The sequence below is a fragment of the Silene latifolia genome, chromosome 6 (assembly GCF_048544455.1).
Source record: "Silene latifolia isolate original U9 population chromosome 6, ASM4854445v1, whole genome shotgun sequence".
Classification (NCBI taxonomy): Eukaryota; Viridiplantae; Streptophyta; class Magnoliopsida; order Caryophyllales; family Caryophyllaceae; genus Silene; species Silene latifolia.
Window position 1 is genome coordinate 57,995,522 of NC_133531.1, and position 72,089 is coordinate 58,067,610.

A 72,089-nucleotide genomic window follows, 5' to 3' on the forward strand; every position below is an offset into this window, starting at 1 on the left:
ATTGTTTTTACGTTTTCATTCTTATTGCTTTTCATTCACATGCTAGTTAATGCATCATTTTCCGCCTAAAACCAAACCACCTACTATAAAAATGCATGAAAATTGACTCATATAGATTGTATGTTAGTTTTCATGGACATACAGATGTCAATTTTTAAGCCATCACCTTAGTTTATTCATTCTCGCATGCTAGATATTAGTTCACTTAAAATGAATTAAAATAAAGTTGATGGGATCTTCCTCTAAAACGGAAATTGAGATTAGTCTTTATAAGGGCAAACAACTATGAATCTCTTCTTCGTCGGTAGGCATAATATGACCCCTTCTACGTTGGGTAAGTAGTTGTGTTGACTTAGTTTACCTCAACATCATAGTCCGAAGAGTTTCTCGTGATTATGATGGACTAAAGATAGAATTTACAGAAATTTATCGACCAAGAATTCTAACGGTAGAATTAGCTAAAAGGTTAGCTTATCAATTTACAGAGAATTGAGTCTTGGGATCATTTATATAATTCTTGAGGGAGGTCAATTGTATAAATGTTTTGAGTCTTCGCGTTATGACAGTAGTTCATTAGACTTAAAAATATAAACGATGCACATGCTTATTATTTCATTCTTCTTCTCGCAGTGTAGAACACGTATATTTTGATAATACTGTTACAACTAAATGGCTGGAAATAACGCAATCCCAATGCCAAGTGCCACACTTGATCGCGCGTCCTGGCTGAAAATTTTTATGGACAACATGAATCAGTTCACACGTCTGAAAAATGACGAGTCCAACTTTGCGGACTGGGAGGCAGCACTACGGAATGCTGCCATTGTTGACGGTAAGCTCAAGTACTTAATTGAGCCAATACCGGTCAACCCAGGCCCCAATGCAAGAGTCAACGAGTCAGTCGCTTATAATGACTTTGTTATGGAAGCGGGTGCGATAAAGAACGTACTCATCTTTGCAATGGAAACCAATTTGCAGAGACGCTTCATTGCCCAAGGTGCAAACAAGATTTTCACCACGCTCACTAACGAGTTCTCAAAAGCACCGAGAATCGTTACATATGAGCATACCTGTCGCTTCTTTGATGCGAAACTCCAGAAGGGCCAACCGGTTAGCCCACACATTCTTCACATGATTGAGAATGTCGAGAAGCTGGAGGCTCTTAATTGTAAAATCAGTGAGAGCATTGTCATTGACCGAATGCTTCATTCTCTTCATGATGGTTTTGCCCTTTTCAGGGCGAACTACTACATGAATGACTTGAAAAAGAGTACTCATGAGCTACACTCCCTTCTCGTACAGACCGAGAAGGATATGAAATTGAGTGGGAGCATGAAGTAGGATGTTCTCATGATTTCAAACAAGGGTAAAGGTAAGGGCAAGGCTCATGGCGACCTAGCTGTAGGTAAGCCAAAGTTTAAAAAGCCAGGAAACGGTAAGAGTGCGCCTGGTGAGACTAGTGGCTCACAGGGCAAGACAAAGAGCAAGGGCGGTGACATTGAGTGCCACCATTGTCACAAGACTGGACATTGGAGGAGGAATTGTCCCGTGTACCGTGAGGACATCAAAGCAGGCCGCGTCGTTCCTGTTGGTATGTCATCTTATATTCATATGATTGAGATTAACCGTGCAAGTTTCGGAACTTGGGTACTAGATACTGGTTGTGGTTCTCATCTGTGTAATAATTTGCAGGACCTAAAGAACATCATACCTCTCGAAAAGGGTGATGTGGACCTGCGAGTCGGGAATGGAGCACGAGTTGCTGCAGTCTCGAAGGGAACATATGTAATCCAACTCCCTAGTGGTTTTGAGTTATTTTATATAACTGTTAATATGTACCCAGTTTGTCTAAGAACATTATTTCAGTTTCCGTACTTGCTAAAGACGGTTTTGCATTTTCAATAAAGGATAATAGCTGTATTTTCTCTTTCAATGAAATGATTTATGGCAAAGCAGTTTCCATGAATGGAATTTACATCTTAGATCAAACCACGGAAGTATTACACGTGAATAATAAGAAATTAAAGGTTGGTGACAAAGATCAAACCTATATATGGCATTGTCGAATGGGACACATAAATGAGAAACGCGTGAAGAAACTTGTCGATAATGGGACTATTCCCGCATTCGATTTTTCTACATATGGCACGTGTGAATCATGTCTCATTGGCAAAATGACTCGAATTTCCTTCAAAGGTGTTGGAATGCGCGCTAGTGACCTATTAGGATTCATACATACTGATGTTTGTGGACCTATGTCAATTACCGCTAGAGATGGCTATAGATATTTTATCACTTTCACGGACGATTTGAGTAGATATGGATATGTCTACTTAATGAAGCATAAAAGTGAGTCCTTTGAGAAATTCAAGGAATACCAGAACAGGGTACAGAACCAACTGGGTAGAAAGGTTAAAGCACTCCGTTCAGATCGGGGTGGCGAATATCTTTCAAATGAGTTTGATCAACACCTGAAAGACTCACTACTACAGATACAGGCTATAACAACGGTCAAAAAACGTTGTTATATAAAAAAGCGGACGTTGTTAAAGCGTCCGTTGTAGAAGGTTTTAACAACGGTTAGTTTTCTTAAGGAAACCGTTGTTAAAACTATTAACAACGGTTTTATGTATAAAAACCCGTTGTGGAAAGTGTGACTCAATTTTGGGGGGAAAGTTATAGCAACGGGTTTTAATATACAAAACCGTTGTTATAACTAAAGACAACGGGTTGTTTTAAAATAACCGTTGTTGTTTGTTCTTAAAAAATAAAAAAAAATTAAATTAAGTATTACTAGATGCATGCATAATTACGGCCTGTTAGAATTCCGATGCATGCATTATTACTGACATCACTGTACATATGAACGGATAATATGGAATGAGAAGGGTTAGTAATAAGATTTGAAGCAGCATTATTGAGAGATATGATGATGATTATGGCACAACTTCCTAACATATATATTAATTAAAAAGCAACTCAACCCACACATTGCTTAGTATAAATACATTGCATATCTCAACTAACATTTCCATTATCTCAATATATTCATCTCCAAACCCTAACTGCTAAAACAAACTCTACTTAATCTTTCAAAATAAACTCAAAAAACTCCAACAAAATGAATGATTTCATCCTTAAGACTCTTACCATGACCGAGAACAACAACAACTTCATCCGCCGGTTCCTCCATATTGAGGAAAGTTTCAGGAGCTACCTTGCGGATGCTCGATCCCATCGAAGCACGCCAAAGAAGATGGCTTGACGGAGAGCGCGAGCGATTGCGGCTATATGACGATATAGCAAGCTGGCGAACGGAACCTCCAAATAGCCAAGGAGGAGAGGACGGATACGATAGAGCAGAATAAGATCCTCTATGAAAATATAAGAATTGCATTTTTACATATGTAATTTTTTTTTTAATTTATGTATTTATAAATATATATATATATATATATATATATTAATTATGTTTATCTTACTTCTTCATCTTGCTTCTTCATTGTTTTACTAACTAATTATGCGAACAATACTTAAACAAATAACATAATGGTCGATACAAACACATACATGCAAAAGAAATAAATAGAAAAAGAAAATAATGACGATAAAACTAACAGTGACGGCGAGATTTACCTGATAAATACATAACGTAATAGACGATGAAATCACAGTGACGGCGAGAAGATAAAGCGACGATGAGAAAGAGAGAAAGAGAGAAAGAGAGTGTGTATGTGTTTTGTGTTTGTTTGTCTGCTGTGTTTGTGTTTGTGTATTAATAAGGGTTGTGTTTTGTGGCTGCAGCAGACTTCTGTTTGTGTGGTTTATAGTATGGAAGGTATTGACAACGGTTATTAAACAACAACCGTTGTGAAATATGTTTTAACAACGGTTGTAAAAAACACCCGTTGTGATTACTTTTCACTAACTTTGCGCCAATTTTGCGCCAAATTATTAACAACGGTTGTGCATGTGTGACCCGTTGTTAAAACTAATAACAACGGTTTTTATAACCATACCCGTTGTAATTGATTTTAGTAAAATTCGCGCCATACATTCTACAACGTCTATTGTGATTTTCGTGAATAATCGTTGTTAAAGGGGCGTTGTAGTTGCCTAGATTTGTAGTAGTGACTGTGGAATCGTTTTGCAGTTAACTCCACCTGGAACACCTCAATTATATGGTGTGTCCGAACGGAGAAATCGAACCTTACTTGATATGGTTCGATCCATGATGAGTCACACGGTAGTGCCTGATTCATTATGGGGTTATGCTCTTTTGTCAGCTGCTCTTATACTTAACCGAAAACCGTCTAAAGCTGTCGATAAGACTCCATATGAAATGTGGAAGGGAACGGTCCCCAACTTGTCCTTTATTCGGGTTTGGGGCTGCGAGGCTTATGTCAAGTGGAGACACGAGGATAAGCTCGGCCCGCGATCGGTCAAGACATACTTTATAGGTTATCCAAAAGGAACATTTGGTCATTACTTCTATTCGCCTACCGAACATCGAGTTTTTGTTGCGGCTAGTGCGACGTTTTTAGAGAAAGAATTTCTCGAGAACAAGACGAGTAATAGAACCTTCGAGCTGTCGGAGATTCCTGAACCAACTACCGAGGAACGGATGGAGGAAGTTGTTCCTCCAACTGATGATACGGTTAATATTCCTGAGGAACCTAGGAGGTCGGGTAGAGTCTCTCATCCTCCGGACAGATACATTGGTATGGTCGAGGAGAATGACGTTTTACTCCTAGAGAGTAATGAACCCGCTACCTATAAAGGTGCTATGACCTGTTCCGACTCAAAGCTATGGCTCGAAGCCATGCAATCCGAGATGGACTCCATGTATGAGAATGGCGTATGGGATCTAGTTGATTTACCTAATAAGGTAAAACCTCTACAGTGCAAATGGCATTACAAGATAAAGCGTTCTGTAGACGCGCAACCAGATACCTATAAGGCACGACTTGTGGCAAAAGGTTTCACTCAAGTGCACGGATTGCATTATGATGAGATTTTTGCACCTGTAGTCATGCTACGTTCCATTCGGATAATCTTAGCGATTGCCGCATTTCATGATTATGAAATTTGGCAAATGGATGTGAAAACCGCCTTCTTAAACGGTTATTTGGAGGAAGAGTTGTACATGGTGCAACCCGAAGGTTTCATAGATCCTGAACATCCTAAGAAAGTATGCAAGCTTAAGCGTTCCATTTATGGACTTAAGCAAGCTTCTCGGAGTTGGAATCATCGTTTCGACCAGGTGATAAAAGAGTATGGTTTTACTCGATCGGTCGAGGAACCATGCTTATATATCAAGTCGAGTGGGAGCAAGATTGTATTCTTGATATTGTATGTCGATGACATACTCTTGATTGGGAATGACATTCCTCTCCTATCTTCGGTTAAAGGATGGTTGAAGAACCATTTCCAGATGAAAGATCTGGGTGAGGCACAGCGCATTTTGGGAATCCGTATCTACCGAGATAGATCACGACGGACGTTATCACTTAGTCAAGAGTCTTATTTGGATACGATTCTTGAGAAGTTCAGCATGACCAACTCCAAGAAGGGGAACCTTCCAATGACGACTGGGATGCAGTTGAGCAAGTCTCAGTCACCCACGACGCCTGAAGGGGTTGAACGCATGAATCGTGATCCTTATGCATCAGCTATAGGATCAATCATGTATGCCATGATATGCACACGTCCAGACGTGGCACATGCATTGAGTATGACGAGTCGGTACCAAAAGAATCCAGGTACCTATGGAGGACTAAGGATTGGGTATTGACTTATGGAGGAGATACTAAGCTATGCGCAACCGGTTACGCATATGCTAGCTTCCAAACGGATCTCAGTCCGGTTCGTCTTCACTCTTAATGTGTTGTAGCAGATTCTACTACTGAATCGTTGAATTATGATAAGCATGTAGAGCACGTCATTTCCATGGGAATTAAACGTGTTCCTGAGTTGTAGTACTTGATTATGGATTTTATACATTATCTTTTTCATATACTATTTATAACTTCATCGTTTTATTATAATATTTTGTTTTTCATGTGGATTGTACTGACAACATTGAACGCCACAAAGTGAACTGAATTACATTATATTTGTTTTGGTCCGTAATCGCCAATGTGAGCTGATAACTCCGGCTATTATATTGTGCAGTCGATTGATGGTGGGTTCAACGAGCCATAAGTCAAACGGTTGACTGATCGATCACAGATGCGAGATTATAACGATACCTTGTAGGACAACTTTTTGTGACAACGTAATGGAGTCCTAAATGTTTGAAACATTCGGTGCCAGGTCGTGGATAGGACATCCATTGTGTTCCTAGAGTCGATTCTTTTGACTATCGACTGTCTCTTGAGATTAAGGCAGTTTTTGGGTGACTTTGGTTTCTTTCTCACGATCTGCCGTGAATCTGGAAGCTAAGTAGATTTTTCTGGGTCATTTCATCGTGCTTACATCTAGGATTCGAGTTGAGGAAAATATCCAACCCTTATCGGTATAGTTATTTCTCGGGGCTACTCGAGGAGTTAGAATCGAAATGCATGGCCATGCTCGAATGTTGATTCGTTTATCGGTTAAGTTACTCTCTAGTCGGGGAAACCACTCTTGATAATGATCGCTTGTAAAATACGACCTTTGTGAATACGGATTTGCAAATTGTTTTACATTGAGTGGGAGAAATTTTAGGATATGAGAATCGGTTATCGCACATACACTTGTGAGGACAAGTGGGAGTTTGTTGGAGTTTGTGTCCTCCACAAATTAGTGTGATAACATTTGTAAATCTCTTACAGGTTCACAAGGGTATACTTCGTATATTTAATCAGTTGATTAACATTTACCTAATAACAGTTGGCTTGCTAGAAAGTTTGACGTTATTATCATACGGATAAGCGGTGATCAATTTGGTTCCTAAAGGTCACACCTATAGGATGTGTTTGAGAGATGTGGTTATAAAAATATGATCACATTGATGCCTAATATGACTAAACGGTTAGTCAATGTGTTGATGAGACAATTATTTAATGAAGATTAAATAATATTAGTTGAGACGCAATTAAGTGAATTCGTAAATTAAATATAATAAGTTATATTTAATTAAATGTATGTAATGTTAGCTTGGACGAATTAATCTGTTAATTCGTAATTAAATGTAATCGGTTATATTTAATATCAACAAGTTGAATGTGTCATAGTGGTAATAGTGAGGGTACACAAACCAAGAGGTCATGGGTTCGATCCTCACTAGATGTGTTAACCGAAAATAAGAGAAATTATCTCTTTATTTTCGGTAAATGGGCCGAATTAGAGGAAAAGAAAGAAAAAATATCTTCCTAAACATACTCCTCCATTCGGTTATATGAGGGAGTAAGGAGTTTATTTTTTCTATTTCTCTTTTAACCTAATTCTAACCTAGCCTTCTCTCATCAGAAAAACACAAAAACAACCTAAATTTTTACAGAAAATTTAGATCGATTTCTAGCATAATCAAAGGGCATATCTCATATCATCTTGGGTGCAACTGATAGGAGAATATCTATTTTGATATTGTTCTTAGGCCGTATTTGCTAGGACCGAAGGTTATTTCTAATTCCTATATACTTTTATTTATGTATTTTAATTTATGACTAGTTATTGTCATCATTAAATTCGTTATAATCCTTAATAATAAGGGAAGCATACAGATTATTTCCCACGCATCCATACTAATACACAAAAGAAATAACTTATCTTTCAACTGGAGTGCATCCCTGGCTATAAGACAATTAATGAATGTATGCTTTGGGACTGACCAATTGTTCCAGATTTGTTTGTGCCAACTAGCAAGAGGATAATAATGTGCTCTAATCCAGTCGTAACCACTAACCACTAGCCATAGGGTTAACAGTCCAAGAACCTGCATTATACGCCGGATTGAATTTCTCTATACGCCGGATTGAATTTCTCCTTCACCTTGCATATTGCCTTCCAACTCTAACTGGAGTCAACTTTTGGATGTTAATTGACCTAGGATTCACCTTTTAAGTAGATAGCAGCAACCCATCTTACCTAAAGGCTATCTAGTTTACAATAAACCCACCATACAAGTTTGTAATAATTGCTATATTCCATGCATCACTATTCCTCATTCCTATCCTAGACGTCCTTCAGCCTTTAGTGTACATGTTTTACCACAGCTGACTGAAGGTGCCTTAACAAATTTAGAATTACCTTCCCAAATGTAGTTTCTACATATTGAATCAATTCTCCTCAAAACTCCGATCCTTTAGGGAGCAAGAAAATGGTGATCCAGTAAGTATAAAGGGTTGTCAGAACTGAATTAACAAGAGTCAGTCTTCCAGTATAAGACGGTTTCCTTGCACCAAACCCTCTTATTCTTTCCAAGACCTTATCAATTAAAACTTCACACAAAGATTTCCATCTTATCCTTTTCCGTATCTCTTTCTTCTTCATCTCCATCAACCTCACCAAATATTTCTCCTAATAAATGTAATTGTACATCTAATCTAATTAAAGATTACCGTAAGTTACAAAATTTTAGGATGTTTAATATGAGTCTTCATTTTCATAAAATGATTATCTATTTAGCTTGAAGGCATAATTAGTGTATGGTATTTAACTTAATTATATATGCATGATATGTAACTAATTAATTTAACAATAAAAATCGTGAGACGGTATTATGTAAAAGGCAACTCATATATTAGCCTTAAATGAGTAATTTATTTTATATATAAATGTGGATCGTCCCACAGTGTAAGAATGTCTTCTTTTATAAATTAAGTTAATTTTAATTAATTAGTTGTTAACGAGTCTAGCATAAATGATTTAATACTCCGTATAATTTAATTTAAAGTCTCTGAACTGAATTTACAGGATCTGAACTGAACTTTTGCATAATTTTTCTGAACTGAAGTTAAAGGAGGTGACTTTAAGTCCAAAGAACAATGCCTTAATTTTAGAAAAGTTGAATTTCAGTAAATTTAGTTGAGATCCTATGATTGATTGGAAAAATTGATTCTATAAGTTCAATTCGGAAAAATTTAGATCTTAAAGTTTAGTTCAGTTCAATTCAATTCAGATCTTATAAGTTCATAAAAGCTCAAATTCTATAAATACAATTCAAAAAAGTTTAAATCCTATAAATTCAGTTAAAAACAAATTAACAAAATTAAGCCAAAATAACATGACGTAATTCTAACAATAGAACAATTTATGATAAAATTTGTCCCCGACCCTAAACAGCACTTAATCCTCGTAGTTTCCTACCAGAAATCTAACGGACTTGGATTTTCCCTCCACTTTCTTCCTGCTTCACAAAAAAAGTACTCCTAATAAAAAATCTCTTCTAAAAAACTAGTGTTTTGTCTTTAAGCATTTACATTCCACAAAGATACAATACCCACAATTGTATTGAACGAAAAATGGCATTTTGTGCTACATTGCGATGTTCTTCCCCAATTTACAATTTACCCGTAAAAAGTTCATCGATTTCATTGCCCTTTAATTGCAAACCCTTTTCTATTTCGTTTAACTCCAATTATAATCGCTTCAATCGTCTCTCTATTCGATCATCAGCTTCTCCTTCTGGTACTTTTTCTACGCCTCTTTTTTGCTATACTCAATTTCAATTTCGATTGTTTGACTTTCTATTTATTTGATTGTTCTTAGTTCTTACTGGGTTTGTCTTTGAAATTCGGGGTGTTCTGGAGATGGGGTTTTGGTTAATTGGGTTTTTCAGCTTAGTTGTATGATTAAGCCCGAGATTGTATTCAAGTTCTTAAATTTTAGGGTTTTGGAAAAAAAAAAAAAAAAAAAAAATTACCCTAGTAGCTCGGAGGTTTCCTTTGCCCCACAATGAGCAGGGTTTGGCCATACGGGGTCGTGTATATGCAGCCTTTCTCAGTTTCTCCTGTGTAAGTCAACACTGAGAGATTGTCTCCAAATGGCGCATAATGAAAACTGCATCGAGAATTGTCGTTTAGGGTACGGAGTACTTCACAATAGAAAGGCTTTTAGAAACACCAGACTGGAAGTGAAAAACATCACCCTACTGCCTCAAAGACTTCCACAAAGAAAAGGGTGTTTGTACACAGCCTTGCCCCTCTGTTAACTTAATGCAGAGAGGCTGTCTAACAATGACCCACAATGAACATTGTGTCGAGAAATGTATACGATAATGGAAGCTAAACTTGTTGCCGGAAGCCTGGACCGTCATGTTGCATAATAGGATTCTAGCTTTAACAGCCGTTTTAGTTTTAGTTTTAGTTTTAGTGCTTGGACACTATCCTTGATTCTTGAAGAGAAGGAAAATGGTTTTTTTTATTGCATGTGTTTGCACGAAACTCCGCCTGTGAGTGTTTTCGGGCATTCGCTGCCGGTCCCAAGCCCGGATAAAGGAGGAGGGTTGCGGTAGGTCTGTGGCAGCCAGCATAAAAACTTAGTCACATTTTATGGACATGAATCGGAATTTAGGCTTAGGAGATATGTAGACATCTCGGAAAACCAATTTGGATTTATGCCCGGGAGATCGACTATGGATGCGATTTTTATCATGAGACAGTTGATGGAATACCATCGGGACAAGAAGAAGGATTTGCATATGGTTTTTATTGACTTGGAAAAGGCATATGATAGGGTACCAAGAGAAGTACTTTGGTGGGCTTTGGCGAGAAAGGGTGTGTCGCGAAAATATATTGACCTCATAAAGGACATGTATGAGGGGGCTAGTGCAAGTGTTCGCACTAATGTTGGGAGAACGGAAGAATTTCCTATTACCATCGGGGTGCATCAAGGTTCTGCACTTAGTCCTTTTCTCTTTGCTATAGTTATGGATGAGTTGACGAGGGATATTCAGGACGACATCCCTTGGTGTATGATGTTTGCTGATGATATTGTGTTGATTGATGAGACAAAAGAGGGGGTGGAGAGAAAGTTGGAATTGTGGAGGCAGACTTTAGAGACTCGTGGGTTCAGGCTGAGCAGGAGTAAGACTGAGTATTTGAGGTGTCAGTTCACTAAGGTGGCGGGTTTGAGATCGAGAGGTGTCAGTTCACTAAGGTGGCGGGTTTGAGATCGACAGAGGCGGGGAGTATTATTTTCGATGGGAATGTTGTCGAGGGTTCGGATTTCTTCAGATATCTAGGATCTATTATTCAAAAAGATGGGGAGTTAGACGGAGATGTGGCTCACAGAATTAAAGCGGGATGGTTGAAATGGAAGAGTGCTTCAGGGTTTTTATGCGATAAAGATATGCCCCAAAGATTAAAGGGAAAATTTTATCGCACGGCAATTAGGCGCCCCTACTTTACGACTCCGAGTGTTGGGCGTGAAACATTGTCACATTCAAAAGATGAGTGTGGCGGAGATGCGCATGTTGAGGTGGATGTGCGGACATACAAGGAAAGATCGGGTAAGGAATGAGGTGATTAGGGAAAAGGTAAAAGTGGCGCCAATAGAGGACAAGATGATGGAAAACCGACTAAGATGGTTTGGCCATGTGAGAAGGAGACCTATGGGCCTTTTGATTAGGAGGTGGAGACTTGGAGAACAGAAAAAGGTCCCTAGAGGCAGAGGAAGACCGAGACAGACATGGTTGAGAGTGATAGAGCACGATATGAGAGTTCTGGGGCTTGAGGAGAGTATGGTGACGGAGAGGGCACAATGGAGGGAAAGGATACATGTGGATTTTTAGTATTTGATGTTTTTTTTGACAGATTTAGTGTTTTTTTATTTTTTTATTTAATTTAAAGAAATTAATTCATTTATTTTTCTCTCCTTTATTACACACTTTTTCAACAACCACTTTCTTTTAGATTTTACCTGGTTCATTCCGGATCCTTAACTCTATTTCGGTTTTTAAAAACGTTTTAATCTTTTCTCTCGATTTAAATTTTAAGTTTTTATAAAAGAAAGACGGAATTCGATTTTAAAACCCCTAAGTTCACCTTGACTTTCCATTACATTTTCGTTCTCCCTTTTTGTTTTTCATCTTCCCTTTTTATTCACATTTTGAGGCGTGCGTTCACCCATGGACGGTTCGAAAGGATGATTCATGTCAGCCGACCCCAAATCATTTTGGGATTAAGGCTCTGATGTTGTTGTTGTTGTTGCATGTGTTTGCACGAATATATGGACATATTAGGAAGGGAGTGGATTGTTTGAGGAAGGTGTCATCTTTGAGTTTTGATGGTAGATTTACTTGAATGATTGTTTCACTAGTTAGATCTCAGTGATTATTCACACTCTGGCTTCGGTCGACAACATGCCATGGAGTTCATTTGCCTTAATAGCTAAACTTTTTGTAGTCAATTGAAGCTTGTCTTGTTGTTCAAAATTTCTAGCTGCTTTGGACGTGCAGACCGAAAGAGCAGCACTTGATCAATTTCATTGAGCTCTACATTTGTTTATTAAGGCTACACTTCATGTATTCTGCTCACATATACATCTTATTTCTCCGTTTGTTCTTCTGAGTTCTCCCCTTTCTTGCTTGCTTAGTAAAATTAATAAGTGGGACCAGTCGCTTCATATATCGTCATTTCTGAATTATTTGTGTATGTTGGGGGGATACTTGCCTCCTTTAGTTCCTAAGCTTTAAATAGGAAAGATTTTCATCATTATCCCTACCAAATTTGAATTCCCGATTGTGTACATCATCTCTACCAAAAGTTTGGGACAAGGCTGCATAGTTCTTCCTCAAATTATGTCTAAAAGTTGAGGATTCAGTATATAGTATTATTTGTGTAAACTCACATAGTTTTTATTCTGGTGTGCCATTATTTATCATAGTATTCCAGACTGGCTGATTATCAGAAGTGATTCTGTGTGGTCGGTGTTTTTCACTAACTCGAGTGATTATTGTTTATTTGTTGTGTTAAGTTTCAGCAGTACCTGCTGGGAGCTTGGCACCAGCAATATCTCTCACTGACAATGCTTTGAAACACTTAAGAAGGATCAGGTCTGATCGGGGTGAGGATGTGTGCTTACGAGTCGGGGTGAAACAAGGTGGATGTTCTGGCATGTCCTACATTATGGATTTTGAGAGCAGAGTTAATACAAAGCCAGATGACGCTGTGATCGAGCTCAACGGATTTACCATTGGTGAGTGATGGCTAGTCTCATCATATTCCCATTGACCTATCTTAAGATATTATTCTAAAAGTAATTTGAGGACTTAGAAAACAGGTAAAGTTTTGACGGACTAAAGTAATTCTTTTTTGTTTATTTGAACACAATCATGCACCATGCACATTTGGAAGTAAGAGGGCTTCAAGTTCCCATTGTTTAATATAGAACGCGCTAAGTTTCTTAAGGGCTTGTTGTTGGATTGGGGGATTTGAAGGGAAAAGGAAGAGATGGGGAGCAAGGGAAATAAAATTGCTTGTTTAGTTAGAAAATAAGGGGGAGGAGATGGTGGAGGGATTTTGATTTGCCTTGGAGGGAAATGGATCTCTCTAAGTCCCTTCCCTCCATTTCTCCACCCTCATTTGCCAACCAAACAAGGGATTTTATATCCCTCTGCTCCCCTCCCTTTCCATTTCCCTCCAAATCTCTCAATCCAAAGAAGAAGCCCTGAGTATCTAAAGTTAAGCATTTGAGCTACTCACACACAAGGGATTACAATGCAATGAGGTAAGAACTTCTTTGAGGTAATTGTCATCGCATTGGAAGGGAAACTTAAGGCAATACAATACATGTTGAACTAGTAACTTGCACCTTGTGAATGATTTCTCGGCCGCTTAACGGTTTTTCCATGTGTCCTAAACTCCTAATCAAGGTTTTGGTGTATAAGGAGGTACATTGTGAGAATGATGTATATAGGATGTGTTTTGGAGCCTTTTGATTGGTTGTACTCTTTAACAAATGTGCCACATACGCATTTGTAACCTAAGTTTTACCATAAACTCAAAAAATTATTTGAAGTTCTTTGCTCATTTTAACGACATCAAACTCTTAAATTATATCATAAACTCTATCAGTATCATGAAAGTTTTGCGTCCCTTGTCCTACAGATAAGTGATCAATGATCATGGTATCTGGTGTAAGATATACCGGATTTCCACTATGATTAATTCATAATTTTTGGATGTCAATCTGCTTAAAGTCTCATCTATAGTCATTTGAGAGGAACTACCCTTGTTATCTTGACAATTTGTTTTCTTTTTTGGTTTGAATTGCAGTATGTGATCCAAAGAGCCTCCTATTCCTCTACGGAATGGAGCTAGATTACAGTGACGCGCTTATTGGTGGAGGCTTCTCATTTCAAAACCCTAACGCCTCGAAAACTTGTAGCTGTGGAAAATCTTTCGCTGCTTAGCTTGAACTTATACTTGTGTATTTAAAACTAAATTCTAGAAGTCTACGATGGTGCTTTTTTCCCTTTAGTATTGTGAATTTGTGGATTGTGATACATACAAAAAGTGTTGCTCTGTTGGGTTTGCCATTGTAGAAATGGATGGATGAGCATCAAATGTCATGTATTCATAATATAGTAATATGTACTACTCCGTATTAATTTTCTTACTGTTATGTTATTCTTATTTTTTATAATCAATTTCACTATCAATGTCATGCTCCTTCCATTCCATTTGATTCTATATTTCTATGTATTTGTGGATTATATGAGATGTATTTTAATCGAATATATAGAATTAAATCAAATGGAGGGGGTAGAAGTTTACTGTGATACATAAAATTCCACTGTGGTAATTAAAATAGGTAAAAGGTTCAAGACCACGCCGACTACCTCAAGAGCACTCATCCCTATATAGTGTGATATACACTTGGAGAAATAACAAAATACGTTTTTTGGATCTACATTGGTTAGTTTGATGCATAATATTGATGATTAGTAATTGATTTCTGCAACGTACATGACAAACTAAAAATATAGATATCTCCAACGTACAAGCCATATGGTAAAAATTATACGCATTCATTCCTTTTCACAAACAAAACAGACATCAAATGCCATTGTGATCATTATAAGTAGCAAAAATTACATGACAAAAAGCACTTTTTTCGTTATCATCCATTCAAATTCTAATTTTTTATTTCAAGCAAAATGGGAGACTGGAAAATATTTTCCGCAGTGCCAGATTGCAAGCAATACAAAGTAAAGGCATCAAGCAACTCTCGAGTTCTCTTCGACGACCCATCTAACATGAAGCTCAAATCTCACAAAAAGTTTCTGACATCCAGCGACTTGACGTCTGGCATTTCCTCATCCTTGAATTCCTCCCTGTATAATAGAGGGGAAATAGTCAGAGACGGGCCTTTTTAGATGGATGAAACATATCATTCACAGCACTAATATAATGTAATCAGGTAGAGACAATGTCAGCACGGAGCTCCTTGTATCAGATACAGAGACTAACATGCGTGGCATAGTCAGTCAACTGAGTGTTCAGTCAAAACATGTTATACTCCATAGAATACTTGTGCAAAAAACAATCTCTGTGGTCAGAATATTTTAGGGCAACCTAAAACTGGCTATCTGAAACTTTATCTGAGCCGGAGCAATAAAACTGGAGTGAACAGATCTAGAAATAACTATGCAGGCTACTATGAAGTATAACAGAATTACAGAAGGCATGTCATGTATCAAAGGAACACAGCAGACATACTTTTTCTTTTGAGCTTCCATGGCATCAACGCAATCCTTCTTCAAGCCTATCAGCTGACCTTTTGCGATTGCAAGGTCCAGTTTCTCCTCATATTTGGGTAAATCCTTTCTGCTAATTCCAAGCCTGTTTGATCCAATAATATTGATCATGAAGAAGAATTAACAAGAATCTTAGGATAACCGAAGAAAGTAAGTGTCCATAAGGGATCTTGCAAAAATCAAGAGATAAAATAGTACTGACTACTGATTACTGGTATCCATAACAGATGCAGAGCACAAACTAGTAAAAGCCATAAAGACATACTCCCGAGGCCCGCCCATTTTATATGTTCTTCACAGTTTCTATATTTGGAAACGCTATTTGTTCTTCCCACTGCTTTTCATTCCTCATATGGTGTGCTCTTGATTATAAAATTACAAAATTATCCTTCTAATCGTCGCAAACTTATAAAAATTACCAATACTAAACCTAAGGTAATTCATTAATCCCTCCCACCAGCCACCTTCTTACCGCCAATAAACAACCACAGCCCACCTTACCTCCGACCACCCAAGCCAACGATCACCACCCACCTTACCCCCGACTCAACCCCCTTCCACCAACTGACATATATCTTGACTAACCGACCACCATTACTATGAACAGTCGGCCACCATACCATCTCCAACCACCTACACCAGACGAGCATATCCATGGACAACCACAAACCTCCTTCACTACCTTCTATCGATGACCGTCCTTCGACCAGGATACCACATGTCCCCACCGCGCCCTCATTTGACCACTCCTTGTCCAGATCTCCCTTCAATCTCCCATTTGTCCAGATCTACAATCATCAAAAACTAACCTCTAACATATTATCCGTCCTTCGACCATGATACTCGTCCCCACCGCGCCCTCATTTGACCACTCCTTGGCCATCTCCCTTCAATTTCCTATTTGCCCAGATCTACAACCATCAAAAACTAACCTCTATAACATATTATCAGGCCTCCTATAGTCCTATGTATCGTAACCGATGCTCCAGGGTGGCATAGGTGATCTGGTGTTGGTGAGTGGTACTCCAGTGGTTTTGTTGAGCCCGGTGGTTGTGAGCGGTGTTTTGGCGGCGGTAGTCATATGGCTGATGGTGGAGGTGCATGCTCATGTGATGGCTTTGGTGGGATAATCTCATTAATCAAATCATGTTTTGTTTTATCTATTTCTCAAGTTTATGTTTAGTGATTTTTATATAATACTCCGTATTCCTCAAGGGTGTGTTAGGATAGCAAAAGTGGAGGGAAAGGGAGAGCAGGGGGAAGGGAAAGGGAGGGAAGGAAGCTGGAATGGGGGGTGGATGTTGGGATACAATTTCCTTCCAAATCTTTCCTATTGTGGACAGATTTTGATTTGCCTTGGAGGAGGTAAAATGGATCCCTCCCCCTCCATTTCTCTCCACCTTTATTATTTACTATCCAAACAAGGGATTTCAAATCCCTAAGGGTCCGTTTGGATACAATTTTAGGAGGGAAGGGGAGGGGAGGGGGAGTGAGGGGAGGTGAAGGGAGGGGAGAGAAGGGGAGGGCAAATGGGATGTGGGTGTTTGGATAACAAAAATTATAAAGGGAAATGGAAGGGGAGGAAGAAGGGAGATGAAGAATGGATGGAGGATTGAAGGATGTTGGTGGTATAATTAGAGTCCAAATAATGTTTTCTTTCCAAATCTTGTCACCCTTGAAAAGATTAAGTTTGTTCTATAGGAGAGAAAATAAGTCCTCTCATTTCTCTCCCCTTCCATTTCCTTTCTCCCATATTTTTTATCCAAACAAAGAAAATTAAATCCCTCCCTTTTCCTCCCCTCCCCTTCTCTCCAATTCCTTCAATCCAAACGGACCCTAAAGGTGTGTTTGGATAGCAAAAGTGTAGGGAAAGGGAAGGGAGGGGGAATGGGGAAGTGGAGTTTTCCCTCCAAATCTTTCCTATGGTGAAAGGATTTTGATTAGGCTTGAAGGAGGGAAAATGGATCCCTCCAAATCTCTCCCCCTCCATTTCCCTCCTACCCCTTTTGTTATCCAAACAAGAGATTTTGTATCCCTTCCTCCCCCTCCCTTCCCCTCCCTTTCCCTCCAGATCCCTTCATCCAAACAAGGCCCAAGAATAGTGCCCATATGAAATGGGAAGAACATTTAGAATGGGAGGGAGTACCAATTAATGCTAATTCCTTAATTTCCACATTGCTTTATATGAAGAAAGAGTTGATTTGCTATATCCTCATTTCCAGTAAATCACATTTGTAAAGGACCAGAAAAACTCAAAAATGATATGGAAAATTGCTCCAATAATTGTCAATATGCTGACATCACTACTTGTACTAATATTGTGGACTGTTATGATGTGTTTTGGCGAAGAGATCAAAGACATCATAGAGAGAGCGAGGGAGCGAGTCTATTCAGCCCCAAACTATCTTATGATAACACAAGAATGAAGGAATTTAGGAATAGGACCTAAAAAAGAAGTTCAATCCTAACATATGAATTATACCTAGTAAAAGGTTGCAGATGATGAAGAAAGCACCTTACCTCTTGTTACCCTTATCGTACTCAGCCGTTAAACGAGCCATTCCTTCTTTATCATCTCTCATGAGAGGTTTTTTAATTTCCTTTTCAACTTTTTCCAAGGCTTCAAACATCATTGCCTCTATGCCGATGTCATCAGGTAGGCCCTTACTGCACAATATTATCAAACAAATAAGAATCACCTACAAGACTACAGCCGGATAATTATATTAAGGCACAACCAGTATAGCAATAATGGAACCTAAGAAAACTCCACAACTTTGTTGGGGAAGGTGTTTGATATCACTATTGATGCAATTTAGCCAATTTTCATAATGGATCATCTAAAAACGAATTTGGCATAGTGGTAAGGCAACGTACATCACCATTCTGCCCCTTGCCCCTTATAGACAATTTTTAGAGGCACTTGGTATTATTATGGTTTTGATTAGGGACGTAAGGGAAGTTGGTTATTAAACAGACAAGTCGAAACTTCATAAAAGCAAACTCACTTGATCCTGATCTCCTGCAACTTCAAGAGATAAGCGCGAACATCGGGAATACCCTGTGTTTGGGTTTCAATGGTACGTTTAATTTTCTGGGACTCGCTCATGAGCCCAGCCCTGCATCATAAACAACATACAACAACAAACATCAGAGCCTTAATCCCAAAATGATTGGGGTCGGCTGACATGAATCATTCTTTAGAACCATGGATGGGTGGTCGCACACTCAAAAAGCGAAAATATAGAAAAGGAAAAATACAACATAATATAAAGAAAAAAAACTATCAATGTTATCTAAGTACTAAACCTATTATGATTTACGAAGGAAAATCATAATGAATAAGAAGCTCAACTAAAGTATGATAATCAAAACATTTTTCTATCTTTCAAGTTCGAAACGAAAAGACATGTTATCTGAAGAGAACAATCAAAGTGAGCACGACAGTCTGCTATACTGCTATCAGAATATCAAAAAACATAATTACTCGGTATCGCTTAAAAAAAGAGGGGGAGGGGGGGGGGAGTAAAATAAGAACCCTTTTCAACCCTCGGATGACTCTCATAAGTCTCGTTGCATGATGTCCCATTATATTTGAGCAGAGAGTACAAAACTAGGCATAAAAATCAACAAGAAAACTAAACAAGTTGGGAACACAGGAATATGAATTATACACTCTCTAACTCTTTAGAATTACCCCCGTTTTTCAAAATGTAATTTTGAAAAATAGGGAAGTTCGAAGTATAGGTAGGAGTACATGGTAATCTAAGATAATGTGAGGGGGGGGGGGGGGCTAAGACATACTTCTCTCGTGCCATCTTCAAGACATCAGCATAGCGTTGTACAGCAGCAGGGTCATCAGGGTCGATGGTGATCTTTTCCTGACGGAAAACACTAATGGCAGCATCAAACTTCTTCTTGACATCCAGAAAAATGCCCTTCAACATCTCTTTTGAGCCATGCCGATGTCACAGAGACAATTAAAAGGTAAGATCAAGAAAGCATAATACTATGTCATCAATATAGGCAACTGAAATAGATGCAACGGCTGTACTTTTGTTTCATAGCACGTATAATGGCTTAAGACACACACACACATATGCATACGCACGAACTGATTATGGGCACCCTAAACCGACAGAGAGTACATGAAAGAGTGCACTTAACACACGGTTCGCTAAGTTTATCCAGTAACATAACTGCTGTGGTTGGATCAGACATGATGTCATGATGCACAAATAAGTCATTGACGCTCCCCGACCACAGAAAGAAACCAGCTTTTCATAACGGTTCGTGCGCTCTTATATATTCAGCATTCTAAAGAAAGGCGAAGTGGAAGAGGTGAGGAGAAAGAATAAAGAAAATTCACAATGGAGACCATATAATGCTCTGCAGTTGTTCAATTGGTGTGTCTCATTGCACTCCATTTAAACACAATTTCAATTTCTTTTCATTCTCCAATGTCACGTTATGACAAAATATATAACAAGACACTCACCATCTCCCTTGAGCCCTTTAGGAGCAGGGGGAGCAGGAGGAGCAGCAAAATAGCGAACAGCAATCACACAGTCCTTCGGTAATACAATCTGAGCATTGCATAGCTGCAACCACCAATAGGTAAATTCATAAGCGGAACAAACATGAGGTTCTACTAGCACTATTTCACGCAATATGAGAAGACTCAGCAAACAACACTAGTACTTAAACTCACACGAAAATAATCCTATTCAAATCTTCCTATCCACCAGCCTAATTTAATATCATGCCAGAAAGCAGACAAATTAGCATCTCAAACATCAACCTTTCAACACATTTTGAGACATTGATGACTTATGATGAATGCTGGCAAGTGGCAAACCTCTCTAACAAACTAATAACAAACTATTGAGTTAGTTATAACTGATTCTATACAGCAGAAAGAGGAAGCTGACTCTGCATCGTTTCACACATTTTCAGACCCACTAGCGAAATACAACCTAATGTCGCGGTTGTGGTAACATGAAAGACCATTACATTGTTGTGCTATGGCCGAAATGTAGAAACAGTCTTGTAGCTGAATAGCAATAACTCAAACTATAATTTCTTGAATCACAAAATACGACCCAATCTCGCGAAAATGTAAATTCAATCAATGTTCACTAAAACACGAATCTTTATACAATAACTGGATTTCTAAAAGTAATAAATCTATCACAATGATGTAACATATATCAATAACGAGCTAATTAAAAGCACAAGGGATGTTAAACAGATCAAAACTACACCACATTGCTCGAGATGCTTCTCATATAATAAAAATCGCATTGTGAATTGAGTAGATCGAGAGAAAAAGTAGATCAAATGGAGAGATACCTGTTTGGATTTGGAGAGAAATCGAGAAGCAAACGCCATGATATAATCGAAGTTTCGAAACTGAATTCAGATTACTAGGGTTCCAACAAAATCCAATTTCTGATGAGATGGAGGGGGTGAAAATGTGTGAGCCGACCAACCCAGCAAGTATCGACCACCTTTATATTTGGATTTTTTGTCCCTTCGTATTCGGGTGAATGAGTAATCAATTTAGATCGTTATTCGGTTTGAGTTTGTGTGGGTGAGCTCATTGTCATTTGTCACGGACTCACGGTCTAATGTAAGACTTGGTCTCCAATCGTATTACTTCTACTCCATACGTGCACATCTAACCCAGGTTCGTGCCTGGGTACGATCATGGATTCATGGTGGCTCAACGTATGTTCCTAGGTGGGAGACGTGGTGGCTTTACCTTTCCCTTTTTTAAAATGAATTCGTTATACGTCGATTAGTTTAACATTGTTTCTATTTATAATTCGTTGTTTTGTTTTAAACGGTTTTTTCCCATGGTACCCTCGAACTTTGGCAGATTACACATGGTACCCCTCATTTTACGTTTTTACATATGGTACCCCTGTGTTTACCTATTTCTTTCCCAAAATACCCTTCACCAAACTTCCGTCATCACTCCGTTACTCCTTTATCTAATGACCCCATTTTTTGTTATTTAATACACTAAATCTCCATCATCTAAACATTAATCCTAATTTATACCATAAACTAACTTTAATATCTAAATTCCCAACCCACCCATTATCATTTATCATCATCTTCTTCACCATCACCCCAAAACGCCTCCTTTTTCACCCACCACCAGACCAGCCGCCGCTATCATTATTCAACGATGACGGATTGGCGCTGTTAGGGAGAAACTAAACTCACCATCAATTTCCGCACTCAAATCTATTAATTGAAAGCCACCTACTCACACCTCACCGCATCGGTCGACGAAAAATGACATGGGCGATAACGAAGTGTTTCTCGCACCTCTGTCTCCTCCTTAACCATCCATCACTTTTTCAAACCACCTCTCAATCATAGTCCACCATTACCACCACCGCCTCCACAGAACCACCATCTCTGGAACCCGCCATTACCAGAATCCGCACTACCTCGAAAATCCCCAAAACCCTCCGATCAGCCGCTACCCTCTTGTATCACCTCCTCTCCTTTCACCTTCCCTTCTACCCCTCACTAAACCACCATAACTCTCGTCACCCCACCATCACAATCGCAACCTCTCCCCTCAGTGACCCTCAACCACCAAAAGACCGCAACACCAAAGTTAATAGGCGCGGCCGCCGACCTTAAGAAGCAATAAGAGCAGGGACGCATCTGGGTTGACCGTACGTCGGCCCTATGAAGTGGCGGTGGGTTCCGTTGATTGAGAAACATGGATGATGGCGACTATGGTGGTATGGTGGGTTCCGATGATGGAGAGCATATGAATGATGATGAATTGATAATAGAGGGTATGGTAGTGGGTGAAATAGGATTAGTGAATTAAATAACAAAAAAAATGGGGTCATTAGTAAAAAGAGTAACGGAGTGATGACGGAAATTTGGGAAAAGGTATTTTGGGAAAGAAAAAGGTAAACATAGGGGTACCATATGTAGAAACTTAAAATGAGGGGTACCATGTGTAATCTGCCAAAGTTCGAGGGTACCATGGGAAATATCCGAAGTTTTTTTATCCGTAGTTCGTTGTTTTGATTAGGTTGTTAGTTTCGATTTATCTATAATAAATCGCCCCAAACTTTGGGTCGGGAGTTGTTGCTCATGGTAGCTTACCAGGACCCACTGATCCACACCGGTCATTTTCAGTGCATTTTGCCCTCACTCATGCACATCCCAGGAACTTCCCAGAATATCACCCATCCTAAGACTACTCTTGAGTAAACACGCTTCAACTATGGAGCTCTTATCATACGTTTCCAAAAAAGAAACAACACTTTGTTTATATGAGTAATACTCTCAGTCCCTTTAAACACTAGTCCTTTAATTTTATCAATGGACCTTCTCGATTATAAATAATGTTTTAAAATTATTACATTACTCCTTGAAGTTTGGAGTTTTCTAACTTTCTTAGACTATATCTACTTTTTTTTTTATAATTGTACATTTACTTGCCTAATTCTGAATTTCTCATTAAGAGTAAAATACCAAAACTGTAGTAACATGAAAATCCCTTAAACTCTATGCTTTGATCAAAGTGAAAATAGATAAGGCTGTCCGGTTCCAAATCCCATTTAATGGAGGAGTTTGTCTGAGTCTTTTCTTCTCGATATGAAAATTGTTATTTACCTTATTCCTCCAACCTTCTCTCTCTACCTTTTCAATCTTTCACAATCAATAAGAGACAACAATTAAACCCCAATTAATCAGGTATTTTGAATCATAATTTAAAAAATGAAATCTATATGATTCATGAGAATAGAGTAAATACTCTTCCAATAAAGGAATGAACTATATTGTGCTAGAGTGAAAAGAACTTGTGACTGATTTACTGAAAAATATACAATCAACTAAGGTAAAAATACTCCTAGCTACACCATTTATATAGATGTAATGGACTAACTTTTGTTACTCCCCTAGATACTATACGTTTATCTCATCTATATAAGTGGCTAAGGCTGATATTTCCATCTTAAAACAAATTATCCAGTTGGTTAAAACTATGATTTATGACTCTTAACATTATATTCTTATATTTTTTTGATAAGGTAAAGAAATTAGGTTAATCGAAATTAACCTATAACATACATGTGGATGTGAGAGGTGAATGAAAATGGAAGACTTTCAATATACCATCGAAATCATACTAACACAAATTAGGAGGGCAAAGAGAAGACTCTAACAAAGAAAGTTTAAAACAACAAAGCCCAAAAGAAAAATCCGACATTAAAAAGACAGGATGAAAAAAGTCTAAAGATCTGAAGTTTCCAATCCAACAAAAGATGTAAGATGTAAATCTTCATAGAAAAGGGGAAACAAGAAAATCTAAAAGTTCAAAGAATGAAAATAAATTAAGATCTTTAGACAAATTTGTAAGAAAAAAAGATATATGGATTTAGATCTTCCCGATCTTCCAATAATACTAGACCACATCATATTATTACCGTATTGAACATCTCAGTCTTTTGTAGTTGGACATTTCAATCTCGAGATAAGGGTAAGATTATTGCTAATTTTGAGACAAGACTCACTTGAGTCTTGGAAATCCAGGTTTCCAAGACTCGGCTTAAGACTTTGTGTGAGTTTTCACCCCACTTTCAAAGGAAATTATCCAATGAGTGGATCTCATGTATCATTTTTTTTTAAGTTTGTAAAAAAAATGAAATGGAAAATAGTGTTGAGGTGTCTGACTGATAATGTATGAAGTCTAAGCTGAGTTTGAACAATAAAAAAAAAAAGTTAGTGGAAAGCTGATGTGACAGACTATAAGACTTTGATAAGTCTTACCATTAATCTTACCCTTAAAATCAATTGAATCAATCATTATAATTTGGTACTTCAAAGCATATTTTTGTTGCACATGTTTTACCACTCACTATAGCACAAACACAAATTCTCATTGAAGACATAGAGTATCCGTCACAAGCTGAAAACGGGTTGAATAGTACCACTTTATGTTAATGTGGGCTGGATTATAAGCAAGTGGGTTGTAGATTAGACTGTGACTAGTTTATAGATTGCTCAGTAGGTAGTACTAAAAACATTATTTTAATGGTTAATCATGAAAAACAATACTCCCTCCATTCAACTCCACTTTGCAAGTTTCTCTTTTGCACACTATTTACAAGCGGACATTCAAGTTCAATTTTCTCTCGATACATAAGTGAAAATATATTCATGTGGGATCTTATTTGATTCGTCTTTAAGAGTACATTAAAAATATCTAACTTTTATAATTTTTGCAAATATGTAGCTAAAGATATTTATCGCGTATAAGCTGCGTTGGCAAACGTGATAAAACAAACTTGCAAAGTGAAGTTGAATGGAGGGAGTACAAATTCCCTTCCCACCTTTTTACGTGAACCTCCATTGATAACACCTCATCCAACCCTCTTTCATTTTCCTTGTTTCTTTGAACCATCAAAATCTCACTGTTACATTCCCCCAAAAAAATTATCATCACTATTAATCCTACAAAACATATTGTAAAATGGTCAAATTTTTAAGACAAAGTAATATGTCACCATTTTTCTTAATGTTGTAACTATTATAAATCTCGCGCACATGCGATTTTTTAGAAAGGAACATTAGATAATTTAACAATTATCTAATTATATTTAATTTATTTTAACTTCATTGAAATTTAATTATAGAATAAAATCTACTATTATTGTCTATTAGTAATGTTTTGTATTAAGAGACAGAAAAGAAAAGGTTCAACACGGTTACTCTATAGAAAATTGTTGAAACTATTTTGTGTGTATCTGTGTTGTAATAAATATACTTATGTACTGTATATGTTAAATCAAAAAAATTAACAAATTTTAAATGTTCACGTAGTATAGAATAGAAATTGATATTAAATTAAAGTGTAAGTAAAATATATATTATTCGCAGTTTTTCCGTTTAGAAGTAAAAACAATATAAATGGAATTAATCAGTATTGGGCTATTGGCCCAATTGTAAACATATAAATGGAATTAATCAGCTTGGTTTAGACGGGAAAATATTAAAGCTCTCTTATTCTTTAAGTATATAAGGAGGATGCCTACCTTTCAATCTTATAATGGTTACATTTCAGACTAAGATAATATCATTTTTACACAAACCACCCTTTTTTATGTCGTGACCATCTGAATTCATATATGATTCCATTTTGAACACTCTTTCAAATCAATGAACCTATTATTCAACATGGTCAATTCATGGACTATACAACCAGTTGTATATGTTGTACGGTGTAGAATCTGAGCTTTGTGATAAAGTATCCGAGTTTTATGTTAAAGAATATGAGCTTTATTAGAAAATATTGAACTCACTCGTTTACATATTAAAAACATGAACTTTAAATTAGCTCAGAAAGAATACATATAAACCCGAATTCTTATACGTTGGTTGTACTATGCTTATGGTACAACTGGATGTATAATCCTATTTGTGTATTTTTTAGCCATTTAAATGAATGTGCTATTTTAAAAAACTACCCACTAACCACTACAATAGAAAAGATCATGGGGGTGGGAGTACCATACACCATACACCATACACATGGGTGTATGGTATAAGAATTGTCACTTTATTCATTTTCACTAAATTTGGTATGTAACCCGACCCATCACAAGGTAAAGCCGGATACTACATGTCTTCAGTCTTCAGGAGACTAATTGATTAGCACAAACCCCTTTGAGGCTTTGAGGATCAAAACCCCAAACCCCCAAGGTTGAAGCTTTCTCAAGTTTTAATGGACATCAACCCCTTCCCATAGTTGCCAACATAGTTCATGTCCTCTCTCATTTCCCCAAAATGGCATTCTTGTCAATTAACACAATCTCTCTCAATTCACACCCTCTCATACACTTCTCCAATCTCTCAAACAACTATTCCCACATCATTTACAGCAATCCACACTCCATAACATTCTCTAAAACACCAGTTTCTCCAATCACAGCATGTCTCCCAAAAAACCACCCTCAAAATTCACCCATTTTACCCCATTTACCCTCCATCCACAAAAAAGTTCCAGACTTTGTGTCAAAAAATGCTTTAAAACTGATCTTTGGGTCCATAATTTTGGTGGGTTCATTTAATTGCAGGTCTGTATTAGCATCACCAATCCAAAAAAATGATGTAAATTTAGAGGAAAAACTTGAGAAAGAAACCAAGGAAGGAAGTGGTGGTGTAGTTGAGGAAGATGAGGAGATGTATGTGAAGTTATTAGAGCAACAACCAAGAAATGTGGAAGCTTTGAAGATGGTGGTGAATGTAAAGATGAGGAAAGGGAAGACAAAAGAAGCTGTTAAATATGTGGAAATGTTGATTGATATTGAACCTAGAGAAGTTGAGTGGAGGTTATTGCAAGCTCTTTGTTATGAGATGATGGGACAGTTTAGTAAAGCTAAGAGATTGTTTAAGGATGTTCTTAAGGAAAGACCTCTTTTGCTTAGGGCTTTGCATGTAAGTTTATCAACTTTCTACTCCCTTTGTGCCGATTATTTGCTTACCTTTTATATTCTTTGTGACGGGTTAATAACCGAAGGTAAACAAATGATTGGTACGGATGGGAGTATCTTTTTAATGCTGTGGTGTTTATGTTATTTCTGTAAGATTTTTAGCTTAATAGTGTTGGTTGTCTTGTTGTATTTGCTTATTATGGTACGTTTAATTTTGTGCACTTAAAGCACTGAGGTAATGCTTTACTGTTGTTGTATCAATTGTTAAGGGGATTAGAGACTAAATTTAGATTTCAGTGATTTAGAGGACTGGTTGATAATTTGATATGGCTATGTGGATGATAATGCCAACATTAATCGTCAGTGTGATAGCTTTGAATCGATGTAGTTCAGGAGAGTGTTTGTTGCCACAGTTGTTTGGGAGCTAAATTTTTTTGCTTGATCTTAAGATGAATATGAATGTTTCGAGCTGTAGAAAGAAAGGGACTTGAATTTGAAGTCTTGGAATCACACTAAGCTCTTAAGTCAACAGCTTCTAGAAAACATGAAATTTTACTTATTTGCTACGGATTACTGATTAGGAAGACTCCCTCCGTCCCGGTCATTTGTTGTCCTTTGCTTTTGGCACAAAGACCAATGAAAAAGAAAGGGGCCAATTACTAAATGACAAGTGGAACAAATTGAGTGTGAATGATCAAATTGTTCATCAAGTTCATTCTTAAAATATAAAGGACAACAACTCACTGAGACCTCCCAATATAGAAAAGGACAACAAATGACCGGGACAGAGGGAGTATCTGTTTACGTATCTTTTGGCCTTTTACCAGTGTCTAGTGTCCCTTGTACTTCAGAAAGATGTATTCAGTCCATGGGGGGTGTCGGGGTTTGATGGAAAAAAAGAAAAACAATCAGGGATTTCGTGGTTTGGGTATTTTATTCATTTCAAGTTGTGGTAATTTTACACCAGATGGTTGGAGTGCAGTTATACACTTAACTCCTTATACTCTAATCGATGCCTGCTTACTGTGACAGTCACCTCTAAGCACTAATCGCCACTAACTCATGTCATTGAGGAGTTAAATCCACTTGTATATTCATGTTTATTAGTGTACTGTTGAGTCCCTTGCAAGACTCCCATAGAGTGATAGAGGCAAGTGGGCAGATGTGAGGTTTCATCTTAAAACCAATTGGTAATAGGTGCCCGCTAACGTAAAAGCTATGTCGTCTCATTCTATTGATATGGGTCAATGCTATGCACAAACTTGGGAAACTGCTATCTGTACACCGATGAGATTAGTCCGTGTCTTAAATCTTATCAGTATGATAAGGCCCTAGAAGTGATCCTGTCATAATGATATCGTGACAGGATGTTCTTATGTTATTCTGTACTCTTCTGCATGTCAGGGCTTGGCAATGGTAATGCACAAGAACCGTGAAGGACCTGCAGTTTTTGATATGTTGAACCAAGCTCTCGATCTTGCCCAACGTGAAAAAAGAGTTACTGAAGAGAGAAACATTAAGATTTTGGTTGCACAAATGCATCTGGTCAAGGTGATTGTCAAATTTATCCTTTAGCTTATTTCGAATGGTGATGCTAAACTATGTTAGCATATACTGTTATTCATCTGTTTGAACTTTTACTAGCTTGTAAATACTTCAAAACCAAACAACAGTTGCCTTCCTGAATCATAAAAGATGGCGTGTGGCTACGATGGAAGTATACGACAGAGAAAATAATGGCCATGGTCTTGAACATGCAAGTGTTGCTCTGATTGTCTGATACTATTTTTCTTCAGGGAGACCTGGATGAAGCTTCAAAGAAATACCAAGAGCTGATTATGGAGAATCCTCGAGACTTTCGGCCTTACCTATGCCAGGTAACCGAACATGAAATTATCAACCTGAACTTATAATGAGCCTGGTCAATTTAACATGAAACTATTCAACTGAATGAACTTGAATTCAGCTAATGAAATTGCTGACAATGTAATCCCTTATTGATCTGAATCGATCCCCGGTAAACTAAAAACTGACCCGAATGGACGATGACCATTACCCGACAATATCCGAATCCAATGTGACTTGACTAATCTGACCCTATTGCAACCGCTATTTCGAACTGTTCCTTGGCATTTTGGCGGCTTTCTTGCAGGCAGTAACTCATGAGTTACATGCCATATTTCAGGGAATCATTTACAGCTTACAGGACAAAAAGAAAGAAGCTGATGAGCAGTTTGAAATCTATCGGAATCTTGTTCCAGAAGAATTCCCACAAAGAGGATTTCTAGAAGATGTTGTCCTGGCAGCAAAAACTGAATCAAGAGAACAGCTGGAGAAGGAGTTCAAAACGCAACACCCATACAACAAGGCATAACTATTGCACTGTGAAACTTCGCTTTCCGTCACAGTAAGATTCTCGAAAGTGGTTTTATTATTATGTGATTGGGCTGTAACTATTTGTCATGGGGGGAGAGAGAGAGAGAGAGAGCATCATCATCAGTCAGTGCATTCAAGTAATTAGGTTACTTGTCCTAGCTTCTTAGGTTTTGTAGGAAACTTGCATTTGGGACTTCTTAAACCTTGGTTAGAACTTAGAAGGGCTAATAGAAAATTTTCTTGACTGCAATTTGTTTGCAAGTTTCACCCCATTGTATATACGTATTACTCTGTATGTCATCCATTTTTATTTTTGCTTTTGGATCAAACCAAGTGGGGTTTTTGGTGTTTATTTCCTACTTGACCCGCCTTACTACTATTGGAGCTACTCCCTTAACTTCACACACCTCTTCCCTCTCTCCATTCACCCAACCATCTCCATCCTCTACTGTCTCTACTAACAACCCTCTACCCCACCCCCACATCACACTTGACCTCTTCCTCCAACCCAAAATCAGAACTGCTTTGGATGAGGGAGGGTTTTTGGTGTTTTGAAGCTGTGGTGTGGCTGGGTTGGAGGGTGGGGGGTAGTTAGGTTGTGGTTTGGAGGTCGAGAGATGGTGGGTAGGATATGGATAAACTTGTAATTGTATTTTCTAAAAACTTCCCGAGAATGGAAACATAAAGAAATGTCTAAATGGACCATAATGCATTACGTATAGGCATGGTTGAGAGTCTCGAGACAAAGGGACTAAGGGAGTGTGTATGAACCCTTTGAAACCCTTTGCCAGTTGAGTGAAGCCAATAACAGAGCAAACCACCTTTTTTTTTTTTTTTTTTTTTTTTTTTTTTAAGGTAAGAAAACTAGGTTGATCCTCTGGGGTAGGACCAACCTATCTCATCCTTTCGAATGAGGGAGGTAAGTTGAAGCCACCGGCTATCAAACCACCTCGAAAGAGTTGGACATGAATGTCCAATAGAAGCTATGAAGTCATCAACCTTGTTGGCTTCACGAAAGCATTGTTTAATTATCACTTCATCAAAAAAATGAAGGTCTAATTTCACATCCTTAATAATACTAGAAATTTCCTAAGGAATTTGCCAGGTACCTCTAATCGAGTTAATCACACATAAATTATCACCCTCCACAATTAACTTTGAGATTCCTAAATATTTAGCTGCTAAAATGCCTTCTTTTAAAGCGAGAGCTTCCGCAACAAGAATACTATTGGAACCGCACTTTTTTGCTCCTAACAAAACGACTTTACCATTGTGATCTCTTATTGAATATCCTAAGGCAGCTTTACTACCTTCTATTCTCGATCCGTCAAAATTTAGCTTTAGGAAACCGTTTCTAGGTTTTTCCCACCAAATTTCTTCCTTCCTAGGATTGTTTCTAGCTGACTCTTCTATCTCGGGATTGTTGAGCAAACAACTTCTGTTTTAGCCTGTTCATTTCTTTCTTACCAACCCCCCCAATAAAAGGAGTTCATAATGAATGTTCAAGTAGTGAAAAAAGAAGTAATTTGAAATTAGAAAATGGTATCATGGATTTATTGTTTTGATACAATTTCCGTAACTGGGTTCTGCTCTTAATTGAGTTCTGCTCCGAGTCCTTGCTCGCATCCTACTTTATTTGGTGGCATGACCAGCTTATTTTTTTTTTTTTTTTTGGAGGAAAAAGCATGACCAGCTAATATTTTTGTATGAAGCTTTAGTGCTATATTGGTTCATTTGGGAGAGACCTTTTGAAGGCAGGACTGCAGGAGTATATATACTATGAGACATGGTATTCAACCTCAATTCAGGATATGATCTCAGTAGAAGTCGTTTAACTTAAAGATTTGCCCATCATAGCTAGAAAGATCCCATCGGCGTTCGGCACTTCTCAAAGTTTGTGGGTGCTATGATCTTTATGTTCCACATCCTAGAGTCTGAGTAAGCATGTTCACACTTCACAGTTCATCTACTCCTGCAATGAGTCAATGACTCATGCCAAGAACAATATCAAACTAAACAATTTGGCATAAACAATGTCATCACATGACAATAGCTCAGCTTTGAAGTCAACCTCACAAATTTCTCTTAAAAGGAAAGGAAGGTAAAGGTCACTATATTTGAATACGAGTAATACTCAGTGAAAGCCGTTGTACAACTAACGACGACTTTGTCCTATGTTATGCATCTCATATGGTGATAGCAATAAAAACAGAGACAGGTCGTATGCGGTATGCCTGATCAGCTCTCAGCTCTCAGGTCACAAGTATCCTGTATCCAATGAAAGAGTATGAATCAGATGCTTAGTGGGGGCTTGAGGATGCCTTCATTGAACCTTAGACGGGTTGCTTCAGTTCCGGTAGAGTAGTCGTAGTGCATCAATATTTAAGGATGCCTTTATCGAACCATAGGATGAATTTTATCAGCCCAATAGGAGGCAATAACAGTAAATAAATAATAAATCGGTTATGTTTATGCAACTTCAAATTTATAACGTTAGTGGCCAAATTGAGTTCACTTATACTCTGCGTAAATATATCCTTTGCCATCATATCTCATAGAATCTGTGATGATCGAAATAAATTTGAATATTAGATCACACCTTTTTTTAACAATCTTCTAAGGGTGATTTGATTCAAAGTATCAGAATGGATTGAATGAATTGTAATACCATAAAAGTACGAAGTTAGAACCCCATTCTTGCTCACAAGTGTTTGGTTCGATCTTGGAATGGATTGAGTATAGTAATATGGTGGAATGGATTTAGAAACTTGGGTTTATACATGGGTATGAGATTCCAAGGGGTTGAAATGGAGTTAGAATCCATTGGGTATCTAACTCCATTCCAAAACCCTCCAATCAAACATTAGAATGGATTGAATCCATTCCGATCCATGCCAAAAACTCCAACCAAACACCCCCTAATTCCCTTCTACAGTAATAGCTACACAGAGTATGAAGTGTTAATTGTCGGTAGAGTTGTTCATGGGCTGTCATGTCATGTCATGGCTCATGTTATGTCGAATGTCTACTAGGCCGAATCTACCCGGTCAGCCAAAAAAGTTGATTGATCAGTCTCAATTCTCAAACCCAAGTATTCATCCATTTGATCTATGACGATATTTATGCTATTTGTGATTTGTTGGAGAGTGTCTCTTTTTCTTTTATTCGTAGAAATTTTAACAAACTTGCTCAAGAACCATGGGCGGATCTAGGGGACGTCCGGGTGGGCACGTGCCCACCATGAATTTTTAGGAATAAATTTTTTATAAGTAACAGAAATGATCAATAGGGTTATGTGTAGGGATGGCAATGGGTAGGGTCTGGGTAGGGTCAACCTAAACTCGGACCCGGACCCGAGATTTTTCCTTTGGACCCGTACCCGACCTAGACCCGCAAGGGTCTAAAATTTGAGGACCCATACCCGGACCCTATGGGTAAGGGTAGGGTCTGGGTCTATCCGCGGGTCCGAGTTTCAGCCACTTTAGTAACAATCCCCACGAGCCCATGTACCATCCCCACGGATTATGGAGCAGCAAGCACCATGGGAGAGGAATACCAGCTGAGCTCGAGCGAGTTCCTGCACAACTCGTGCGAGTTCCCCTGGAGCTCGCACGAGTTCTTGAGCAGATATCCCCATTCTAGAGCCAATCCCCACGAGCTACTCTGGAGCCTTGCAAGAAGATGGATTCGTTTTATGGGCTTATCCTTCATTTAAACCCTTAGTTAACCCTAATCTTATAACCCATATAAATACCTTATTTTGTAATATTTCTAATTAGTCATGTTTATGAATGCTTAGGCTTGCTTATGGTTAGATTAGAAAACTCTCTAGATTAGGAGTATATTAGTCTTTAAACCTTTACACAAAGCACTTTAATCTTTGAATAATTGTTCTTTCAATTTGCCCTTCAATAGTGTAATACCACGGTTTTTTGAGTCTAGTAAACTCGGCCGAATAGGGTTAACTCGGCCGAGTAGCGCGTCGTGTGTTTCTGGTCAGGCTACTGTCCAGGAATACTCGGCCGAGTATGGTAATACTCGACCGAGTATGCTCAATACTCGACCGAGTATCCGGTCTGACGGGTTAAATTCCGCAGTTTGGTTAAGGTGATTAGGGATTATTATAAATTACGCTTTTACGGTTTCTAAATCATTTTTACCAAAACTCAACGACGCTCATATCTCTCTAATCACTCTAATCACTCTCAAGCCTAATTGATCGATCGCAAGTCTACACTTCCGTCTCTTGTCTCGATTTCTTTGGTAAGTCTCTAGTTCTTGTAATCAGCTAATAGGTTGTCTTTTAGGGTTTGGTCCTAATTATTGTTTTGGGTTAATTTGGGGGTTTGGGGTTTGGTCATCATATGTGTTGATATGGTCGTTTCTGTACCAAAAATAAATACCTAGCTACTACTAACAGAAGTCAGCGGTAAGTAGGGTCGATCTCCACAGGGAGGCGGTTTACTATCTACTTGTCTATTCTATCTGTCTAATGTCACAATCGGGGGTTTTGATTGTGTTAACTAAACTAGAGAAGCTAAGGCAAGAAAGATAAAAACAGGAGAAATTAACAATAAGAGAAGGAGAGAAATATGCTAGGAATCGGTCCACCGTGGCAGCTACACTATCGGGTCAACTGAGTCGATTAATTTATTGATAAGAAGAGCGAGGTCGTCACCTTTCGGTCCTTAAACCTACGATTATACCCTTTCGGTCTCTAATCGCCCTAGGGTCTCCCTAACTTAGCTTTCGCCCTAATTAGGTATCACCTATTGTAATTAAGCAAGCCTTCCCTTCCAATCTTTCGATCCAGGTCGGGGGTAACTAAATAAATCGGTCTCCTGCATGCATTCATTCAACCTAATGACAATTATATTGCTTAAAACAATTCTTATCGCAAAACTAATCTAATCATGTCAATCCTAACATATTGCTACCACGGCTTCCCTATTCCTAACATATTAAAGGAATTAGCTAGACATAATTAAATAAAGAACATAAATAATAAAGAGAGGAAGAGAAATAAACATTAAATTAAAGAGGAAAAGGGAGAGAAAAAATTACTGAAATAGATCAGGAATCAAGGAAGAACAAAGTAACTGGAACAATGTATTAAGTGTCGAGAAAGGGGAGAAGAGAAGAGAGGGGAGAAGAAGGAGAGAGATTACAAATGACGTCATACTATCCTATTTATAAGAAAATAGGAATTATTTAACCTAATTGACGGAAATAAATTAAAAAGCCCAAGCCCGTAGGATAAACCACTCGATCGAGTGATTTAGAACCACTCGATCGAGCAATTCAGAGCTCAGACCGTTCGATCGACCAAACAAAGTGCTCGATCGACTAAACACTAATATGGAACTGGTCGATCGACCATATAAAGTGCTCGATCGACTAATTATTCAATCTAAAAACCACTCGATCGATCAGTAAAGTGCTCGATCAAGTGAATACTAACTTCAGCAGCTCATAATTCTCGTTAGTTAGACTTTGACTTGTCCTTTTAGCTCCCGAAACAGCTTCACGCATCCCAAGATAGCTATAATTCCGCTCCAAATCCACTCTTCCTCCAAATGCATGCAAAATGGACGATAAATGGCTTGATTTCATTACTTTTGGGTTCATTCATGCAAATAAGACAAAATAACTCAAAGTAGCATATTCGGGGCATTTCGTAGCATATAACTACGATAAAAGCATGGAAATACGTGCATGAAAAGGCCTAAAAAGACTATATAAAATGCACGTATCAAATCTCCCCAAACCAAACCTTTACTCGTCCTCGAGTAAACTAAATGCAAACTAATGGGAACGGAAAAGATAACTCAGAGCTTGCTACAAATGCCCACTTAAGCCAATTTAATGCAAGCAAACTGATAAGTAGCATTTTAGTCGTATTTTGACCCGCATTTATACTTTATTCCGACTCGATTTTGTGTGCTTAATTGTCTAATAAGCTCATTTAATTACTAATTTATAATAATGAGTCGTATTAGTTATATTTAATAATTAGTCGGTTTTATATAATATTAGTATTATTTTATTATTATTATATTAATTTATTATTATATTAATTTAATGTGTAGGTGAAACGGGAAAGCCAGGCGGAATAATAAGAATCAAGACGAGTCAAAGTGACGGGTCAAAGCTACAAGTCATAAAGGAGGGAAATGAAGGTCAACCTTTTACCTCCAATTACCAAAGTTAACCCCCGCCATCTTTGTGTTCGACACCCGAATAAATACTACTTTTATTTGGTTCTTTATAAATAGTTTTTGGTACCGGAAGTGACGACAAAAGCCGGTCATCAAAATGGCGCCGTTGCCGGGGATGGCGTTAGGTTATGCTTAGTTAGTTGAAGTTTCTAGCTTTAGTCTTTACTGGTTGTTTGCTTGTTTGTGTAGCTTGTGTGCTTCTTGTAGAGTGTGTGTGATTTTTGCCTTACCCTAGTGTGTAAAAGCACTAGGAGTCTTACGGTTTGTCAAGTTGTATGCCTAGGAGGAACCACCAAGCTTTGCTCTTTGACTCCGATCCCGAAAGGCTTTTTAGAGCCTTAAGGAATAGGACCATTGCAAGGGTTAGAACCTCTTCTCAAGCAACCATAAACCAAGCAAATTCACCCACCCAACCTCTCTTTGAAAACACAACACAACAACAACCAAACAACACCATTGATCACCCCCTAGAAAATCCTTTCTACAATTTCCAACTCCCAAATACTCCACCTCAAACACCACCCCCTCATATACCAAATCTACCACCAATGGCTTTACGTGACCATAACCGTCCTAACCACAATGATGCTTGTGACCCAATTAATTTTGGCGCCTTGGCTCCCAACAACTTTGAGATGCATCCCGCCCAAGTCGGGTTGATTGAGAAGGATTTGTTCGGGGGGCATATTGAAGAGGATGCCCATGCTCATCTCCGGAAGTTTAAAAGAAAAGTTTCAATGATGAAGAAGAATGGGGTGTCCGAAGACACCTTGAGAATGATGTTGTTTCCGTTTTCATTGACGGGCAAAGCGGACCGATGGTTGAACATTCACCCACCGGATACTTTCACTACTTGGGATGCTCTGGCTAAAGCATTCATGGCCAAGTATTACCCTTCCTCAAAGACCGCGATGCTTCGTAATGAGATTCATACGTTTCAACAAGAGGATGGAGAATCTTTGGGTGAAGCTTGGGACCGTTATCAAGACTTGATAGCAAGTTGCCCCCACCATGGAATACCGGAATGGTACATCACTCAAACATTCTTCCAAACTTTGCTACCGAGGACTAAGGAGATGGTAAATGCCTCCGCGGGGGGAGGATTTGATCACTTGAGTGATGAAGAGGGCACGACATTGATCAAGAAAATGGTAGATTCGGAAGCAAACTATGGTTCTAGAGGAAACATGCTAAGAAGGAATGGGAAGTTTCCTAAGGAAAACTCCTCCAACTCCGAGACAAATGCCAAGCTCGACTTACTCACAAAACAATTTGAGAAGTTTCAAAGAAATCAAGTGCACCAAGCCGCAACCTCACATGGGGCACCCATGGAGGAAGTGGCTCAAGTCTCAAGTTGTGAACTTTGTGGAGGAAGTGGTCACACATATGACTTGTGTGCCAACAATTACAACAACTTTGATGGGAACAATGTGCAAGAGGTGAATGCTTTCCAAGCATTTAACAATTTTTCCAACCGTCCACCTAGACCCTCATTTAACAACAACCAAGGATCCAACCAAAACTTTGCCAACCAATCTCAAGCATATCAAGATTATAAGGGTAACCAAGGGAACCAAGGTAATCAAAACTTTTACCAAGGAAACCAAGGAAACCAAGCTAACCAAGGGTTTGGCCAAGGATTCAATCAATGGAACAACAACAATGGGTTCAATCAAGGATACAACAATAATCAAAGGTACAACCAAGGGCAAAATCAAGGGTTCAATCAAGGGTACCAAGGGAACAACCAAAATTCCAACTTTAAAGATCAAGGATATAGTTTTTCTCTTCCAATTTTCAACCAACCTTTCAACCAAGAGCCACCACCCCAAGCAAGCAATACCATGGGAGATGATAAATATGAAAACTTGGTGAAGTTGATAGGGGATTTGGCAAGTAATACCCAACAACAAATCAAGAGTCTTGAAGCTAAGATGGCTTCCCAAGCTCTCATGAGTTCTCAAAAACCACCGGGTGTACTTCTAAGACAAGGGCAAAATCCAAGAGACCCTATAAAGGCAAAGGAAGTTAATGCTATCATGGTTGGAGTTGAAGAGGAAAGAGAAGAGTCATTTGATTTGCCAAGTCAAGAGGAGTTATCTTACACTACTCCCTTTTCCATGGCTATGGAAACATTCCAAGAAGTTGACCGTGAGCCCGAAAAAGAGAGCATAGAAGACTATGTGCTTGAGCAAATAATGACAATTCATGGTACAAGCTTGGATGTTGAAGTTGACCCGGGTAAGGGAGAGATGATTATGACTTCACCAACCACTATGAGTGAAGAATTTGTGCTTGAAGAAATTGTGAAATCACCAAATGTGATGGTAGAAGTTGAGAAGAGCCCGGAAGAAGAAGAGGTGGTGATGATAGAAGAACACTCTTTGGCCAAGCAAGAAGAAGTCATTTCTAGAAGAGTGGACATTAGTAGACATGAGCTTGATGCCTCAAGTGAAGAGTGCAATGTAGTCAAGTCTAAAGAAATTTCCGTCAAACTTGATGACCCCGGGAGTTTCTCAATTCCATGTACCGTTGGTGACCAAAAGGTGGATAGTGCTTTGTGTGACTTAGGGGCAAGTGTGAGTGTCATACCACTTGCCCTTGTGAAGAGGTTGAATATTTCAAGTTTAGCCCGCACTTCCATTACAATCAAACTTGCCGATGGAACAATCAAATCTCCAAATGGGATTCTCAAGGATATCATGGTTCAAATTGGTAAGCTTTCAATTCCTACCGACTTTATTGTGTTGGACATTCCTATGGGAAGACGCTCCCGTATCATTCTTGGTAGGCCATTTTTGGCCACGGGAGGAGCTATCATAGATGTCAAAGAGGGACGATTGTCATTCAAAGTTGGGAAGGAAAAAGTTGAATTCAAGCTACCACATGCTTCAAAGAAAACCGTGGTTCAAAACATGTTTGCCGTGGAAACATTAGAACTCCATGAGAATGAAGATGAGAACATGGAGCTCTTAATTGCTTGTGAGCCGAAAGTTGATGATGAGCCACCGGATAAGTTCCTTGAAAAAGAAGTGAATGTTAAAGATAAGTGTGGGGAAATGGGCAAGACTTGGGAAACCGAGTTCAATTCTAGCACCAATACCCCTCCAAAATCAAAACCGGGAATTGAAAAGAAGAAGCCAAAAAGATGGAGGAAGAGATCGAAAGGAAAAAGGGTATGTGACCCTAATGTTGACAAAGAGACTAAGGAAAAGTTTGAAGAAGAAATTAACCGAAAATGGCAAGAAGTTCAAGATGCCATGAGTAAGTTGCATGCTTTGATGATGAAGAACAAGGGTTCATGTGTTGTTGATCCTTGTATTGAAGGTAGAAGGTTGGTGGGATCTCGGGATATTGATCCCGGTTGAATGAAGTCTTTGAATGAAGAGGTTTGGTGGAGTTACTTAAGAACCACCGCATTGTATATATTCTTCCTCTCTTTAATTAAGTTTTTACCTCATTTTGCATTTAGTGACATGATCCGATAAGGAGCTAATCCAAATTAGCTCTCTTTGCATTCATATAGTATAGTTGCATCGTATTTCAATTTTGCATATAGATTAGATCATGCATTGCATATTTATTTGAAAATCACTAAAAATTTGAAAAATAAAAAAAAAATCAACAAAAACATGTATTTCATTTCCGAATTTCCTCCACACATTTATTCCCATCAAGAATTATGTAAATAAACAAGTGTGGGGAGGAAATTCCATCATTTTAAAAAATACAAAAACATGTTATTTATTTTCAAATATTCAAAAAAAATCCAAAAACATGTTCTTTAATTTCGAAAAATTCAAAAACCACCAAAAATATGTTGTTTATTTTTCCTATTCTGTCCCTATACTTTGTTCCATTGAGGACAATGTAAATTTCAAGTGTGGGGAGGGAAATATCCACTTTGTGAATATTGTCTATATTTGTTCATATCATTATATACTTGTAAATTTAAGAAAAATTAAGAAAATGCCTAAAAATTGAAAATTTTCTGAAAAATACAAAAATATTGCATTGTATATATATGTTTGGCTAACCTTTGGCATATGCATTGACCATTTGAGGCAAAAAGGAGCTAGAAGTCGCTTGGTAAACTCGATCTAATCTCTTACTCCTTTACCGTTCTTTCTTTTTGTATATTGTATATTTGAAGGAGAATGGGATTTTGTGCCTTGGATGTTCCCTTGGGGAACTTGTGGATTTTTGGTGTTGATGTGTTGCTAGGATTAGTCAAAACTTGTTGCACGTTTCAATTTATGTTTGTTTAATTTCCGCATGCAATGTGTCTTGTATATATTTGTTTGTGCTTAATTTGCGTTTGCATTGAGTTTGTGAATACATGTTTTTGAAAAATGTGGTCTAGGGAGGGATTATGATACTCCAATGATGATTTATGTCTTGACCGTGTCTTCCCCCTCCCCATGGCTCACACCCGTGTCACATGGTTAGCATATGGAAAAAGGGCATGTCCACCAAGTTTTGGCCGCCTTGTGAGACCGAGAGGACCGTAGGCTAGACCTAGACCTCGACTTAGCTACTCAAGTGTGAGGATTAGAGCCTCCTAGGGTCGGTGCATTCATACCCGACCCCCAATAAGGATTGTGAGTAGGTCTCCTCGCGAGACGTGTTATGTCTAGACGCATAAGTGTGTCATTCCGTCCTTAGGCCATGATTTGCATTTCATTTTTTGTGCACAAGTTATGAAATAAAATTTGTTTCCACATGCATATGAACCTCACATAGCCAAATTGCCTTGTTTTGTCCCTTCCATTATCTCCCTTTTTGATTCACCCCCTTTGAGCCTCAACCTATTCATTTGGCAAACTCACTAAAATAGCTACATCCCATAACCACCCTTCCTTGATCAAGAATTGGTCGGTTTTGTAGTAGTGTTGTAGGAGGTGATTCGGGTCATAGTGGTGGATAGTATACATATCCACTTGGGTCGGAACTTGGTATGCATTTGGCATTGTATATAATTAAGAGGTTTTGAAAAAGAAATGAAAAAAAAACAAAATAGAAAAGTGAAAAAGTTGTGAAAAATTCAAAAAAAGAGTTGGTTGTTTTGTATATATTTGTGTTAAAAGAAGAAAAAGGCAAGCAACACCCCTCCTCATCATTAAACGGGGTAGAAAGAGCCGTTGCTAAATAAAGGGGCAATTTGATGTTTTTCCAAAATGAGTCGGGTTTACACAATTTTTGCAAGACTTGAGAAACCGAGTCTTTGTTAGGGTGTAGACGTTACCATTTGTTGAAATAAGAGGAGTACTTTCAAAGTTTTTCCAATTTGAGTTGGGTTTATGCAATTTTTGCATAGTTTTGGTGATCCATGCTATGTTAGGGCATAGACGTGTCTCATGTGTTGCAATAAGAAATGGTTGTGATGTGTCGACAATTCTTGATTTGAACTCCACATGTCCAAACGGTGCTTGCACCAATCCCGTTTCGTCCTACTCCTTAGCCTCGTTACAACCCTTATTTCATGGCTTGTGCATTGTACTTTTTGCATCTCATTTGGACATAGGACGGTCTTACACATTAGATTGCGGGCACGTTCTCACGAGTCGCAGTAGGAGAGTGTTTGGGCTACTTTTTGTACAAAAAAACACCCGGTCTTTAAATGAGTGACGAGTGAAATCCGTGAGGTTGTCGATAGTCTAAGTCCCCTTAGCCATGGGTCTCTTTTGGTTGAATCTTGCGCGTGTCGTGTCATTCTTGGAGGACTAGCCTTGCTTCCCCTTTTCCCGCCTTAGAATGTGTTTCTTTGGCTTTTGTGAACATATTTGGGTTGCTTGTGCCACGTTTAGGGAGTTGGCACCTCGTTGAGGTTTTGAGACGGTTTCACCTAACCTAGACCTTTCTATTTTGAAGCAAAACGGCCGCTTAGATGAGGAAAGCGGTTTGGCTTTTTGTGATGCATCTTATATGTTGATTCGTGCTTAAATGTTGGATGTGTCAAAATTTTCCGCAAGCCCCCACTTGCCTTGCATCGGAATGCATACCTCATTGTGTTTCGGTGTGAGTTGAAGGGACGGAGAAGGCCCGTTAATTGCCTCTCATCGGATATTATTAATTTAGCTAGTCTTTTATATTAAGGGTCTCAGTTTAGTTTAAATGAGCTTACTCGAGGACGAGTAAGGTTTAAGTGTGGGGAGATTTGATAAGTAGCATTTTAGTCGTATTTTGACCCGCATTTATACTTTATTCCGACTCGATTTTGTGTGCTTAATTGTCTAATAAGCTCATTTAATTACTAATTTATAATAATTAGTCGTATTAGTTATATTTAATAATTAGTCGGTTTTATATAATATTAGTATTATTTTATTATTATTATATTAATTTATTATTATATTAATTTAATGTGTAGGTGAAACGGGAAAGCCAGGCGGAATAATAAGAATCAAGACGAGTCAAAGTGACGGGTCAAAGCTACAAGTCATAAAGTAGGGAAATGAAGGTCAACCTTTGACCTCCAATTACCAAAGTTAACCCCCGCCATCTTTGTGTTCGACACCCGAATAAATACTACTTTTATTTGGTTCTTTATAAATAGTTTTTGGTACCGGAAGTGACGACAAAAGCCGGTCATCACAAACTAACACTTATAGCAAAACAGTCAAATGCAAACGAGTTATAACATGTTTATAATATAGCTGAACCGTCGACCTTGCAAGACCTTTAATAATGGACGCTCACGGGTCACTCTTCTCTCATGAAGCAAAGGGTGAACATAAATATGTAAGAGAGAAAGAAAAATAGTTGCTCACCTAGACTACGACCTACATAAACATGCATGCAACTAATATGATAGACAATTCTAGCTACCGTACACACATTCCAACCAAACAAGGTCCTGTCACAGCCGAGGGCTTACAAAAATATGGTAAAGTGAGGCAATGGGTAAGAAAAAGGCAAAACATTTATGGGAACGTGGAGGTATAGGTGATCAAGCTATTACCTAAACAAAACCATGTGACAACATCCATTTCCAACTCAATTATGAATTTAAGCACGAGTGCCCTTTATTTGGCACAAAACTCACCAAACCAAACTGAACTTACTCCTCAAATGATATAAATAAAGCATAGGAGCAGAAACCGTCTCATTGAACAACATCTTTTTTTTCTTTTCTGATTTTTTTTTCTATCACGTCTTTTTCTTTTTTTTTTCGAATTTTTCACGTTTTTTTTCTTTTTTTTCACGTCTTTTTTCATCATCCTCCCTTTTTTCATAGATTACCAACTCCGAATCAATATAAAACAAGCCAAACTTGGCACGATGAAACATGTACCGCAGAAACATACACTAAACTAGCTTGACAAGGCAGTCTAAATTTGGAATGTACTTAAGGGTCAAAAGGCAAATTTGGCTAATGTGGAGTTAAATGGGTAAAAATGAAAGAAAGGGAATTGTAAGCACCTCCCTGCATGTGACACCAACCACTAACCCGAATGTATGTAGGCAAAAAGCAATTGAATTTCATATACGTGCAAATTAATGATACATGATATGCAAGGAGTAACTACTCACAATCCTACATGAAACCGGTCATAAATGACACCAGTTTAAAAGGCTCTAGATCTTAGAATTTATAAGTAGGTTGCCAAAATTTCAGGTCAAGTATATTCGTTCAGCTAAATTTTAACATAAACTCGTAGATATGCAAAAGACAAAGCTAAAAAGATAATTAGTCTATGCAAGGCTTAAGCAAAAAGACAGTTGCAGTGCAATTTCATCATTGAAATCTACCGTTCCGACTCAACCTACATGCTAAAATAAACGTGAAATTTTTCTTCTGTTTTCAATTTTTCAATTTTTATGAGATTTTAAATTTTATAAGAAAAATAAACAACAATGCATACGGAAATTAAACGTGATAACATAAATGCAAATAAAAACAAGATGCAGACACAGATATGGATGCATAACCTCCCCAAACCAAACCGTACAATGCCCTCATTGTACCCAAACATGGAAAGGAAATGCAAACTGAAAGAGAAAGAGAAGTAAATACGGAAAGCTCACAAGATTGCGCGAATAAGGGACCTCCCCAAACCGACCATGAACATGGGAGGTTGCTAAAGGTCCGGAATACCGTCACAGGAAGCGAATCCAAGTCAATAACACTCGATGGCAGTCGAACAGTGTCCGATCGAGTGAACTGGGCATCCAAAACTGCTCGATCGAAAGGATATTAGGTCGATCGAGTTGTTCTTTCTTTGCAGGTGCTCGATCGAGTAAAATAAATGCTCGATCGAGAGGATTTAGCAGCAAAAGTGCTCGATCGAGTACATAAAGTACTCGATCGAGTGATCCTCAGTGTATACCTTCAAAAACGCAATAAAAGTGGCCCGCAAACTAACAAAACACGCATAGCTGAAGTAGTTTATGGTACGAAGACCATTTATTACAACTAAAACTGAAATAAAATGAAAAACAAATAAAAATAAATCTCCGGATTGCCTTCCGGGTAGCGCGAGCTTCAGACAGGTCCCAGCTCGACCCTCTTTTTCTTCGAGACTCTCTAATTAGTTACAATCAAAACAGCTCAAAGCGCGCAGCATGAGATCATACATCTGCGCATGTGCTACACAAAAATGTAAGTAGCACCACAGTGGAATAAAGAAATAGGAATTGAATATGTAAAACTGTTTAAGTCTAACAAATTTCCTATGGGAGCTCCTAAATTTATCCACAAAATATAGGAGCGCGGGAGCAATAGACGATAAATTAAGGTCCCTATTCAGATTAGCAATTTTGACATGACAAGTACGGTGAAGGACAGTTAAATTAATTAACCATCTGGGAGAGGGTATATTATTGAAATACGAAGCATGAGTAGTATGAGGCATTATATTATTCAAACAAACAATAATGGAATTATCGTTAACTACCTCCGGTTGGTTGCTCTCAACGAGGGAATCATAGATAAAAGAATTTAGTACCTTTTCCGTACTAGGAGCAATTACCGACTCAGCTGCTTCTTCGTCAACCTCCTCAGTGGATTTAATCCCGTAAATCTCAGTCTCAAGTGCATCCAACTCGGCCTTGAAAAGGGGTGATTCACCGTAACCATTATCATCATCAAAATCGTCATCTAGAATGAATCCAAGTGACGAATCAAAGCTCCCACTGGCCAACTCACTCGATCGAGCAGAATTATCACTCGATCGAGTACTTTCCTCCTGCATTTCACTCGATCGAGTAGAAATATCACTCGATCGAGTAGAAATATCACTCGATCGAGAACTTTCTTCTGGAAATTCACTCGATCGACTAATATAAGTCACTCGATCGAGTGATTCTTCTGACAAATTTGAAGTCTTCGTGTAAACTTTTGAAATATGATAGAAATTCGTCATCCGAGTCATAAAAATCATCCTCAGCATTGGGCAACACGGTTTCTTCAGGGGAAAAACCGCTTTCAGTAAGGTATACCTCTTCTGGTTGCCAACTATCCGACTCGGCTGACTAATCGAGCAATTTGGACTCGAGCTTCTCAAATCGCGCACAAGTGCGTCTATCATCATCTTGCACTTGGAATGCAAGTGTTTCCAATAAAGACTTCAGCTCCGCAATCTCTTCTTTCTGTATATCAGGAGGATCTTGTTGCGATGGCCATTGGTAGGGTGGATGTGGCGGCACAACTACAGAGGCATGGCTAGCTCGTCCCCAAAGCCTGAACTCGAGGACCTCGTCAGTTTCTGCCATGCAAAGGGCTGCATTGTGCTCAGCAGAACCACATCTCCCGCAGTATATCACCTGCTGCGCCATATAGTGGGACATAGGTGATGGGTCAAAGGTACTCAAGCCTTCCCTTTGACAATCTTTCACCTAGAACTGTCTAGGTAGGACCTGTAGGGCCTATCAAAACAGCACTCAAGGAAAAAGATTAGAACTGCCTCAAGGAATAAATTCCTTGAGACCAAAAACAGACGAAATAAAACAAGCAAATAAATAGTTGCCTCCCCGGCAACGGCGCCAAAATTTGATACGGTCGTTTCTGTACCAAAAATAAATACCTAGCTACTACTAACAGAAGTAAGCGGTAAGTAGGGTTGATCTCCACAGGGAGGCGGTTTACTATCTACTTGTCTATTCTATCTGTCTAATGTCACAATTGGGGGTTTTGATTGTGTTAACTAAACTAGAGAAGCTAAGGCAAGAAAGATAAAAACAGGAGAAATTAACAATAAGAGAAGGAGAGAAATATGCTAGGAGTCGGTCCACCGTGGCAGCTGCACTATCGGGTCAACTGAGTCGATTAATTTATTGATAAGAAGAGCGAGGTCGTCACCTTTCGGTCCTTAAACCTACGATTATACCCTTTCGGTCTCTAATCGCCCTAGGGTCTCCCTAACTTAGCTTTCGCTCTAATTAGGTATCACCTATTGTAATTAAGCAAGCCTTCCCTTCCAATCTTTCGATCCAGGTCGGGGGTAACTAAATAAATCGGTCTCCTGCATGCATTCATTCAACCTAATGACAATTATATTGCTTAAAACAATTCTTATCGCAAAACTAATCTAATCATGTCAATCCTAACATATTGCTACCACGGCTTCCTGTTAGAAATCTATATCTCATTACTTAACATATTCTTATATGTTACAAATTAAATTTAGTCATAAAATTAATTTAAATCTTATGCATGCAAACTAAATAAGAAGAGATAAGAAAATCAATTTCTCACCATTTAAATTTCGGTCAAATGGGCACCAACAAGATCTCCTTCTTGTTAGTTCTTGAGCTTTCCAATATTGGATGAACATTCATGACTTCAAAATAGAAGCCCTCCAATTAGTAGCATCCAAGACTATCCCTTAATCCCACAAACTAACATGTACTAGATATTTGTAATGTGGTTTACCTTAAAATTGATTACTAATACTCATATACTACTACTAGTATTATTAGTAATTGATATGAACAAATTAGATTCATAAAAAGGACTTTTATGAAGAATAAGAGAGAGAAGGTATTGTTTTTATTAAACATAAGAAGAATGATAAAAATTGAGAAAAACTCTCTCAATACTATCCCAAAACCGGTGGCTTCATATGGTCTTAAGACCATTATTATTTTTCTTTTTGTCTTCACAAGACAAATGTGTAAGTCTTTTTCCATGGTCATGTCACTATCAAGTGTTATGGACAAATGAATAAGACAAATGGAAAAAGACAAAACTACTCATATAGCCCACCAATTTTCGGTTTCTATAGTGTAATATGGAGTCCATTTTATTTTTGTCAATTGTACAATTGTATGTCATGTGACATGTGACATGTCTTATGTCATGTTTTAATTTAAAATGCATATTTAACAAATTAAATATCATTTACAAATTAAATAAATCATATTTAACAAATTGACTAGTAATTTAAAATTACTTTCTCATAAAATGGTCATTTAATTACTAGTTAGTATAATTCACAACATCTTGTAATTATAACTGACTTATCATTCTCATCTCGTGTGTTTCGCAAACACCGATTAATTTTAGTAATATAACTTCTTAAATTACTATATAAAATCTCATTTAATCACATTATAATAAGATGTCATTTTCTCTCTTATGATAATAATTTGTTCAATTTTAAGGAATTAATTAATCTGTATCGGCATACAACTAATTAATCTTTTCAATTAAGGGAATCGTCCTTTAGGTGTGACCTCAAGGGATCAACTGATCACCGCCGTCGCACGACAGTAATGTCAAACTCTAGCCAGCCAATCATTACCGATATGTGTGGACCAGTTAACTATATATGTAATATATCATCCCTTTCGTATTCTTGGTATGAGATTTAAATATGTGATCAATATGATCGACAATTGTGATCGCATTATTGTCGGGGACACTTACTCCAACACTTCCCTAGTCCTAACATATTAAAGGAATTAGCTAGACATAATTAAATAAAGAACATAAATAATAAAGAGAGGAAGAGAAATAAACATTAAATTAAAAAGGAAAAGGGAGAGAAAAAATTACTGAAATAGATCCGGAATCAAGGAAGAACAACGTAACTGGAACAATGTATTAAGAGTCGAGAAAGGGGAGAAGAGAAGAGAGAGGAGAAGAAGGAGAGAGATTACAAATGACGTCCTACTATCCTATTTATAAGAAAATAGGAATTATTTAACCTAATTGACGGAAATAAATTAAAAAGCCCAAGCCCGTAGGATAAACCACTCGATCGAGTGATTTAGAACCACTCGATCGAGCAATTCAGAGCTCAGACCGTTCGATCGACCAAACAAAGTGCTCGATCGACTAAACACTAATATGGAACTGGTCGATCGACCATATAAAGTGCTCGATCGACTAATTATTCAATCTAAAAACCACTCGATCGACCAGTAAAGTGCTCGATCGAGTGAATACTAACTTCAGCAGCTCATAATTCTCGTTAGTTAGACTTTGACTTGTCATTTTAGCTCCCGAAACAGCTTCACGCATCCCAAGATAGCTATAATTCCGCTCCAAATCCACTCTTCCTCCAAATGCATGCAAAATGGACGATAAATGGCATGATTTCATTACTTTTGGGTTCATTCCTGCAAATAAGACAAAATAACCCAAAGTAGCATATTCGGGGCATTTCGTAGCATAAAACTACGATAAAAACATGGAAATACGTGCATGAAAAGGCCTAAAAAGACTATATAAAATGCACGTATCATGTGTGTTGTGTTGGAGCTTGTGTCCTCCACAAATTAGTGTGATAACATTTGTAAATCTCTTACAGGTTCACAAGGGTATACTTCGTATATTTAATCAGTTGATCAACGTTTACCTAATAACGGTTGGCTTGCTAGAAAGTTTGACATTATTATCATACAGATGGCGGTGATCAACTGGTCCCTAAAGGTCACACCTATAGGATGTGTTTGAGAGATGTGGTTATAGAAATATGATCACATTGATGCCTAATATGACTAAATAGTTAGTCAATGTGTTGATGAGACAATTATTTAATGAAGATTAAATAATATTAGTTGAGACGAATTAACTGTGAATTCGTAAATTAAATATAATAAGTTATATTTAATTAAATGTATGTAATGTTAGCTTGGACGAATTAATCTGTTAATTCGTAATTAAATGTAATCGGTTATATTTAATATCAACAAGTTGAATGTGTCATAGTGGTAATAGTGAGGGTACACAAACCAAGAGGTCATGGGTTTGATCCTCACTAGATGACAATTTAACACATTTTATACATTTTTGAAATAACCAAAAATAAGGAGACCATACTCCTTATCTCGGTTAGATGGGCCGAATTAGGGTAGATTATATCTCCCTAATTCACTCCCATATTTCGGTTAACAATAAGAAGGAAAGGTAGATCATTTTTCTACCCTAATTCTCTTTTAACCTAGCCTCCTCCCTCATCAGAAAAACACAAAAAAAAAAAACAACCAAAATTTTTACAGAAAATTTGGATCGATTCTAGCATTATCAAAGGGCATATCTCATATCGTCTTGGGTGCAACTGATAGGCGAATATCTACTTTGATATTGTTCTTAGGCCATATTTGCTAGGACCGAAGGTTATTTCTGAATCCTTTATTTCGTTTATGTATTTTATTTATGACTAGTGATCATCTTAATTAAATTCGTTATAATCCTTCAATTTTAAGGGAAGTATACAGATTATTTCCCACAAGTGGTATCAGAGCAAAGGCCACGAATTTTAATTTTGATGATTTTCATAAAAATTGTATGTAAACTTTTAGGGTTTCCGAAAAAATTAGGGCACGACTGTTTTTTGTTGTTGTTAATGCCGATTAAAAAAAATGTTTGCAGCCGGTGTTTGTTCTTTTTGATGCGAGATTTCCATTTTTATTTTTCATAATGTTGTTTTAATCAGTTAAAATTATCATATGAAGAATTGGTAGATGTTTGATTTGATGCAGATTAAGTTAAAACATAAATGGAATCGTCATGTTTGATTTAATGCAGATTAAGTTGAAATTAAAAAGGCATTAGGGTCCTAATTTAAAAACCGTGAAATTTTTTTTTGCTGTTTCTGTACTGTTCACGGATGAACAGTATTAAAAAAAAAAAAAAAATTTGCTGTTTTTTTTCCTCTCGGTTTTTCTAAGAAAAACCGATTAAAGTTTTTTGCGGTTGTTTTGTTTATGCCGTTTTGGAAAAGCATCCGAAAAAAAAAAAAAATTTTTGTTACTGTTCACGTGTTACTGTTCACAGGGGACAGAATTTAAAAAAAAAAAAAATTGTTTCGGTTTTTACAGATAAAACCGTGTATAAAATTAGAAACATGCTTGTTTTGTTTTTCTTTGTTTATGCCGAGACCAAATAAAAAAAGGATTTTTTTTTGTTTTGATTTTGGCCAATTAGTTATTGTGAAACGGTTCACAATTTAAAGATACCGAATTATTTTAAAGCAGTTTAAAATTTTGACGGATTGAATTCATATTACAAGTTTAATATGGATTAAGAATAATGAAATTAATGTGATTAATTGAGGAATTGTCACTTAATTTGATTTAAATAGGTGGTTTGGATAAATTAATCAACATAATTAAGGAATTGTGTCATGTATGTTTAATTTATTTTAGTTGATGCATTTTATTTTATTTTTGTTGAATGAATCGATTGAATGAATTTAATTTACGTATTTTTGCAATCAGTTGTAATACTTAGTGTGGCCTTAGTCAAATTATGTTTTCGTAATGAAGGAAACATAATTTTTAATGTAATTATGAGATCTCGAATCTCCTTTATTTTTCTTTAGTTTTTGGGTTTTGAAATTAGAATGTAATAAATAGGTTTATTATGTAAATTTTATTTATTGTATTTTTTCAAAAGAAGACTAAAGATGGAGATTGGAGCTCACTCCCGCTACATGAATCAAGATGGAACATCAAGACAAGCTTCTCGGGTCCAAGGATGGATTCCAAACTTGTATTTATTGTTCATTTTGATAGGATAGGCCACACTAGGACTTTTCTTGTTTTTTTTTACGTTTTTCATTCTTATTGCTTTTCATTCACATGTTAGTTTATGCATCATATTCCGCCTAAAACCAAACCACCTACTACTAAAATGCATGAAAATTGACTCATATAGGTTGTATGTTAGTTTTCATGGACATGCAGATGTCACAGACTTTAAGCCATCACCTTAGTTTATTCATTCTCGCATGCTAGATATTAGTTCACTTAAAATGAATTAAAATAAAGTTGATGGGATCTTCCTCTAAAACGGAAATTGAGATTAGTCTTTATAAGGGCAAACAACTATGAATCCCTTCTTCGTCGGTAGGCATAATATGACCCCTTCTACGTTGGGTAAGTAGTTGTGTTGACTTAGTTTACCTCAACATCATAGTCCGAAGAGTTTCTCGTGATTATGATGGACTAAAGATAGAATTTACAGAAATTTATCGACCAAGAATTCTAACGGTAGAATTAGCTAAAAGGTTAGCTTATCAATTTACAGAGAATTGAGTCTTGAGATCATTTATATAATTCTTGAGGGAGGTCAATTGTATAAATATTTTGAGTCTTCGCGTTATGATATTAGTTCATTAGACTTAAAAATATAAACGATGCACATGCTTATTATTTTTATTCTTCTTCTCATGATGTAGAACACGTTTATTTTTTATAATACTGTTACAACGAAATGGCTGGAAATAACGCAATCCCAATGCCTAGTGCCACACTTGATCGCGCGTCCTGGCTTAAAATTTTCATGGACCAGATGAATCAGTTCACACGTCTGAAAAACGACGGGTCCAACTTTGCGGACTGGGAGGCGGCACTACGGAATCTTTGCCATTCGACGGTAAGCTCAAGTACTTAATCGAGCCAATACCGGTCAACCCAGGCCCCAATGCAGCAGTCAACGAGTCACTCGCTTATAGTGATTTCGTTATGGAAGCGGGTGCGATAAAGAACGTACTCATCTTTGCAATGGAAACCAATTTGCATAGACGCTTCATTGCCCAAAGTGCAAACAAGATTTTCACTACGCTCACTAGCGAGTTCTCAAAAGCACCGAGAATCGTTACATATGAGCATACTTGTCGCTTCTTTGATGCGAAACTCCAGAAGGGCCAACCGGTTAGCCCACACATTCTTCACATGATTGAGAATGTCGAAAAGCTGGAGGCACCGAATTGTAAAATCAGTGAGAGCATTGTCATTGACCGAATGCTTCATTCTCTTCACGATGGTTTTGCCCTTTTCAGGGCGAACTACTACATGAATGACTTGAAAAAGAGTCCTCATGAGCTACACTCCCTTCTCGTACAGACCGAGAAGGATATAAAATTGAGTGGGAGCATGAAGCAGGATGTTCTCATGATTTCCAACAAGGATAAAGGTAAGGGCAAGGCTCATGGCGACCTAGCTGTAGGTAAGCCAAAGTTTAAAAAGCCAGGAAACGGTAAGAGTGCGCCTGGTGAGACTAGTGGCTCACAGGGCAAGGCAAAGAGCAAGGGCGGTGACATAGAGTGCCACCATTGTCACAAGACTGGATATTGGAGGAGGAACTGTCCCGTCTACCGTGGGGACATCAAAGCAGGCCGCGTCGTTCCTGTTGGTATGTCATCTTATATTCATATGATTGAGATTAACCATGCAAGTTTCGGAACTTGGGTACTAGATACTGGTTGTGGTTCTCATCCGTGTAATCATTTGCAGGGCCTAAAGAACATCATACCTCTCGAAAAAGGTGATGTGGACCGGCGTGTCGGGAATGGAGCACGAGTTGCTGCTGTCTCGAAGGGAACATATGTAATCCAACTCCCTAGTGGTTTTGAGTTATTTTTAAATAACTGTTACTATGTACCCAGTTTGTCTAAGAACATTATTTCTGTTTCCGTACTTGCTAAAGACGGTTTTGCATTTTCAATAAAGGATAATAGCTGTATTTTCTCTTTCAATGAAATGATTTATGACAAAGCAGTTTCCATGAATGGAATTTATATCTTAGACCAAACCACAGAAGTATTACACGTGAATAATAAGAAAATAAAGGTTGGTGACAAAGATCAAACCTATCTATGGCATTGTCGAATGGGACACATAAATGAGAAACGCGTGAAGAAACTCGTCGATAATGGGACTATTCCCGCATTCGATTTTTCTACATATGGCACGTGTGAATCATGTCTCATTGGCAAGATGACTCGAATTTCCTTCAAAGGTGTTGGAATGCGCGCTAGTGACCTATTAGGACTCATACATACTGATGTTTGTGGACCTATGTCAATTACCGCTAGAGATGGCTATAGATATTTTATCACTTTCACGGACGATTTGAGTAGATACGGATATGTCTACTTAATGAAGCATAAAAGTGAGTCCTTTGAGAAATTCAAGGAATACCGAGAACGGTACAGAACCAATGGGTAGAAAGGTTAAAGCACTCCGTTCGGATCGGGGTGGCGAATATCTTTCAAATGAGTTTGATCAACACCTTAAAGAGGCGTGGAATCGTTTCTACGATTAACTCCACCTGGAACACCTCAATTGAATGGTGTGTCCGAGCGGAGAAATCGAACCTTACTTGATATGGTTCGATCCATGATGAGTCACACGGTAGTGCCCGATTCATTATGGGGTTTTGCATTTTTGTCATTTTGCTCATATACTTAACCGAAGTCCGTCTAAAGTGTCGACAAGACTCCATATGAAATGTGGAAGGAACGGTCCCTAACTTGTCCTTTATTCGGGTTTGGGGCTGCGAGGCTTATGTCAAGTGGAGACACGAGGATAAGCTCGGCCCGCGATCGGTCAAGACATACTTTATAGGTTATCCAAAAGGAACATTTGGTCATTACTTCTATTCGCCTACCGAACATCGAGTTTTTGTTGCGGCTAGTGCGACGTTCTTAGAGAAAGAATTTCTCGAGAACAAGACGAGTAATAGAACCTTCGAGCTGTCGGAGATTCCGGAACCAACGACCGAGGAACGGATGGAGGAAGTTGTTACTCCAACTGATGATACGGTTAGTATTCCTGAGGAACCTAGGAGGTCGGGTAGAGTCTCTCATCCTCCGGACAGATACATTGGTATGGTCGAGGAGAATGACGTTTTACTCCTAGAGAGTAATGAACCCGTTACCTATAAAGGTGCTATGACTGTCCGACTCAAAGCTATGGCTCGAAGCCATGCAATCCGAGATGGACTCCATGTATGAGAATGACGTATGGGATCTAGTTGATTTACCTAATAAGGTAAAACCTCTACAGAGCAAATGGCTTTACAAAATAAAGCGTTACGTAGACACGCAACGTGACCGGATACCTATAAGGCACGACTTGTGGCAAAAGGTTTCACTCAAGTGCACGGATTGCATTATGATGAAATTTTTGCACCTGTAGTCATGCTACGTTCCATTCGGATAATCTTAGCGATAGCCGCATTTCATGATTATGAAATTTGGCAAATGGATGTGAAAACAACCTTCTTAAACGGTTATTTGGAGGAAGAGTTGTACATGGTGCAACCCGAAGGTTTCATAGATCCTGAACATCCTAAGAAAGTATGCAAGCTTAAGCGTTCCATTTATGGACTTAAGCAAGCTTCTCGGAGTTGGAATCATCGTTTCGACCAGGTGATAAAAGAGTATGGTTTCACTCGATCGGTCGAGGAACCATGCTTATATATCAAGTCGAGTGGGAGCAAGATTGTATTCTTGATATTGTATGTCGATGACATACTCTTGATTGGGAATGACATTCCTCTCCTATATTCGGTTAAAGAATGGTTGAAGAACCATTTCCAGATGAAAGATCTGGGTGAGGCACAGCGCATTTTGGGAATCCGTATCTACCGAGATAGATCACGACGGACGTTATCACTTAGTCGAGAGTCTTATTTGGATAAGATTCTTGAGAAGTTCAAAGCATGACCAACTCAAGAAGGGGAACCTTCCAATGACGACCGGGATGTAGTTGAGCAAGTCTCGATCACCCACGACGCCTTTGAAGGGATTGAGCGCATGAGTCGTGTTCCTTATGCATCTCGCATGATAGGATCGATCATGTATGCCATGATATGCACACGTCCAGGCGTGGCATATGCATTGAGTATGACGAGTCGGTACCAAAAGACTCGGTGAAAACTTTGGATAGCATGTCAAAAACATCCTCAAGTACCTACGGAGGACTAAGGATTGGGTATTGACTTATGGAGGCGATACTAAGCTACGCGCAATCGGTTACGCAGATGCTAGCTTCCAAACGGATCGAGATGACTCAAAATCTCGATCAGGTTCGTCTTCACTCTTAATGGTGCTGCGGTCACTGGAAGAGTTCCAAACAGAGTGTTGTAGCAGATTCTACTATCGAATCGAGTACTATGCCGCTCGGAGGCAAAGCAAAGGAAGCGATATGGATGCGTCAATTCTTACAAGGACTTACAGTAGTTCCTAGTTCGAATGACCCGATCACCATCTATTTTGACAATAGAGGTGCCATCTTCCAGGCTAAGGAGCCAAAGTCTAGCAACAAATCTAGACATGTACATCGGAAAGCTCACCTGATCCGTGATTATGTGGAGCAAGAGGAGATAGTGATAGACAAGATTGCGACGGATGATAACATCGCGGATCCTCTCACTAAACCGTTGAATTATGATAAGCATGTAGGGCATGTTAATTCCATGGGAATTAAACGTGTTCCTGAGTTCTAGTACTTGATTATGGATTTGATACATTATCTTTTTCATATACTATTTATAACTTCATCGTTTTATTTATAATATTTTGTTTTTCATGTGGATTGTATGAGACAACATTGAACATACAAAGTGAATGAATTACATTATATTTGTTTTGGTCCGTAATCGCCAATGTGAGTTGATAACTCCGGCTATTATATTGTGCGGTCGATTGATGGTGGGTTCAACGAGCCATAAGTCAAACGGTTTGATCGATCACGAGATGCGAGATTATAACGATACCTCGCGGACAACTTTTTGTGACAACGTAATGGAGTCCTAAATGTTTAAAAACATTCGGTGCCAGGTCGTGGATAGGACATCCATTGTGTTCCTAGAGTCGATTCTTTTGACTATCGACTGTCTCTTGAGATTAAGGCAGTTTTTGGGTGACTTTGGTTTCTTTCTCACGGTCTGCCGTAACTGGAGGCTAAGTAGATTTTTTCTGGGTCATTTCATACTGTGCTTACATTTTCAGGATTCGAGTTGAGGAAAATATCCAACCCTTATCAGGTATAGTTATTTCTCAGGGCCACTCGAGGAGTTGTAACTGAAATGCATGGCCATGCTCGAATGTTGATTCGTTTATCAGTTAAGTTACTCTCTAGTCGGGGAAACCACTCTTGGTATTGATCGCTTGTAAAATACGACCTTTGTGAATGCGGATTTGCAAATTGTTTTACATTGAGTGGGAGAAATTTTAGGATATGAGAATCGGTTATCGCACATACACTTGTGAGGACAAGTGGGAGTTTGTTGGAGCTTGTGTCATCCACAAATTAGTGTGATAACATTTGTAAATCTCTTACAGGTTCACAAGGGTATACTTCGTATATTTAATCAGTTGATCAACGTTTACCTAATAACGGTTGGCTTGCTAGAAAGTTTGACGTTATTATCATACAGATGGCGGTGATCAACTGGTCCCTAAAGGTCACACCTATAGGATGTGTTTGAGAGATGTGGTTATAGAAATATGATCACATTGATGCCTAATATGACTAAATAGTTAGTCAATGTGTTGATGAGACAATTATTTAATGAAGATTAAATAATATTAGTTGAGACGAATTAACTGTGAATTCGTAAATTAAATATAATAAGTTATATTTAATTAAATGTATGTAATGTTAGCTTGGACGAATTAATCTGTTAATTCGTAATTAAATGTAATCGGTTATATTTAATATTAACAAGTTGAATGTGTCATAGTGGTAATAGTGAGGGTACACAAACCAAGAGGTCATGGGTTCGATCCTCACTAGATGACAATTTAACACATTTTATACATTTTTGGAATAACAAAAAATAAGGAGACCATACTCCTTATCTCGGTTAGATGGGCCGAATTAGGGTAGATTATATCTCCCTAATTCACTCCCATATTTCGGTTAATAATAAGAAGGAAAGGTAGATCATTTTTCTACCCTAATTCTCTTTTAACCTAGCCTCCTCCCTCATCAGAAAAACACAAAAAAAAAACAACCAAAATTTTTACAGAAAATTTGGATCGATTCTAGCATTATCAAAGGGCATATCTCATATCGTCTTGGGTGCAACTGATAGGCGAATATCTACTTTGATATTATTCTTAGGCCATATTTGCTAGGACCGAAGGTTATTTCTGAATCCTTTATTTTGTTTATGTATTTTATTTATGACTAGTGATCGTCTTAATTAAATTCGTTATAATCCTTCAATTTTAAGGGAAGTATACAGATTATTTCCCACATGTTGATTGTTGATTATCATTGTTGTAGGTGACGATATGGTATTCGTTATGCATTTGTATGATTGATTGCAGTGTAGCGGATTGCGAAAAGGTAGGGTTTCCCTACTCAGTTCATGTTTAATTGATTTGAGATTATGTTGTATTGTGTACGATTGATTGTTTGCTGATCTTTGTGGGAGTGTTGGTGTTGGTGTTGGTGTTGGTGTTGTGATGATTGTGGTGGAGTCACTTGCGGGAGTGGCTTCACACCCTAGTTCGCCCTCCGTGGAACCCACCACGGGAGGTGATGTGCACATTAAGGTACATGGATTTCGCTCGTTGATGAGCGGGGCTTAGGTGGGGATTGGCTGCGGTCCTCCACTGGTGGCGAGGATTACCTATTGCGATGGGTAATCTGGCAGGGCTACACACTTCGGTGTGTAGTCGGTTACTGTGTGAGATCGGGAGATCGGAGGTGGATGATGATCAGTTGGTTGCTTTTGTACTTGTCTTACTTTGGTTATTCAGTAACTGACCCCGTTGTTGTTTTATAAAATCTGTGGTGATCCATTCGGGGATAGTGAGCAGATTGTGACAGGTGATGAAATTCTTTAGCTATGGGGGCAGTCATGGGGAGTCATCACTCGAGTCTAGCTTCCGCCGTCAAGAGACTTAGCTTTCATTTCTAGTTGTTAGACTTTCACAGTTGTACTTTGGTTTTGGTTTTGGAGAACATGTAAACTTTAATCATTTATACTTTATTAATTGTGTTTGGATTGTTAACTTTGATCTACTGACCTCGGGCAACCGAGATGGTGACGGTCTCTCAGGCTAGGGTGGTCTTGGTAATGCACCTTGGTATGTGGGGGTGTCACAAAGTGGTATCAGAGCGACGATTCTGGCACCTAAAACTAATGAACCCGATGAACTTAGGGAGTCTAAATAAAATGAACTCGGGGAGAGTTGTTTGGAGTTACCGCAAAGACTTGGAAGACGTCCCGAAGTCGCATTGAGGCCCTTACGATCTCAAGCCGGTCACATGGGGAAGTCTTAGGAACTGTTGTATGTCGAGTCATGTCTGTGTGATACCTATAACTTGCATCTTGTGAAGTTGTTGGATGAATGGTGAAAGTGTTGGAACATGGTAAAATATGAAACGTGAATTGTGAATTCGTATACGATAGATCTTGAGCATGAAATATGTTGAGCATGTTACTTGTTTAATATGTGGCTTTCAAAAGGGTAGTGGTACATGTGCATATGATCATGATGGTGTTAATGTTTGGTTTGTTGGTTGTAGCATGTGATTAAGGTCATGCGTCTATATATATATATATATATATATATATATATATATATATATATATATATATATATATATATATATATATATATATATATATATGAATGTCGTGTTTAATTTTCATGTGGGTATGATAAAAGTTCAACTATGTACTGATTTTTTAGAAGTGTTGAGTTGTTATTGTTTGCCTTATTCATATTTAAGTTGTTTTGTTAAGAAGAATTGATTTGTATGAAAACCGATTATGGAAGGGTTGTCTTAAAACTGTCATAAGTTGAGTTCTAGAAATCATATTGCTGTGATTCCAATTGGAGGTGATACCTTGTCCTCTTACGATTCTAACGATAGGTCACATACCCGAAATGACCAAGTAACGAGTGAGATATGACTGTTTTACGAAAACTGGACGTTGCTGAGAACTGTGTCGGTACTCGGCCGAGTAAGGTAATACTCGACCAAGTAAGGGCTACTCGACCGATTATTCCCAATACTCAACCGAGTAATCCTTCTGTGACAATTGGGTCAGCTTCTGGAGTTGAAAACTCGGACGAGTAATATAGTTACTCGACCGAGTATCCTGTACTCGACCGAGTATGCCATGTACTCGAGCGAGTACCTCATTGGGCAGTCATTTTGAGTCGGTGGCTATGTTCTTACATTTGTTTCGAGTCGTGGGGTATGTGCACACGTATTGTAACAACCCCGGATTTAATAATACAAATAAACTAGATAAATATTGCATTTTATATTAATAAAAGTCCATGGTGGCGGAAACACCATGACGATAAATCCGGGTGCTACCAAAATAGATAAAGTAATAGTTAACTACGCATACAACTACTCTCGGGAATGAAACCCGTCCAAAATAAAACAACAAGGTTCGATTACTAAACATCATAATTATTATTTATTATCTCTCTCTCAAAACCCATCCATGACCAAGAAGCACATCAACCTGAAAAAAAATATCAACAACCACCGTCAGTGGGGAGTAACTAGGAGTCCTCCCAGCCATGACTTAAGAAAATTCAGGGAACAATTATGAGCAAATAATAAGAGACAACATATAATCCATTTAAAATATGAAAACATGTGAACTTCATAGATATTAAATATCAAGGTATATAATCACAAATGAGTGAGTAATAATGATACCACATGATTAATTAAAATGTGTCACCAACTTACAAATTTCATGTTACTTACATGATTGTATGAAATACTGTAAAAGAAGGTGGTCATAATGAAAAAGAATAACACCAATTTACCTGAATGACATATGAAATGAGTAATGATAATATACGAGTGGTAAAAACATCCAAATCTTGGACCATAAATACATAGAATAACACGAGACAAGAACGAGCACCGTCTAGGGCCAATAACCTGAAACCCTAAACCTTGGTGTCAATAACCTGACACCAAAATAACCCTACGGCAGGACACATAACCGTGAACCCATGTCTAAGACTGGCCAGACTCTCGAGGGACATAATGTCTAGTTAAGGCGTAAATGTGCGGACCCTTAACCAGTCAAGGCATAAAAGTGCGGACCCTTGACCCCCAAACAACATATCCATAGACTCATAAGAGTATCCAAAAAGGATGGTCAACCCATAGCAGGCTAATAACCTGTAACCATGCCAGGGTACTAGGTAGGCCAATAACCTGAAACCTACCCAGTTTGGTATTGCTCATCTCAAGTAGACCAATAACCTGAAATCTACTCGATATCTTATACTCTAGCTAAACCATATATAAAATGGAACAAGGTCCAAAAGATAACAAATGTGCACCATGAATAACCTCATGTTAACATGCCAAAATGCTCATAACTGAGCGATAAATAATATCAAATGAAATTCAATAATGGTCATCAAAGTTAGAGTATAAGTTCAACTTTTCCAATATAAAACAAGAGACACTCATGTCAATATATAATTTCCGAAAGGCAATATCACAAAAAGCGTATACATGACATTTACCATAGTAGAAGTAACAATCAATTCTTAACACATACACTATTGTAATCTCACATTATAAACATAGTTATGGAGAATATATTCACAAGACATGATACCATCAAATATGTTATTAGTTATTTCCTTAACAAACATTTATTAAATTCGTTAATTAAACATCTATTAATTCTAAACAATTAAACAAAAATTATATTCTACCAATAAAAAATTACTAGACATTTTAGTGACTTATAAATTCAATAAAAACAGTACCTAACAAATTATTTAATAATGTTTCACATATTTAACATAAATTAGCATTTAATAGGCGATTTCATGCATAAATAAAGAAATAAATAAGAAAATTATGTCAAGACCATTAATAATTTATTTTTCATAAATATAGGACAGAATATGCATAAAAAAAATTTTAAAAATTTTATTTATATTTATTTATTATTCTAACACAATTAAACCTTATTTATGGACTAATTAGTTATAAAATTCAAAAGTAATTATACAAATTACAAAATTGACATGCAAAACTTTAATACACTAAAATAAGTCATCTTATGATAAAACATTCAATTTTCACATTTATTTATATATTTTACATATTTACTTGAGATTAATTGCATAAAACACGAATATATATTAAATAAGAGCAATAATAATTATAAAAATAAAATAATCAATTTAAATACTATATAAGTTATAATAGGCCAGAATAAAATTAAGGAAGTAAATTTTCGAATTTTTTTTTTATGTTTTATATCTTTATTAGACGATTATCACATAAAACCGTGATTAAATATCAAATAACAACAAATAAACATATGATAGTTATAGAACTAAAATAATCACATGAAAACTCATAAATAATGATAATAAATCAGAATATAATCAAAAATATAATTTTTATAATCATCCATATATTTTACATATTGATTAGATTGTTAAATCACATAAAAACACAAATAAATCATAGAAAATATTTAAACAAGTATATATTCATCACAAAATAATAAAAACTACTATTTATTATAAGAATCATGAATCTCATATATTTTCATGATTTTAAGCATCATATATATTATCAATCTTATTATAACCTCATAAAAGCACTTGAAATTCAAAAATCATGAAAAGGAGAAAACCTAGTTACCTTGATAGAGATTATTACTAGTAAATAGGTAGGATATTGTAATAAGATCAACCCAAATGATCTCCCTCAACCAAGGTATCTTGCTCACCTCCTTGAACAAACATAAGAATTAAAACAAATAATTAAATACTACTCTAAATAAACTAGTATAAGAATGACAATTAAATAATCACCTACACTTACAAATGAGCAAGATGAAAGAGATGTGAGAATGAAAGAAACAAAGGTTGGAAATGGGTGTTGAAAGCTACGGCCAAGTGAAGAATTTAGAGAGGAGAATTTGTAGAATGATTAGGTCTAACTTGTAGGTAATAGGAAGCTAGTAAAGAGTGAGTAATAGAAATGATTAAGGCTAGTCTTTAGGCTATTACTTTAGGTAAAGTAGTCACATGCCTATGAGGGTAGGCCTTGGGCTTCAAGGAAAAAAAATCAAGTTGTCAACTTGCCATGTGCTTAGGTGATGAGGTAAATGATAAATCAAGGTGAAAAGAGGAATAACGAGTGTGGGTCTTGTTCGCGGATTTCTGCGACAGCCTTTCGTATTTCGAGCATAATTTCCTCTACAGAACTCCGATTGAGGTGTTTTTAGTGGCGTTGGAAAGCTAAGAGAAAGACCCCCAACTTTCATTTTATGACCAAGAGCTAAATCTGTCTTTAATTTATCATAAAATTAGCATCAACGACGAAGTAGTTATTCGTCGGCATAAGGAGTGTAAGTTTGAGATGGGTATTTGGATATCATTGTAAAAAAATACTAGATTTTAAAGTATAAGATTTTATTGTGAATCATTCTTATTATTTAAAATAGGAGTTTAATTATATAGGATGACGTGGAAATTACGGGGTGTTACACGTATGTTTTGGGTCTTAAGGCATTCTTTGTAGGTGATGCTTCCTTTGTCTTCTCATAATATTAACATAGTGTGTTAAAACTACATGGGAAATGTGTAGGCAACAGAAGGATTTAGTTGAATAAAAACTTGATATCCGTCCTTGAACTATGTTCTAATGATATTAAAACTTATTTGGTACGTAATTGTCTCACTTGATATAAAAACAAAACATTTTTAGTTTTTAATTCGAATTTAGAGGATCTTAGTAAATTGTTTTTTTATAACTCTGTTTTTGTAAAAAAAAAAAAAAAACTACAATATAGTTAAAAGTCTACTTAAAACATCTAATTTTAATTCACATGTCATTTTTATATTGGTTAATATTAAGGCTACATCAGACTTATTTATTAAAATTGTTCATAAGATTTACTAATATTTTTTGATGGAAATCATAATACCGATCATGATTTAAATTATAAAAATTAATTAACAATTTACTCTCATCATTTAAATCGTACAATTTTTCCATCTAACTCTTCATTAACCATAGAGATAGTAGTTAAAAGGTATTATATGTAGTAAATAAAAAGTCTAATAATTTGGATTATAAAGCTACTAATAATATTTTTTAGTGGAAACCATAAGATCATGTACTAAATTACAAAAATAAATTAAGAATTTACTCTCATTATTTAAAATTTAAATCGTAAAATTTATCCATATAATTCCTCATTAGTAATAAAGATAGTAGCTAAAAGGTCTTATATGTGGTAAATGAAAAATCTAATAACTTGGATTATAAAGCTTCACAATTTCTCATATTGTTACTTTTGATTTATTTCAAAACCATCTTAAATATTGTAATTAGCACACTTGCGAAAAAGTGAAAAATAAGGTGTATATGTGCATGTGATTCAAACGTTCATAGTCTCTTAAAAGTACTCCATATTTCTATCTTTTAAGATTTTAAAATATTAAACGTTTAATAAGTTGTATAGTTAGTTTTGTAATTAAGATGATGCTTATTTAATTTTAATTTTAATTTTAATTTTAACTATCTCAATTTGCAGATTATTGATTGTGAGGAGGCTATTAAAAAGTGGAGATTACATGTTTGGATCTAAATGTGAAAAACGAAAACATATTTTTTACTCTTTTAGTTGGCTTACAAAGCATCACCATTCATCATCGGCGAGATTCTCTATTTTACATGTATATTTTTGATAAAAAGTATAGATTTTGAGGAAAAGTTAAATTAATAGTATCTATTTAACTTTCTTAAAAAGACCTATCGGATATGTAACCGCGATCTTGGAGTGCTTTGTTTATCGACCTAACGACACAACCGTTTTTAACTTAATTATTTATGACGTACATCATAAATACATAAAAATAACAAATTTGTAAAAAATTTAAACAAACATTTATAGTTATAAAATTAGCTACATTAAATTGTTGACTACAAAATATTCATGAATAATATTAACATGTATTAAAATATATGGAAATAAAATTCAAATTAAAACTTCTATCTATATTACTATGATCATGAAAAATAATGTAAAAGAAGTAAATATTTACAAATGTTTGGTTTATAGCGTATTCGGGATAAAAAAAATATTTTATATTTTAGTTAAAGATGGACGTCAACAAAAGCAAATAAATGGGACAAATAAAACAAGTCCGCGATTTTCGCGGGTACAAAACTAGTTCTATTGTAAGCAAATATTATATAATCAAATACAAAATATAAATTAATTGTAAAAATGGCTCATGGAATAAAATTTAATGTTTTATGTAGTCTTTTAAACTATATTGTATAGATTGATAATATGTGGATTATGATATTGCCATCTCACATTTAATTTGCCATGTCACATTTAATTTTGCCTTGTCACATTTGCCATGTCACATTAGTCTTTTAATTATATTGTATAGATTTTAATTAAAATTTCAATTTTAATTATAAATTATGAAATTTATTTACATGTTTTATTACAAAAATTTCAATTAAAATGTCAATATTAATTATAAATTATGAAATTTGATGTAAATTTGTAAGGGTTATATTAATTTTGGAATACAATATATTTAATATACAAAATTAATTTAAAAATAATGATAATATCCTTTAATATTATAGATATAAGTGAATTAAATTAATTTATAGATAAATGATTTAAATTAATGTCATGTAATAATAAATTGATAATCCATGTCACATTAATTCGCCATGTCACATTAAAAATATGCAACATCACATTTAAATATGCCACATCACATTAAATTTTAATATAGGTGGCTTTTTGGATCCTACGTGGCTTTGTCTAGGTGGCGTTTATTTGTCATTTTAGGGTAGCCTTTTAACTATATTTTATAAATATAAAATGTAAGTTAGAAATTGGTTTAAAATGTAAGTTAAAAATGATTATAAAACTAATGTCAAATGTTGGAAATTGGTTAAAAATGTAAGTTAGAAATTGTTATGTTAGTTAGAAATTAGGAGTAGTAAATTAGTAAAATATAAATTGTAAGTTAGAAATTGGTTTAAAATGTAAGTTAGAAATGATTATAAAACTAATGTCAAATGTTTGAAATTGGTTTAAAATGTAATTTAAAAACTGTTATGTTAGTTAGAAATTAGTAGAATATAAATTGTAAGTTAAAAATTGGTTTAAAATGTAAGTAAGAAATGATTATAAAACTAATGTCAAATGTTATGTTATGTTATTAATTGACTTAATTTAGTAGCCATTGTTATTGTTGTTGATGTTCAAATTATTGTTGGTGTTGATGTTGACCTAGTACCCGTTCAAGAATTACTCATTAGGAGCAATTTTTGAATAGTCCCCGTTTTAGGGCTGTCTTTGTACGTTTCAAGTCACTTAGGCTGTAAACACGTACTTGTGATTTATTAATGAGGAAAGAGTTTGGCGACGATTCCTTTAATGTTCTACGAATACATATGTGGAGTAATTATTTATTCTACATTGTGTATTTGGAGAACTGAGGGGAATTGCTGCCAATTTTTTTCCTCATTTATAAATAACAGGTGTGTGTTTGCTAGTGACTTGAAACATACATTGACGGGTTTAGGTTGGAATGATATGGACCCAATTCGAAGATGGAGTACTTGTTAACAATAGTTATATATTTGTGTGATAATGTTTATTGTGTATTCTTGGTTGTTATTATTCTTGGGAGAGAGTGAAGAAAAGGGCAGAAGAGAATCCCGAATTTGCTAAAACTTCTCAAACAAATAAGGCAAATAGTGTTGGAGTAGTGTCCTCCACAATGAGTGCGTTTACATATTAAATCTCGTAAAAGGAATATCAGGGATTTATTTATTTATTTGCCAGCTGGTCATCGTTAATCGGTAATGATTGGATGACTAGAGTTTGACATTACTGTCGTGTGACGGCGGTGATCAGCTGATCCCTTAAGGTCACACCTATAGGATGACACCCAAATAGAATAAATTAATTATTTGTACGAGATACGAGATAATTAATTCCTTGTATTATTTGACTTTTAACAAGTCATGTGAATATATTATTTGATGACGTGTTACGAACTCGGGACAAGGAGATTTATTATTTAATTATGTGATATTTAAATAATAAATGATTAGAATTTATTAATTAATTGTTAATTAATTAATTTTATATGATATGTGTATATTGTTTGAGGTGGAATTTATTAGCTATTTATATTTTACAAGAGGTTGTAAAATTAGCTAAATGGGTTAATATTGACACATTGTATGTTGATAATATGGTCTTATGATTACTTAATAGTTAAGTAGTCATTGGTAGTTAATTTATATTATTTAAGGGTTAAATAATTAAATTAATATTTAATTATATAAGATAATTAAATATAAGACTTATAAGCATTTGTGGGACAAATGTCAAAAACCGAAATGGACCATATGTAGTCCACATGTTTTGGTTTTTATGAGGACAACAAGTGTCCAATATGTGGCATTATGCCACTTATATTTGTCTCCCTTTTGTTACTACAAATACCCATTATCAATCCCACTAACTAAGGTAGTGGACAAATTGAAGGAAAAAATTTTGGTCTTAGTTGTTCTTCATTGTTGGCCGAATTACTCTACTACCATAGACAATTTTTTTCCTTCTTATTTTTCTTCATCATCTTATATAAAACACACATAAATACCTACTAATAATATTATCAAAGTAATAATATTAATTAGTACATCAAATATACAATTACAAGGTTACTACTATTATTAACTAGTTATTAATTTTAGTAGTTTTTGGGTTGATTCTTGGGTGCCACCAAAGGAGATTACCTATATTGGTAATTGGTATTATTGGAGGATCATCCTTATTGCATTAGCACAAGAACAACATCAAGGAAGGAGTCCTTGAGTTGTGCCCATTTTGCCTTATAACAATGTAAGGAATTTTTGTCTTAAGATGGTTTTAGACCATCTCTTTTATACATTCTTTTGCATGCATGTAGATTTAGACCACTTTTAATTAACTTGTAATTTTTAATATCATAAGATGAGTATTAATATGGTCTAAATAACTAACAAGTGGTATCAGAGCATTGTTAAATACATGCATGTTGTCTTAAGACGATTTTAGTAATTTATGAGATAAATTAATAAAATTGATATTATGTTACTAAAATTCGTTTTATCACATAATATAGTCTTGCATGTAAATAATCTGGTCTTAGGATGATATGGGACGAAAATTTAATTTTTGTTAAATTTTTTCACTTTTTATAACTTAAATTGGCATAAAATTGAGTAAAAATGCATTAAAATTAATTAAGAGTTAATTAAATTGGGTTGCATGTTAATTTTATGCATATTTATTTATAAATAACTACTTGCATGTTCTATTTATGAGATAAGTACATACTTTAGATTAATGTGATTAATTTAGGTAGTTTATTGATTTTTATTTGATAAAAATGCGTAAATAATGGTTATTTTGTAAATAAATATTGATTTAATTTTGGGGCTCGAAATTTCTGAATTTTTAGCTCCTGGAAATTGTTCTAAAATGTATAAAATTTTATTTTAAGTCATTTCAATTTTTATGGTTTGATTTAGAATTAAATCGTAAAAATTATCGCTTTACCGATTAAATTGTGAAATCTTTTTAAATAAATTTTAAAAAAAAAAAAATTCACTTGCATGGCATTTTTGGTGTAAGACCAGAATGTTCATGGTTTTGAAATTTATTTTTCCAAGAATTTTTATATTAAATGGAATTTTTGTATGATAATTGTGAATTATTATATCTTTTTTTGTCACAATTGTATTTTAATTCCCATATAAATTCAAGATAATTGTTGAGAATAATTATTTTGATATTAGACCAGATTAATATGATGAGTAAGTCTTAAAATTGTTTTAAGAATTGATTATGAATTTTTATTGGTAAAAATTCTGTCAAGGCAAGCTCAAATGATCGTTGTTGGTAAGTTAGACGATTTGGCATGTCATTTTCCATAATGCATTTTATTATTCATTTAGATGAATGGTTTTTAGAATTATAATTATGTAATTTTTTTCTAATATGGCCATAGGTAGAAGTTGGTATTTCCCGTAATGTAAGGGAATATCGACTTGTTTTGTAATTAATTGCGATTTCGTATCGCCTAATTTGTAATTAATTAATAGTTTTATTTTAATTTTATTACAAATTGTATAATAGGGTATTGTTATGTAATTTAATTATTAGTAATTAGATGAAGCATCTAAAGACGGAGTTTTCATAAAGACGGTGTTTTCGGAAAGGCGTTCCGAAATCCTAAAGAAGGAGGCCAATTTATGAAGACTCAAGGGACCAAGGAGTTGGTTTCCGAAGTGTAATATTTTTAGTTAATTAGATTAACTAGGTGGCCATATTAGGACTTGTTTGTTTTAATTCTTTTATGCATTCATGCCAAATCGTCACTACATGTTTTATTTTTGTTGTTATCGATTTAATCGTCTAGCATTCACTAATTTTGTTCACTTAAAAGTGATAGACAATTAAATTGATAAGATCTCTCACATTTGTTTAAAATTGAGATTAAGCCTTACCAAATAATAGCACCTATGAATCCCTTCTTCATTAGAGGTAGGTTCGGATCACCGAGGTACACTCTTTTTACGTTGGGTAAGTAGGGTAATAAAGGTTATTACGCGTGAAAATTGGTTGGACTCAACGGGATAAATATGGGTTGAATCGGTCCACCGTGCCCATATTTATTCTGGGGCTAAAAGATAGATTTTAAGAAAATCCGTCAACCAAGAGTTCTAGTAGTAGAATCAGTCAAAATTGTTGACTCACCAAATTTATATAAATATGGGTTGAATCGGTCCACCGTGCCCGTGTTTATATAAAATTGGATCTTGGAATCATTTATATAATTCAGTGGGAGATCATTATATAAATGGGAACTTGTTAAATAGTTTCACAAGTTAAATATTTCTAGACGATAAATGTTAATCTTTCCTTTATTTCCTTTGTAGTAATCACGATGACTTCTACTAGTGAAACCGCCACCATAGCTAGAGATTCATGGCTACGTTCTTTTATGGACAAATATGTATTAAAAGCCGACGGTAGTAATTTTAAAGATTGGGAGGAACAACTTCGATTAGCTGCCGCAGGTAATGGCAAATTACGCTACCTTGTCGATCCCTCTCCCCTTCGCCTAGTACTAGGGCCACTGCCGATGTAAGGGAGGCTTTTTCAAATTATCAAAAGGAATCAATTTGTTAAAAATGTTTTGATTTTTTCAATGGATCCTGCTTTACAAAGGCAATGTGTCAAGTTTCGTGATGCACATGAAGTATTCTCGAGGCTTTCTACTATGTTTTCTCAAGCCCCGAGAATAATTCAGTATGACACCGCTGTTCGTTTCTTTGAGGCTAACCTCAAAGATGGTCAACCTGTAAGTTCACACGTACTTAAAATGATTGAGTACGTAGAAACTTTAGAGGGGTTGGGATGCAAGATCCCCGACGAACTTGTGGTGGACCGAGTACTCCACTCTCTCTCGCACGTCAAGGGATTTACCCAATTTAGGGTAAATTACAATATGACAAACATGAGAAAGAGTTTACATGAGCTCCATTCTCTGCTTGTGCAAGCAGAGAGGGACATGGGATTGAGTGGGAGTACAAGGAAAGATGTGCTTGCGATTAATGTGAAGGGGAAGAAGCAGTTTAAGAGGAACGCAGGTAAGAAGCCCGTTCAGGTAGAGGGCAAAGCAATTGCGAATTGCTCTACCAAGCCAAAATCTATAAAGGGTAATCCTCTTAAAGATACTTGTAATTATTGTAATAACAAGGGACATTGGAGGCGCAATTGCACGAAATACTTGGATGACATCAAAGCTGGCATTGTGAAGCCGACATGTAATTTCTCAACTGAATCTTTTATGATAGACATAAATTATGCTTCAAATACAACTTGGGTATTAGATACTGGTTGTGGTTCTCACTTGTGCAATCATTTGCAGGGCCTAAAAAGCATAAGAAAGCTAAACAAAGGTGATGTCGATCTCCGAATGGGAAACGGGTTTAAAGTAGTCATAGTCTCGGTAGGAACTTATGTACTTAGTTTAGCTTCGGGTTTGGAGTTGCATCTTAATAATTGTTATTTTGTACCAACGCTATCTAGGAATATAATATCCGTATCTGTGTTAGACACAGAAGGGTTTTCTTTTGTAATTAAAGACAAGTGTTGTACTTTTTCCCTTAATGGGATTGTATATAGTCAAGCTATTTCAATCAATGGTATTTATATTCTAGATACTTGCAACGATGTTTATCATTTAGATAATAAAAGACTCAAAATAGGTGATCCCGATCTATCTTATTTATGGCATTGTCGCTTAGGACATATTAACGAGAAGCGCATTAAAAGACTAGTGTCGACTGGTGTAATTAAACCTTTTGATTTCGAATCATTTGGTACATGCGAATCTTGTCTCCTTGGCAAGATGACTCGTTCACCTTTTCTAGGAAAATGATCTCGAGCTAGTGAGTTATTGGGTTTAATACACACAGATGTATGTGGTCCAATGACAGTCACTGCTAGAGGTAATTATGACTATTTCATTACTTTTACCGATGACATGAGTAGATATGGGTATATCTACTTAATGAGGTATAAAAGTGAAGCTTTTGATAAGTTCAAAGTGTTTCAGAATGAAGTAGAAAACCAATTAAATAAGAAGATTAAAGCATTACGATCAGATAGTGGTGGGGAGTATATAAGCAATGACTTTAGAGATCACCTTAAAGACTGTGGTATTGTATCTCAGTTAACTCCTCCTGGCACACCACAATTAAATGGTGTGGCTGAAAGGAGGAATCGAACTTTATTAGATATGGTTCGATCGATGATGAGTCAAACAGAGTTACCTAAGTCATTCTGGGGTTTTGCCATTTTATCTCATTTGTACAATCACTTAATAAAAGTCCCACTAAAGCAATCGACAAAACTCCATATGAGATATGGAAAGGGAAAGTCCCGAATCTGCGATACATGAAAGTATGGGGTTGTGATGCTTATGTCAAGAGCAAGTCTGACGATAAGCTTGCACCTCGTTCTGAAAAGTGTATTTTTGTAGGCTACCCTAAGGAAACTTGTGGATATTACTTCTACAATAGTAACGAGAACAAAGTGTTTGTGGTTCGTGAAGCTATCTTTCTAGAAAAAGAGTTTATTTCTAGAAGACAGAGTGGGAGAAAATTTGAACTTGACGAAGTTCAAGAGCCACAAACTGATATGACAATACAGGAAGATGTTCCTTCTACGTCTGAATCAGTTATTGTTCCTTCTGAACCTAGGAGGTCAGAAAGGGTTAGTCGCCAGCCTGATAGATACCTTGGTATTATCGAAGAAGATGGTGACTATGAGGTTTTACTTTTAGAAAGTGATGAACCCAAGACCTATAAAGCGGCTATTATGAGTTCTGACTCTAAGCTATGGCTCGAGGCCATGCAATCCGAAATGGATTCCATGTACGATAATCAGGTATGGGACCTGGTTGACTTACCTAAAGATGTTCGACCTCTTCAGTGTAAGTGGATATTCAAGATTAAAATCGGCATGGATGGACATAAAGATGTCTACAAAGCTAGATTGGTTGCAAAAGGTTTCACTCAGGTTCATGGTTTACACTATGATGAAACTTTTGCACCAGTTGCTATGCTTAGATCTGTTCGGATAATGTTAGCGATTGCATTTCATGATTATGAGATATGGCAAATGGATGTCAAAACCGCTTTCTGAACGGGTTTTGGAAGAGGAAGTGTTCATGACACAACCCAGGGTTTTGTGGATCCTAAAAATCCTAACAAAGTATGCAAACTTAAGAGATCCATTTATGGTCTTAAGCAAGCGTCAAGGAGTTGGAATCATTGTTTTGATCATGTTATTAAACAGAATGGTTTTTCTCGAAGTGTTGAGGAACCATGTTTATACATGAAGTTTAGTGGGAGTAAAGTTGTTTTCTTACTTCTTTATGTGGACGACATATTACTCATTGGGAATGATGTTGATATGCTTGCTTCTGTTAAGAAGTGGTTGGGAAATCACTTCCAAATGAAATATTTGGGAGAAGCTAAGCGCATCTTGGGTATCCGGATCTATAGGGA

The 72,089-nt window shown here is 36.6% G+C and overlaps 3 protein-coding genes, 1 long non-coding RNA gene and 1 other non-coding gene across 5 annotated transcripts; 2 read left to right on the forward strand and 3 right to left on the reverse strand.

Moving 5' to 3' along the window:
* Window positions 1-9,384: 9,384 nt before the first annotated feature.
* Window positions 9,385-14,575, forward strand: LOC141586812 (iron-sulfur assembly protein IscA, chloroplastic-like). The gene is made up of 3 exons (XM_074408177.1): window positions 9,385-9,612; window positions 12,901-13,122; window positions 14,202-14,575. The coding sequence occupies exons 1-3, from the start codon at window positions 9,447-9,449 to the stop codon at window positions 14,336-14,338; spliced, it is 525 nt and encodes a 174-aa protein (XP_074264278.1). The 5' UTR covers window positions 9,385-9,446; the 3' UTR covers window positions 14,339-14,575.
* A 362-nt stretch (window positions 14,576-14,937) lies between these two features.
* Window positions 14,938-21,186, reverse strand: LOC141586813 (putative ATP synthase 24 kDa subunit, mitochondrial). The gene is made up of 7 exons (XM_074408178.1): window positions 21,038-21,186; window positions 20,184-20,286; window positions 19,490-19,634; window positions 18,694-18,804; window positions 18,206-18,352; window positions 15,648-15,770; window positions 14,938-15,262 (listed from the first exon to the last, which is right to left on the reverse strand). The coding sequence occupies exons 1-7, from the start codon at window positions 21,074-21,076 to the stop codon at window positions 15,199-15,201; spliced, it is 732 nt and encodes a 243-aa protein (XP_074264279.1). The 5' UTR covers window positions 21,077-21,186; the 3' UTR covers window positions 14,938-15,198.
* Window positions 21,187-26,389: 5,203 nt separating this feature from the next.
* LOC141586814 (protein SLOW GREEN 1, chloroplastic-like) lies at window positions 26,390-29,857 on the forward strand. The gene is made up of 4 exons (XM_074408179.1): window positions 26,390-27,166; window positions 28,567-28,713; window positions 28,959-29,039; window positions 29,348-29,857. Exons 1-4 carry the CDS (start codon window positions 26,516-26,518, stop codon window positions 29,534-29,536), a joined length of 1,068 nt encoding a protein of 355 aa, XP_074264280.1. The 5' UTR covers window positions 26,390-26,515; the 3' UTR covers window positions 29,537-29,857.
* Window positions 29,858-36,667: 6,810 nt separating this feature from the next.
* LOC141589434 (small nucleolar RNA R71) lies at window positions 36,668-36,774 on the reverse strand. Its single transcript, XR_012520373.1, has one exon. It is a non-coding gene; the product is annotated as a small nucleolar RNA R71 (small nucleolar RNA).
* Window positions 36,775-59,316: 22,542 nt separating this feature from the next.
* Window positions 59,317-61,894, reverse strand: LOC141658758 (uncharacterized). The gene is made up of 3 exons (XR_012549400.1): window positions 61,791-61,894; window positions 61,608-61,698; window positions 59,317-59,436 (listed from the first exon to the last, which is right to left on the reverse strand). It is a non-coding gene; the product is annotated as an uncharacterized LOC141658758 (long non-coding RNA).
* Window positions 61,895-72,089: the final 10,195 nt, after the last annotated feature.

Coding starts and splice junctions, on each gene's coding strand:
- LOC141586812 (XM_074408177.1), top strand. CDS start 9,447: ATGGCATTTTGTGCTACATTGCGATGTTCTTCCCCAATTTACAATTTA. Junction 9,613..12,900: donor ATCATCAGCTTCTCCTTCTG/GTACTTTTTCTA, acceptor TGTTGTGTTAAG/TTTCAGCAGTACCTGCTGGG. Junction 13,123..14,201: donor GCTCAACGGATTTACCATTG/GTGAGTGATGGC, acceptor TTTGAATTGCAG/TATGTGATCCAAAGAGCCTC.
- LOC141586814 (XM_074408179.1), top strand. CDS start 26,516: ATGGCATTCTTGTCAATTAACACAATCTCTCTCAATTCACACCCTCTC. Junction 27,167..28,566: donor TTTTGCTTAGGGCTTTGCAT/GTAAGTTTATCA, acceptor TCTGCATGTCAG/GGCTTGGCAATGGTAATGCA. Junction 28,714..28,958: donor CACAAATGCATCTGGTCAAG/GTGATTGTCAAA, acceptor ATTTTTCTTCAG/GGAGACCTGGATGAAGCTTC.
- LOC141586813 (XM_074408178.1), bottom strand. CDS start 21,076: ATGGCGTTTGCTTCTCGATTTCTCTCCAAATCCAAACAG. Junction 18,805..19,489: donor TTGAAGATGGCACGAGAGAA/GTATGTCTTAGC, acceptor TTTATGATGCAG/GGCTGGGCTCATGAGCGAGT. Junction 15,263..15,647: donor ATGGAAGCTCAAAAGAAAAA/GTATGTCTGCTG, acceptor TCTATTATACAG/GGAGGAATTCAAGGATGAGG.